This window comes from Chenopodium album, chromosome 4 (genome assembly GCF_948465745.1).
Source record: "Chenopodium album chromosome 4, dcCheAlbu1.1, whole genome shotgun sequence".
NCBI lineage: Eukaryota > Viridiplantae > Streptophyta > Magnoliopsida > Caryophyllales > Amaranthaceae > Chenopodium > Chenopodium album.
Genome location: NC_137837.1, coordinates 50,658,658 through 50,730,746, shown reverse-complemented (window position 1 = coordinate 50,730,746; position 72,089 = coordinate 50,658,658). Strand labels below are relative to the sequence as shown.

General features: G+C 37.8%; 1 protein-coding gene and 1 long non-coding RNA gene across 6 annotated transcripts; one reads left to right on the top strand and one right to left on the bottom strand.

Moving 5' to 3' along the window:
• Positions 1-17,061: 17,061 nt before the first annotated feature.
• LOC145629130 (uncharacterized) lies at positions 17,062-65,777 on the bottom strand. 5 transcript variants are annotated; one of them, XR_014111577.1, is made up of 13 exons: positions 65,269-65,776; positions 65,116-65,191; positions 59,561-59,766; positions 59,362-59,448; positions 49,846-49,938; positions 48,962-49,116; positions 42,327-42,411; positions 42,140-42,226; positions 40,678-40,797; positions 38,522-38,623; positions 38,275-38,445; positions 35,048-35,134; positions 17,062-17,500 (listed from the first exon to the last, which is right to left on the bottom strand). XR_014111577.1 is itself a non-coding variant. In XM_081681649.1 (12 exons), the coding sequence occupies exons 1-11, from the start codon at positions 65,638-65,640 to the stop codon at positions 38,278-38,280; spliced, it is 1,551 nt and encodes a 516-aa protein (XP_081537775.1). In that variant the 5' UTR covers positions 65,641-65,776; the 3' UTR covers positions 34,745-35,134; positions 38,275-38,277. The 5 variants fall into 5 exon arrangements, 2 of the variants coding, with proteins under 2 accessions (XP_081537775.1, XP_081537776.1); XR_014111578.1 differs by having other exon boundaries at positions 17,062-17,490; XR_014111576.1 differs by lacking the exon at positions 17,062-17,500 and adding an exon at positions 34,745-34,905.
• LOC145629131 (uncharacterized) lies at positions 19,036-28,404 on the top strand. The gene is made up of 6 exons (XR_014111579.1): positions 19,036-19,126; positions 25,192-25,869; positions 26,276-26,390; positions 26,739-26,813; positions 26,902-27,500; positions 28,023-28,404. It is a non-coding gene; the product is annotated as an uncharacterized LOC145629131 (long non-coding RNA).
• Positions 65,778-72,089: the final 6,312 nt, after the last annotated feature.

The window sequence follows — 72,089 nt, the reverse complement described above, 5'->3', positions numbered from 1 at the left end:
TCTCTTAGCCTCGTGCTTGAGTTTTCGACGTTGTTATGAAGTAAAATCCGGTGGTACGGCACTACAAGCCAAGTAATTCACAATATCCGCATACCATGGCTCCGATTTCACTTCAAGGACATATAGCACATCATCCCTTAGAGCGTCCTCTATTGGCAAGCCATCATCTTTAAACCTTGCACCGCCCGACCTTGAAAGGTGATCCGCCACCACATTCTCGGCTCCCTTCTTGTCTCTCATCTCATAATCGAAGTCTTGGAGGACTAAAACCCATCTCAACAACCTCGGTTTAGCTTCCTTCTTCTCTATCAAATATTTGAGAGCCGAGTGGTCGGTATACATAATTGTCCTAGAACCAATGAGGTAGGTTCTAAACTTCTCAAATGAATGGATAACCGCTAGGAACTCCTTCTCGGTAGTTGTGTAGTTTCGTTGGGCATCATTAAGAGTTTTAGACAAATAATGTATGACATGAAGTTTCCCATCCTTTCGTTGTCCAAGAACTGATCCAATGGCCTCGTCGCTTGCATTGCACATGAGGTCAAATGGAACAGACCAATCCGGAGCTTGGACAATAGGAGTGGTGCAAAGGGCTTCTTTCAACCTACAAAAGGACTTTTGACAAGCATCATCAAACACAAACTCCTTATCTTGTTGCAATAGGGATGTGAGAGACTTAGCAATCATTGAAAAATCTTTTATAAAGTGCTGATAGAACCCAGAATGGCCAAGAAAGGATCTCACTTCCCTCACGTTGGTGGGGGCGGAAGTTTTTCAATGACCTCAACCTTTGCTTTATCAACCTCAATGCCGGCATGGGAAATATTTTGCCCAAGAACAATCCCACTTTCAACCATAGAGTGGCACTTTTTCCAATTCAACACGAGGTTAGCCCTCTCACACCTTTCTAAGCAACGAGATAAATTAGATAGACAATCTTCATAGGTGGATCATCCAACAAAAAAGTCATCCATGAATACATCTATCTCATTCTCAATCATATCACTAAAAATGGACATCATGCAACGTTGGAATGTTGCGGGAGAATTACAAAGCCCGAAAGGCATCGTACGATACGCATAAGTACCGCAGGGGCATGTGAAAGTCGTCTTCTCTTGATCCTTGGGGTCAATGGGGATTTGGAAAAATTCCGAGTAACCATCAAGGAAACAATAGAAGGAATGCTTTGTAAGCCTTTCCAACATTTGATCAATGAACGGTAGTGGAAAATGATCTTTGTATGTACTTGTGTTAAGTTGGCGATAGTCTATACACATGCGCCAACCGGTAACAATTCTAGTGGGCACTAGTTGATCATGATCATTTTTCACTACCATCATGCCCCCTTTCTTAGGCACAACTTGCACTGGAGATACCCAATCACTATGAGCAATTGGGTAAATAATTCCCGCATCAAGAAGCTTAGCCACTTCCTTCCGCACAACCTCTTGCATGGAAGGGTTAAGCTTTCTTTGCCTTTTTCTAACGGGTTTAGCATCTCCCTCTAGATCAATTTTGTGCATACATAAAGATGGACTAATACCTTTGATATCATCAATGGTATAACCCAAAGCTTTCTTGTATTTTCTCAAAACATTGATAAAGAGGGAGGTTTGCTCCTCCGTTAGGTTATAATTTACAATCACGGGGAAAGACTCATCGGGACCAAAAAATGCATACCTCAAGCCCAAAGGTAAAGGTTTCAAGTCTACCTTTGGTGCTCCCTTACCATTGGGGCTCTCTTCTCTTTCTTTAACTTGAAAGAGGTCATGAATGTAAGGAGCCTCTTCTTCCATGCTCGCACCCTTGCACTCCTTCTTGCTTTCCTCAAGCAAATCCTCATAAATTGTATGTCTTCTTTGTGAGTACCTATCTTTGATTCATTCAACAATACATTTTCGAGAGGATAATTAGTAGCATGCCAGTGGGAGGGAGAAAATTCATTAAGAATGGTATTAAGAACATCTACCCTAAAGCATTCACCACTAAAGGTGGGTTGTTGCATGACATTATTCAAATCAAACTCAATGGAATTATTATCAATTTTCAAGGATATCTTACCCTCCTTCACATCGATGATAGCTCTAGAACTAGCTAGAAATGGTCTACCCAAAATTATAGGAATTCTCTCATCCTCATCCATCTCTAGCACATAGAATTCCACGGGGAATGTGAACTTTCCTACCCTAAGAGGAATGTCATCAACCTTGCCCATGTGAAACTTAACGAAACGGTCCGCTAGTTGGAGAGTAATTAATGTTACTGGGGGAGAGGGTTCCTACACTAAGCTTTTGGTAGACGGAATAGGGCATGAGACTCACACTTGCTCCTAAATCACACAAGGCTTTATCAAATTCAATGCCATTGATAGAACAAGGGATGGAAAAGTTACCCGGATCTTTCTATTTGGTAGGAAGTTTGTTGGAAAGAATTGCACTACAATTGGCGGTCAAGCTCACCGTCTCACACTCCCTTCTCCCACTCAAAAGATCTTTTAAAAATTTTGAATAGTGGGGCATTTTCTTCATAGCATCAACAAAAGGGACGGAAATATGCAAATTTTTAATGACTTCCAAAAACTGCCCAAATTGGGCATCAAGTTTAGCTCTTTCAAATCGTTGTGGAAAGGGTAGCCTCTCCACTCTAGGTTGTCGATTTAAGGGCAAGGGGGTGGCTTCTTTTTCCTTTGGGCACCACAACATTTTTTTCCTTTTCAACAAACAATGGCTCATTGGTTTTTTCACCCTCATTCTCTAACTCCACCTCTTCTTGGGGTTCTTCCTCAACTAAAGGGTCACTCCCTACTACCTTCCCACTCCTAGTTGTCACGGCATACAAAGGTTTTGGGTTGACTCCTTGACTTGGAAAGTGAGAAGAAGAAGAAGAAGAAGAAGAAGAAGAGGGGGATGAATTAGATGCGAGTTTAGCAATTTGGGTCTCAAGCATTTTCATGTGAGCATTGGTGCATTTTTGGACCTCTTCATGTTTCTTTTGATCCTCCTCACGCATTTTCAATAGAGCATCTAATTTAGCCATCACGGGATCAATTGGAGGGGCTTCTAGTTGAAGAGGTTGTTGAGGTGGAGGAAGTTGGGGTTGATGGAAACCCGGAGTTCTATTAGTTTGGGCATAGTTAGAAACATATTGACCTCTATTGCCTCCGGTGCCTTGGTTAGGAACATTAATTTGTTGATTATTTCCCATATTACCTTGATCACCAAAATTTTGATTTTGATGGTCATGGTATCGGGAATTAGGTTGTTGGTTTTGATTACCATACCCCCTTTGGTTAGAGTAGCCTCTTCCATTGAAATTGGAAGGGCCTCCCCAGCCATGGTATTGGTTATCATAACCACCACCACTTTGGTTCCGACCACATTTTCCACCTTAGTTCTAATTCCCCATTTGATTGGATTTTGGCCTCAAGTTCCCTACATTTCCCATTCTAGGAGCAAAATTCATAGCATTGACATTTTTCATATTATCATCATGTTCATGGGAAAGGGGTTAAACTTCACAAGCATATACACAATGAGATGTATCATGATCATAGGTTTCACAATTAGAAAAAAACATGTATCCTTGGGGAATTGTATTGTAAGAAGAGGAGGAGGAAGTATCCAAACCATTGCCTCTCTTGGTTGAAGGGGAGGTATTACCATGAGGATTGGACCTTTCTTTCATCAATCCATCCATTTGCTTGGTCATTTTGGAGATTTGGGTAGAGAGGTTGTTGATTGCGTTGGCTTGCTCCAATGCATAAACACCCTGACTAGAAGTAGCATCCCTTTCTCCTTCATACCAATCATCATAGTGCTTTGCGGCCTCCTCTATAATACACTCCACTTCGTGCTCTGCTTTGTTCATGATTAGACCGCCGGCCGCGGCGTCTAGGCTTGTTCTTCCTTGAGGTGTGAGACCTCCATAGAAAGTGTGAATGAGTTGATACTTGGGTATCCCATGGTGTAGGCATTGACGTTGAAGCTCTTTGTATCGTTCCCATACCGCACTTGGAGACTCACCACTCTTTTGGCGAAAACCTTGAATCAAAGACCGGCCTCGGCGGTCTTTCTATAGTTATAAAACTTCCTCAAGAAAGCCGTAGTCACTTGGTCCCATGTTGTGAGAGAATTAGGGGGCACCTCCTTCTCTATCCATTCTAGACCTCTCCCAATTAATGAAAATGGAAACATCTTGAGGCGAATATATTCTTAAGTCACTCCATTTCCCTTTATTGTGTCACAATATTTCTCAAACTCTTTTAAGTGCTCATGAGGACTCTCAAACATTCCACCCGAGAATTGTTTCCTCTCAATCAAAGCCATCAAATTAGACTTGATCTCGAAATTGTTGGCTTGAGTAGTAGGAGTTAGGATCCCACTTTGCGCTCTAAAAGCTTCGGGGGACCCAAGACGACTCAAAGGCGTATTCTCACTTCATGTTTTATCAAAACTACCTAGTATTTTGAATACATGATGTCCAACCATCCTTTCGGACTTTGTTATAAAAGTCATTTATGAGACTTGTATTTTAGAAATGCTTTACTTTTCTTTGAGAACCATTCTCAAAGATTTCCTTTACCAATCATGGAAAGCAATACAGTTTGATTTGGAATTCTACAAATTTAAGTGCAAAGTATAACAATTTATCAAATAAATAACATAATAAGTTTGAAAATTAAAAGGTATTCATGCAAATTTTCAATCTTATTTAACGTCTCCACGCATTAAAATTGTCCCCATTTTGTGAGAATAAGTCGATTCCAAGATCCAAAGAAACAAAGAGTGGTTAAGCATGCTTTGGCTTGTCTTAACACTCAATCTCCTAAGGTAAGCAACGCTTTGCTAATGGCTCCAAGCCACTCTTGGTTGAATAAATCGTCGCATCTAATTCTCTCTCAACAATTTATCCACTTTGCCACGACATGTTAGGACTCCATCACTCATATCATTGAGTACAACCAAAACCAACTTGCATACCTGGTATGCCTTACGTTCCTTGGAGAGGTAGTGATGCCTCGCTTTGCGTAGCCCACCACTACCCTCGTTCGGTTGGTAAGTGTTGTTTTGGAATGGCAAGTTTTACTCAATATTTAGGGACCTAGGGTTTCTATGTTGGTTGATTTAAGTGAACTTAATTAATCATCACAACATTCGAAATCCTAAACATGCATCTAACATATAATTCATATACATAAACATATATATATCAAAAAACATAAATAGAGATGCATTTGGCAACTAGCATAACCCCTTGATATCTTCAAATCTTCAAAAGGTCTTCATTTGCAACTTCATGGCTTCGTCTTCCAAGACTTGACCAAATAAATGCAACTATTAGTACCTACGATTAGGACTAATATAAATATTAAGGTACAAAAATACTCAACGGTTCGCAAACCGTATTTAGTTTACAAAAATACATCACGGATTACAGTCCGTATTTTCTATCCTAATCGGGCCCCACTAGTTTCCATTTCATAAATCCTGTGAGAGAATATACATTCCATTCATCTATTCACTATCTGTGAATGGCCCATGCATTTTACAACGATAAACAAGTAACAATGCATAAACATGCGAGAACTAGTAACTATTCTAGGTGGTTAATCCAATTAACATGCCTAATTAAAACTAGTCAAAGTTGTTTTAACCGATTATGTAAATAAGCGCAATTAATATTTGAAGCTCCCACTAAATTCCGCATCCAACTCAATTAATCCAATTAATTATGCCGGTAAAACCCAAAATTTGTCAAAATAAATTTTGCCAACGCCGCTCAAAACCGAGGCCTAGCCTCCAAAATTCTAATTATAATAAACAAAATTAATTAAAATAAACAAAACGGCCAAAAGGCAAAATTAAAACCGAGAGAAAAAAATGCATCGACTATCCAAGGCTAGCACCCTTGAGCACTCATAGGCACGCAAGTGCTGGGGTTTGCCTAGCAGCCTTGGCCTTGCGTGCCGAGATGCTGCTGGGCACTGCCTGGCAGCACGCACTCGATGCGCGTCTAGCTGCAGTTGCCTAGCACTACTGCTACGCCGAGCATCTTCTCGCACGCCCCTCACGCACCAAGTCATCACATAGCTCCTTGCACACACCTAGCATCACACGCACCAAGCGTAGCAGCCATCATTCCTCGGCAGCCATATGCGGGCTGTGCGAGCAGCCCAGCTGGCCGAGGGATGCTCATGGCTATTGTGCCTTGGTTTGCGTGCTTGTGCCTCAGGATTAATTCTCGATTTTGTGTGACATTTCTAATCAATTCTAAATTAATTTTGAATCAATATTTTGATTAAAATAAATGAAAATGAAACAAGTCCAACTTAATTAATTCATTCAAGTGCATTTAACCAAAATAATTTCCAAGAACCATTCTTTAATTAAATTGGTTTAACTTGGTGCAACAAAATGAAAAAGGGCAATTTCTCACTATTAATTTAATCAATTTAAATTAATCTTGAGATTTTTGACAAAGTAAAAGAGAGTTGGAAAAATATGAATTTTAATGTTCAAATGAAAAATCAAACTACTAACATTTGTGAATCCTTGAAAAATTATATCTTCCAATATGAAGATAAACAAATTTCTATCACAAAGTTTCAAACTTTATGATTCCAATCAACTAAAAAATGATTAAATCAACAAAGTTCAACAAAAAATTCATGGAATTTAGTAACGCAAAGTTTCAATCACTAAACATAATTAAAGATTAAATCTTTAGTACTTAGAAGCCTCAAAGAACAACAATTTCGCATTTAATGCAATTAGTTTGCAATTATGTGAAAAAAATAAAACCAAGCTTTCAAACACAAATTACCACCAAGTAATCATGCTTAAAGAGGTTTAAAATTGCATATAAAATATGTATGGAACCAATTACATAACCACCATAAATATGCAATTAATTTTCAAGGTTAGAAAGACTTAGAATTTTTCGTCAAAACGAAAAATCCCTCAAAAAGTGCATTTCTGGTCATTTTTTGGCTAAAAATCGAGTCCAAAAGGGTAAAACCATTTCCAGAACGCCTTTTCCACCCAAAATTCACTATTTTTGGGTCGAAATCTAGGTTTGGGAGCTGAAGACAGCTCTAATACGAGGTTAAAATAAATAAAACGAGCTACTAATTGTAGGGAATAATTTCAAGCGTTAATCCCCTAGCTTGAACCCCACTGTGATCATACACTAAAGTACGGTGGCGTCCAAAAGGGAAGAAGATAGAGCAAAAGAGTCGCCAACAAGTTTTTTAGGAACTTGTAAACCGTTCACGAGGTGAAGGTTACACCCCTTAACGATCCAAGAGATCGTCAACTCCATAAGGTCTTGAACCAAAATAGGGTTCGGGGATGAAGGTACAAATCCAAACTAAAAGAGATTGAACCTGCCCTAATAATAGGCCTCTACTTTATTCTGATCGTATTCATGTGCGCTTTCTGATTAACATGCAATCAATAGGTTTAACCCTAAACCTGTTTATCTATGTTGGTTGAATTTAATGCACAAACAAACTATTATTGGCGATCACTTGAATTATAATCACATTAAACCTAACAAGATTATTAATTATCTTATTAAGCGTGATTACAAGTACTAATTCCCTTTAAACATGCATAAAAGGTGTGATCAAGAAATAACAATAAATATATATCAAGCAACATAATAATAATTATCATAATAATAATAATCATGAATCATGTTGAAGCATAATAATAGCAAGATCCTAGGCATGATACTAACAAGATTAATAACAAACCCTAGCATGTCACTAAGTAATAAAAACCAAAGCTTTAACCCTAACATGATACTAACAATCATAAATATTAGGAAGAACATAAAAGGCATCATACTTTTAATCATACTTGATATTAAAATTACCCTAGACATGATACTAGGAATTTATTGTTGTCACCCTAAACATCAAATTAAGGAAAACATCCTAACATGATACTAGGAATAACAATTTAAGCATGATTTATATATCATAATGTCAATTAAACCATTAAAATACTTACTTGGATGCCTCGTACCTCTTTCTAACAACAAAATACACAAGTTAGTAACTTCAAGGAAAATAATAAACAAAAGAATTAAATTAAATAATTGAAATAGAGATTTGGGACCAAACCCTCATAAATTAAACCTTTCACGCCTAGGGCGAAGGCAACTTCGAATATGGTTAGGTGTATCTAAGTCTAATATATGAGGAATTTTGTTTGTAAAAAGGCTAGTTTAGAAAAGAGATAGAGAGAGAGAAATCAAGAGATTCTTGATGAGAATTGGTTAATGATTAAAGAATGACAGAAAATTGTTGATTGTGAATGAAAACTAGTTGTAGGTGAATATTGATGAAAACTGGTCATCAAAAACGGAGTTTTTAATACGTTATTTATAGAGAAAATCAGCCAAAATGATAAAAATATCAAAATAGAGTCTGGCGCACGAAAAAACGGATGCTAGCGCCAGGCGGTACAGCTGGCGTTTGGCGCTGATTTCAGAAATTCACGCGTTTTCTAAAATCAGATAAAAATTGTCGTACATGAGGATAAAATCGTATCTTTCCTCAAAAATGCTCTTTGATTTTAATTAAAACTCTGAAAAGTCAACAAAAGTCAATTTATCAATGCTAATTGAATTAGGAATGAAAAGAACCTTCTAGAAGAATCTAGAAGACTAAAACCATTCCTAATTGCATTAGGAATGATAAATCTATATTAGGCCCTCCCCTAGATCATTGGGCCGCATATTAGGCTCAAACCGGGCCCAGTTTAGTAAATTGGCCATAACTTCCTCAACATTCATCAGAATTGGGCTTATAATATATCGTTGGAAAGCTCTTGTCAAGCCTCATCCAACTACATTACTATTGGACCCATATCATGGACCAAACAAACTAGATTGGCTGTTTTCTTAAAATAAGTTTGCAAAAACAGAGAGAAGAGAAAAGAAATTAAAACTATCCGCAACACTAAACTTTCCACACTTTCACTTCATTCGATTATGATTCGACGTGAAAGGTACTCATCACTGGGTTTGGTTTTGGGGAGACACAAATGGGTGTCTACACTAATCTAATTAGCAACTTAAAACCAGAAAAATTAAGCCATAAAACACCTTGAAAAATATTATGATTTTAAAAATAAACGAGCGAGGCTCCGATACCGCTATTAGGGTTTGGTGAGTCCGACTCACCGCGGAAACAACCCCGATCCAAAGAACCACTCACAATTAATAAAATCATAAAGCATAACAACTAAACATAAAAATATAATATCGGAATTTACCTTTGAAGTGTGCTTCGCCCTCAAAGTCGGGGTCTTACTTGAAAGCTTAAGCTCCGAAAATACGCGAGCCTCTTACGGAAATCCACCCGCAAAAACTACTAGCGACTTTTAGGTCCGTTACCTCGAGGTTAGCGAGGTCCGAACAAAACCCTAGTATTATATGAGTTTAAGATTTTTTGCTAATGCAATGCTCTATTGAACTGCCACTTGGTGGCTGCCAACGTGGCTGCCACGTGTGCTGCCACATGGCGTTTTTCCATGTGTGCTGCCACGTTGCACGCTCCTATTGGGCGCGCTTTCCTAGCCTTTCTCGTGGCTAGGATTTTACTTGTTACTTGAAGCATTTTCCCGTCTCGCCAAATCCTAAATTTTGGCTCGACATTTGAGATTCTCCGACGCTCGATTTCGACGCTCGAAGCTCGAATTACCGACGTCTAAATATTTAATACTCGGGCGACGAATTAATTTCTTCCGAATTAATTCGTCGAGTCGGTTCGTTTACTGCTAAGGGTGTGACCCGAAGGGTTCAGTCAAGATTAAGCTATAATATTAATTATGCATTAATATTACTAATCGGAAGCGGCCTCAACCTAGACATTCCGATCACTTGACCTTACTGAATATATTAGCTTTCTAATAATTCTGAACCCACTAACGGAATAGTACACTTGTTCGAAGGACACCATTCCTTTCACGAAGTTGACTCGAAAATTAACCCGACCCGAACTGACCCGACCTAAACTTGACCCGACCCGAACTCCACCCAAAGTATTGACCCGATACCCGACCCGATTATTGGTTGACCCGAAATCAACCCGAAACCCGAAATAACCCGACCCGACCCGAACTTGACCCGATAACCTTTTGACCCGAGCTTGACCCGACTCGAAATGACCCTACCCTTACCCGACCAGAATGACCTATAATACGTCTCCCTTGCAAGTGTCGTTGTATCAGTTAACTTTTTTTTTCTACACGTAACTTGTGTTCTAAGTAATCTAAATTTTCATAACAAGACATACCATAAGCTTTAAAATTCCATAAAATAAGATAACAAACTGCAAGAAAGTTTAAAAAAAAAAGGAAGAGTATAGCATAAACCAAAAAGTGTTCATTGTCATTAAATATATGTATAATCCATTACAACCATTACATAACCAAAATCTTTACTTCGAACTCTTATCTATCTATTTACTTAAAAGAGTTCAATGCACAAGCATCACAAAAAACTATATTGTACAACATACAAAAGCAAAGCAACTTCAAATTCATGCTCCAACAAAAACCTAACCCAGTTGAAGCAATAAGCAACAAAAGACCACACAACAAGCAGTTAAAACTTCTTCAATTCCAACTTAAACTTAAGCAACAAGCAACAAAAGACCACACAACAAGCAGTTAAAACTTCTTCAATTCCAACTTAAACTTAAAACATTTAATCCTTTAAAAGCCTTACACGCTTAAAACGCCCATGTAAATGTTCTGAGTCTGCCCCCTTTGGGATTTCTTCAATGCTAGAATCAGAAATAGCAAATGATTATGAAACTTGAGACTTTAGTTCAATCTTACTGAAAGCTATAACAAGTGGATTAGACATTAGAACCTGAAAATCCTCTCAAACAGGAACTACACAATCCTGTTTTGCAAGACCTGTAGAAGGTTCCAGCCGTTCTTTAACTCCCAACACACGTTCCTTCACACTTAAATAACTTTCCCTCTCCAAAACACATAGAAAAGCATCAAACCTACATGTCATTGCCCTATAATTAGCATCCACTATTTCAAGATTACACACATCAATGAGATAATCAACAGGTTTCTTAGCTAGATCTTGCTTAGCTGCAGCTTGACTCAAACAATAATCACTGAACAAACACCTAAATCCTGAACAGTTCATATGGTGAATGATGGTAAACCAAGAAACATATCGATTTGGGAATTGTTTAATAATTTCAATTGAAGTGCACTTTATATCAACACAATTGAAAATAGACCTCAACACCTCAAGGAAATCTATAACAACTTTCCTCTGTTTGTGACCAATTTGAGTAGAAATATCTCCATGAAAATAAACCTTTGATTTTCCTTTCAGAATCGCCTCCAACTCCTCTTTCTTGTATCCATACAATCAACCATAACATTAATACATCTGCTTATGTAAAGCAATTACATCTTTAACAACTATGTCATATCTTTTTATAAGATCATACTCAGCCTTTTTAGCCGCAATTTCACAAGATTCATCTACATTGTTCGTATCTCCACCAAGATAAACATTAGGAACAGCACTACTATCGCTCCTAACAACCACACAAGCAATTTTTTTTGGATATTGAGATATTGGTATTCCGGATCAGGGAAATCCAAACATTTGGTAATTTGCTTCAACAAAGGACGAAATGATATCACTACTTGTGTGAGCAGAGCATCCATAACCTATAATTCACGTACAATCAACCTGTTTAGACTAAATTCTTCCCAAAACAAATACAACTACAGACACCAAAAATCAAACACTTGACACTCAAACCATATAAACCAACAACCAATAGACCAATAAGCAATGTTAACCTTAACTTTCTAATACACAATGTTAACCCTAATTCATCCCACGATCTTCACATAAACTGCATGCAACAATTATAGACATGTAAACCATTTCAAGCCCTTGTCAATAAACAAAAAAAAAAAAAAAAAAAAAAAAAAAAAAAAAAAAAAACTTGTGTCACTCTCACTAATACTTCTCTCAAAACATAGAACTTATACTCAAAACACTATCACACTAAAATCTCAAAAAGAAATTAAACTAAAACTTTCAACCACATACACGCATGCCAACTTTAAAACCTCAAAAATAATTTCCAAAACAAAGCTAGGCTCAAGTCATTCAAAAACAATAGCAACCTAAAATGCATGCAACAGTACTATACATTATTACAGATTTGGAGCATATTGTTCTTCTATTTCCTCCATCTTAATTATCAATCAATCTAAATGCATGCACAAATCGAGAATAAACTTAGTGTCACAAATAGATTTTAACCAAATCACACAAAATAAATGCAAACAAATAATAACATACACATATATGACATCAATCTAAAATGCATGCAATAAATCAGTAAAATATTTAGTATCTTAAATAAAATAAAACCATATTAAAACATCAAAATCAAATAGACAAACAATATATGCAAGTAAACTCACACATCAAAATCGAACAAATAACATAATTCTTAAAAATTAAACCCATAAAATTGCTTGCATGCAAAAAATCAATTAAACACTTAGGCCCCGTTCTTTATAGCTGCTTTGCTCTGCTCTGATTCAATCTGCTCTGCTCTGCTCTGCCCTGCTCTGCTGTGATTAAAAATAATACTACTACTAATAATAATAAAATCCGCTCGGCTCTGCTCTGCTTAGCTTCAATCTGCTCTGCTCTGCTTTGCTGAAATCTACTCAGCTCTGCCCAGAAGCTCAAAAGAACAGGGCCTTAGTATATCAAACGAAATGAAACCATATTAAAACATCAAAATAAAAATCAAAATCAAACAAGCAAATAATACGTGCAAGTGAACTCACACACTAAAATCAGAGATAAAACATAATTTGAAAAACTTTCACCCATTAATTACCTTACAAAATGCAATAATCATGCACTAATCAACTTTTAAATTAATGGATGCTTGCAAAATTACCTGATTTTGTCATAAAACAACCTTCTAATTGAAATTTTGCAATCGAAACAGTTTCAAAATTTGTGTTTAAGTTAGGAAATTTTGTCAAAAACTACCAATTAAAGTGCGTGTTTTGAAAACAACAACCTATTAAAAAAAATTAAAAGAACTACCACAAAGTTGTCAAAAGTTTAAGTAGCACTACCACTTTAATAATTCCAACTAGAATATTCAGCATGTAGGTTCTACATTTTACCTTTACCTCATAAAATCATCATCTAAATTAACTAAATTACCCTTCATAAAGGTAAAAAGTGATAAAAAGTGAGACCCAAATACCGGAGATTTTAGCCAAAATTGTTAAAGTGGTAGTGTAAGTTAAACTTTTTATATCTTTGTGGTAGTTCTTTTAAAAAAAAAATTAATAGGTAGTTGTTTTCAAAACACGTGCTTTAATTGGTAGTTATTGACAAAATTTCCTTTAAGTTATCTCACAATGAAGTTCTTATATATATATATATATATATATATATATATATATATATATATATATATATATATATATATATATATATATATATATATATATATATATATATATATATATATATAATAAAACAAACAAGCAAACAAATACCTAACCCCTAACCCACCCAAAAAACACATGCCTTAAAACAAGCTAAAAGCTGAATATTTCATGTTATTAAATTAAATTAAACAAAGAAAGCTACGTACACCTCATCACTTAATTTTAATTAAAACACATAAACCACAATTATCTACAACATGAAAGTCAAGAAAGTAAATAAAAGTCAAGAAAAATCAACAAATCTTGATGGTTTGCAATAACCAACATGAGTTAAATTTGGTCATTCCACAATTAATCTTGTCAAAAAAGTCAAGAAAGTCAACAAAAGTCAAGGAAAATCAACAAATCTTGATGGCAATTTTGCAATTACCAACAAAAAATTACTAAATTTTGGTCAATTCACTATTCCTTTCACTAATTTTTGCCAAAAGTCCTAATCTTTCTCAACTCCCCACTTTTAAAGGTTGTAGATACATAGTCGGATTATTTTGATGCATAATAGAGAAAATAAATTTTGTATGTTGATTTACTTAGTTGATCGATACCTGGAATTATCATTATGTAACGAACCTTTTTTTTTATACGGTCAAATTGAACATGGGATGTATATGTTGAAGTTGAACTTTTCTATCTTACCTGTTTTCCTGATAAATTTCAAATTTGAAAACTAACTTGAAATTATTTATTTTGTAAAGGAAAAAATAGAGAAAAAAAAAATCTATAATTTTGGGCGGGAAATTTGTTTATGTAGTGTTGAAATGTGTAATCTATGTTTTTTTTTTTTTTTAGATTACTTTAGTATTGTATATAGATGCTGAAAAGTGTGACATTTCACAAATTCCATCTTTACCAAGGTGACTAATCTCTACCATGTTTTCCTAAAGTTGGGCATAGCACAAATCTAATTCTTTTCCGTATATAGACCATAACCATTTATATTGTGTTTATGATGAATTTTTCAATAGAAAATAATTTATTTGAGACAGTGTTTGAGAGGATAATGTTTCCTTTTAAAAGAAATCTTTATTTAATTTAACTTGAAAAGATTACAACAATTTAATTGATAATCTAAACAGACATGACAATAGTTATGATTTTTCTCTACTTTAAGAGAGATGGAAAACCAATCTTTCTTTTAATGTGAGGTTTTTCTCTAAAAGATAATCTAAGATTTTCAAAGACTAGCAAACTCACTTTTAAGCCTGCCTTTGATTCTATGCCAGACTAAGCTAATTCATTTCATTCATTCCTTTTACAAAGTGAATAGTGAAATTATTTAAATGTGGATATAGTAAAAGGTTTGCGTATTGATTGCTGTTGTGGGTAGCGGTGTTAAAAAATATCCGGTCCGAAATATCCGATCCGAAAATCCGATGATCCGATCCGATCCGAAATTTCGGATATCCGATCCGGTTATTAAGGTTTCGGATATTTCGGATCGGATATCCGAAAAAAAAACCGAATTTTCGGATCGGATATGAATCGGATTTTGTCCGAAAATTTTAACTACCCGATCCGAAAACCCGACTATCCCGAAAATTTCAGATATCCGAATTTTTGGATCGGATCGAATATCCGAAATTGAACAGCCCTAGTTGTGGGGCTTAGTCTTCCATCATTTCATCCATCATCATTTCTTATAGAGCATTTTAACTATCTTTGTCGTCCAAAAAGCTATCATATATTGGGTCTTTGGTGATTCCTTCCTTTACACATAATTCTTGGACACATTTGTCTCCATACAACTCTTCCCATGTTACAAAGATTCAAACAAGTGCTCTTTTCATTCTAAGGATAAGAATTTTCCAAGCTTAACTTCTTCAATATAATCGACTGATTCACCTCCATCTAATTGAGCTTTTAATTATTTTGGAGAAACTATAATTGTATTTCCTGCATGGATCATGAGTGAGAGGCTCATCCTTATTGCTAAGAACTAATTGCATTATTGAACAATACAGAAGAATCAATATGCTCTTGCTTTAATAGGATCCCTTACTCTTTTCTACTAGACACAAATAGGATTTGAGAACTAACATTTTTCCTTTAGTTACTTTGATATTCGCACATTGCACTCAAACTTGATCACACTTCCTAAACATCTATTTAATTCATAAATTCTTTTTAAAGAATAACTTTGAAGCTTTATGAGTTTCCAAAAGAATGCAGCTATAAGACGAAAATGACATAATACTATGAACCCTTCCATAATCCCAGGCTCTATAATGTTGCTACCCATTCTAAAGAATGTGAATGAATTAACACAATTCCTATTTTCACATACAAGATCCCTATACATAATTTTCAGTGTGAACATATACTACTTGGACGAGGTTTGTACATTCGTTGATGAATCTCATATAAAAGATTTCTAAGCATTGATGCCTTTTCTAACCAAGCTAAGCTTGGTTTAGTGAGAAAAATTGCACCTTTCAACCTAAGGTTGGGGGTTCAATCTCCATTCCCCACTACAAACACTTTGAGGGTAGAGATCCTTTACCCTTACCTCACTTTCAAAGTGTCTGACCCGTACATACATACCATAAAACCACTTGGGTTAAGGTTCGATCAGGGTCCTTTTTTTATAAAAGGGTTTCTCCTTAGCCTATTTCTTCACTTGTGGTGATTGGTCAATAAAACTGAGTTCTTTTGACAAGGCATAATAAAAAGTTTAAATCACAAATATTGAAATTTATCAACATTACTGTAAAAAAATATATATCAAATGTCCTAAAATAACCTTTACCTGCATAATCAATTGTTACTAATGATTACTACAAGCTACTTAATTTTTTTTTTTTTTTTAAATGGAAAGGCCCTTTGAATACTATTCCTTATTTGTGCACCAAGGTGCACCATATACATGGTGCACCTAATTATAAGAAAAAGGTGGAAAGAACATATAAGTGTTTAAAAAAGAACATGTAAGTATTTGACAACGAACATGTAAGTATTTGACAATGAACATACATTACCAATGAACATAAAGACGTTACCAAAAGAACGTAATAAAAACTTTATTAAAATTTCATGAAAAATTACACATCAACAAAAATTTTTCTTTTACCAAAAATATCATTTTCCCAAAAATAGTTTATCTCTCTCTAAAAATTCAACTTTCTATATTAATTTTAGTTTTCACCCTCAAAAATTATTTTCAACTAAAAATATTTCAAGATTTCATTTTCAAATTAAATTTCAAATTTTAAAATTCAAAATCATATATGTTAAAAGAACATAAATTATAATGTAAAGAACATATAGTTCATATTTAAAGAACACACTAATCAAACTTAAAGAACATACGATAATAAAAATAATTTAAATATATATGATAATTAAAAATAAATAAATACAATGTGTGCGTCACTCATTATCTTACGGAACATATGGGCCAAATTCAAAGAACATATGAGCCAAATTCAAAGAACATAATTTATATTATTGAAACTCAAAAAACATGTTTAATCAATATATGTTAAAAAACATAAGTATAAAAGAACATATTATCAAACATATATAGGTATGTTCTTTGTCTAACATAAATATGTTCTTTATTCAACCAAATTATGTTATTTCCGCCTTTTTTTTTATTTATCGGGTGCACCATGCACATGGTTCACCCTGGTGTACTATCCTATTTTCATTTGAATACTCTACAACACAAGGATTCTACACACCCATCATATTATCCTTCTACATCAAATGTGGTAAACAAATCTTACATCATAGATTTGTTAAAAAATTACAGTGTACATAAAAGATAGTAGAGCTAGATTGGCGCAAGGGGTTCTAAAGTTAATCTATTTTGTATATGATGAGCGAGGAACAATAGAAACAGAAGAATTATAGCGACTTTACATCATAATTGCATATTTACTTATGCCATACCACCACCATATACACCAGAAATACATGGTGCACATTCTCTTCTGTACACCTGCAGCCACCTAAGACATTAACAGTTAGAAACCAAACATACAGATGCAACAAGGACATTTTAAATGAAACTCGTTATGCAAGGTCAACTATCACCCTTAAGAAGTCTCCCAACTAAGACAAGTAAAGTGAAAATAGATGTACACAAAGACTGATGATATTACTACTGAATGACCAAATAAGAAATTGTAGACCTTGTTAGACATCCATCCTCGTTAAACAAGACTTGATTATTCACCGCAATTTGAAATCAACATTAACATGATTCAAATAAACAAATATATAAAACATTTTTAAAAAATGATTCGTGTAAAAATCTCACACTCGGACATGAGAGCCTAAACCACATCCTAAAGGTGGTTGAGGTGTAGAAAAATATCAACAATAGCTCTTAGAACATTCTTCTAGTCATAGTTGCAAGTCAAGAAATGAAACCAGTGAACAATTAGGAGGGTGACTCTTAGTGCAAGGTGGCAGTCAAACCATCCACTCCACAGTGACACAATGTATGAGCTGCTGCTATGGTAATCGGTATCATCATTACGCTACATCACCAAATGAAACCTGAAATCACCAACTGCTCAACCTTTTTTTTCCAAACCCCCAGCCCCAACCCTTAATCCCTCGAAACTCTTTTTGTCCTCCCCCTTTCCAAGAGACACTAAATGCATGTCCAAACTTCTCCCACCCACCAATTTCAATCACAAATCTACCCTGTAGCCCTAACAATAACCCCACTTCCCCCACCCGCCCCCTCCCCTTTCTCTTCTCCCTTACCCCACACCAATGAAGAGTGAGAAAGAGATACATGGTTCACTCTAGATTTTAATGAAACTATCATATGATGTTAGACATGTTGGGGAATTTGGTTTACCGGGTCACAAAAATGACACTTCGAGACCTAAACAAAAACAATTTCCCAAAGTAATATTTTGACCCTAAATTTTTACTCACCGGATATCACGAAATTAATAGGAGTTACAACAAAGACAATCACAACAGTGTGTAGTATGTTGGTAATCTAATGTAATCAAACTTATGATTATTTATGATGATGATAAATAAAAGTTGCAAAAAGAATTCAAAGAAAATAATCTGATTTATTTACTTCCCATGTCCCCTTCATCATATGTGTGAACACATATACAAAGAAGCAATAAAACTAAGCCAAACAACACAAAGAAGATTGTGATCTAATGTAACCAAACTTATGATTATTTATGATGATGATAAATAAAAGTTGCAAAAAGAATTCAAAGAAAATAATCTGATTTATTTTCTTCCCGTCCCCTTCATCATATGTGTGAACACATATACATAGAAGCAATAAAACCAAGCCAAACAACACAAAGAAGAAACCGACATAAACCGCCACAAACTATCACAAACCATCAGCCAAGCTCGCACCCGACCGGATTCTGATTGGCCAGACCGCGCGAATTAACGTCCTGAAGTCTAGGTGGATGCACGCCCGACCAGGTGGTGGTTGCCCTACCGGGCGAACACACCAATCCAAGAAAATCGTTCTCGCGCCCAATAGGGTGGAGATTACACGATCTGTGCAGCAGTCCTTTGGTTTCCTTCTTCGTTCTTGAGCCTTAAAGGGCGGCGGCGGCAGCCTGAATGGCAGAAGACAGGTAGCTATGCTTCCCCTGCTTCTCCTTGTTTATCCCTCTAAACTTAGGTTCTTCACTCTAAACCAAGTATACCCCTCTAAACTGAGGTTATTAGCTTCTAATTACTTTGTTATACTTAATTAAACACCTTCACCTTTATTAATTAAGCAAAGCAAACATGAAAATTGTCTCATACTCTAAATTACTCAACAATCCTCCCCCAATTAGAATATAATTAGACTCATTCCAAAAACATTAGGAAAAATTGCCCTAAATAATCCGACCTTTGCCTCATTTGCTAAAAATAATCCCACCTATTGATTATTTTTTAATAATTCGACCTTTATACCTCTTCCGCTTTAAATGGACCCAACCGGTCACCTAACTTGTCATTACAAGTTACTAGACACGTGTCAGTATAGGATTGGTCAAAAAAATTAAAAAAATTATAAAAAAAATTATAAAAAAATTATAAAAAAAAATAGAAAAAAAAAGCCCCAACCACCGGCTTTTCTGCCACCAAATCCCTCCCCTTCCCGATTCCGGCCAATCCCTCCAAGTTTTCGGCCGGCCTGACTCCAGCAGCAGCCCGCAAACCACCAAGTAGCAGCGCTACTGCTACTCCTTCGTAAACCGCCAGCGAACATCATTAGAAGAGCCGCTTTGACGCCCACAAATTAGCCCCAAATTCGGTCACGCCGAACGCCTTGACTCACAAATTCGGCCTCAGCTCGCCGAACTCCTTGACCCACGAATCTGGTCTCAGCTCATTGACCTCCCCCACCCCGATTCCGGCGTCACTAACCTCCCTCATCCCCCGTCCCCTAATTTCGGCTTCGCCGACCTCCCCCATCCCCTGAATCTGCCAGCCAACCTCCCCCGTCCCTTGATTCTCGATTTAGTTTGGTGGGTTTTCAAATGGTTAAGTTTATTGGTTAATGGGGTTGGGTTGGCTGGGAGGGTGGGTGGGTGGGATCCGGTCAGTGCGATCTCCGTGGCGGTGGTTTCAGGTCTAGGGGGATGGAGGTTGTAAGGTTTGGGTTTGGGTGGTGGTGCGGATGGTGGTGGCTTAGGTGGTGGTGTTTTTTTTGTTTAAATTTTTTTTACTACTTTTTTTTTTTTTTTTTTTACCAATCAGGTAGCTACACGTGTCAATTAAACATAAAAAAAATAAAAATTACCTACTCAACCGGTTCTTGGTAAAATGGAACCATTAAAAAAGATAAAGGGGTAACGGTGGGATTATTTAAAAATAATCCAAAGGTGGGATTATTTTTAGCGGATTGGCTAAAGGTGGGATTATTCTGGGCAATTTTTCCAAAACATTATCATCATAAAGGCCAATCTTATGCATAAATGAAAGTGTACAAAGACTTAAACTTCCACTTAATGTAATACACATTCCAAGAACCCGCATCCATTTGGTGTCGTAAAACGATTGAACCAAAAGCAATATATATTGGATTCATGAAGATATTACATACACAAGATAAATTACATTAATACTTGACACGTAAAGCTATGCGTCCCTACCTTTTCATAAGTACTTCAAAGCTATGCCCCAATAGTTCCTTGAAGCGGCTAAACTTCGTACTTATATAGGTAGACTTCCAAACATGCTCCTGTGACCGAGTAGTATATCGGGAATTCTATTAAGTTAAAACAACCTGTTTTCATCACAAACAAATGGAACTTAACCTTAGATGATTAAACAAGTTCCCAATCATCAACTAAGATAATTAATCTCATTGAACTTAAGGCCCAACGTCTTATTGGGCATTAAGTTGAGATTCCCTTATTTGTGAAAACCATAGGGCTCCAATCTAAAATGATTGCGATCCTTTTTTAACATCTCTTACCTATGCTTTTGAAGCAATCGGTGACATTAAACTTCGTACGAATATAAACAATAGTGGCTACACTATCCTTGTTAAGTGCTTGGATGTAATAATACCTTACACCAATATTTCTTAACTCACTTTTTTACAATTTTACACTTGGCTCTTAGTCAAAATTACATTGTTATCCCATTTCATCACTGTTAGTGATATTGTCTTTTGCAACAAAGGAATTTCATCATGCATTAAAACCCTTAACCATTCTGTTTCTTTACCGGCGGAATGCAATGCACATAATTCCAATGTCTTATAGAATCCGCAATGCAAGTTAATTTGCTTCTTAGATGCTTATGAAATGGCACCTCCGCCATATGGGTATACCCATCAACTTGTGGATGAATAATCTCTATTTGAGATCCAACTTGCATCCAAATGTCCTTCAAACGAAGGATACCCATTAAATCATAAACCATAATTTAATTCAAGTACTTTAACAAACTATGAACAATTTGCGAATGTAGCATTCTAGGATTACTAGTGTACCTAATCATTTGACCAATATCCAGTCTAGTACTTGTCATGGCATACAACTACTAGGTAATAACTTTATGCTAGGATCTAAAGGTGTTGAATAAAGGAAAGTCGAAATTTTATAAGCATTAAACTTCATGAGCACTTTCTCAATATAATGAGATTGTGACGAGATCAAATTCCCTTTTTCTTTCTTTATTATTATGCCCAAGATGACATCCGCTTCTCCCATGTCTTTCATGGAAAACTGTGAACTAAGAAAGGATTTTGTCATTTCAACTTGTGACAAATCCATTCCATCCAAAAATCTACATGTCATCTACATATAAACAAATTATGACACCTTAACCGTTGTCATAAAATTTGCTATACACACATGTCTAAATTGTTTACCTTAAAACCATTAGACAACACAACCCATCAAACTTTTGATGTCATTGCTTAGGTGCCTATACAATGATTTAATAACTTGCAAACTTTTGCCTATTGACCTTCCACAACAAACTCTATCGGTTATTGCACACAAACCTTTTCTTCTAGATCTCCATTCAAGAGCACTGTCTTTACATCCATTTGATGGATCATTAGATTTTTAATTGCCGCAAGTGCTATTAACAACCTAATAGTTGAGAATCTAGCTACCGGTGCAAATGTATCAAAAAAACCGATACCAGTCTTTTGTATAAAACCATGAGGCACTAACCAGGCGTCGAACTTTTCAACAGTTTCATCAATCCTCAATTTCTTTTGAAGATCCATTTGCACCCTATTGGTTTAAAATTAGGCGGTAAATTAGCTAATACCCAAGTGTCGTTTCCCATGATGAAATCATCTCATCATTAATTGCTACCTTCAAAATTGGAGCATCCCAAGACTTCATAGCCTCGTCATAAGTTAAAGGATCATGTTCCACATTAACAATGTTTGGATGTTGTGTTGAAACTTCATCCCTTGATCTTTCAACCAAGTACACATGATAAAACCGGGCCAAAAGATTTTTCTTTCCTTGGCCTCTTACTTCTCCTTAGTTGTGATTATGATGTAGATACCTCCTTTAAATGTGTTTTGTCATCTACCTCTTGACAAATTAAAGCATAATAAAAACTTTCAGCATTGGTATTCGAAGTTATATCCTTTGATCTAGGAATTGAAGAAAATCTAATTTCATCAAACCATGCATCCCTTGACTCAATGGTGGTGTAAACCAACCAAAAGTCATTTTGCTCTATTACATAGAACCTATATGATATGCTATGTCCCGCATATCCTATAAAATGCATTCAACTTCTCTTTCATCTAACTTTTACGTTTAGGTTCCGGCAATTTTACAATTGCCCTAAGACCCCAAACTTTGAGATGACTCAAGTTTGGTTTCCTTTTGTACCATAGCTCATATGGGGTATCATCCTTCCCTTTCATGAGAACACGATTTTACACGTAACATGCCGTTAAAACGACTTTACCCCCAAAATCCATCACTTAAAATTGAATATGACAACATAGAATTAATCATTTCTTCTAGTGTCTTATTCTTCCTTTCCGCTACACCATTTTGTTGTGGTGTAAATTCCGCGATAGTTTCATGTACTAAACCTCTAGATTGGAAATAACTTGGCTTATAGAATTCACCTCCTATATATCGTTTCTTAAACTTTTAAACTTTCTGTTAGTTTGCAACTCTACTATTCACTTAGTAGATTTTAAATATGTTTAGGCTTCATCCATAGAATACACTAAAATAAACATAGAAACATCTTGAAAAAACATCAATGACAGTTGCTAAACACTCTATATTTCCCAATGAAAGTGTGCTATAAAAAACACATATCAAGCAATAAATTATTCTTCTCACATTGAATTTAAATGAGAGAATTAAAACATAAATAAACATCAATTATATGACAACACCAATGAAATGAAATAAATAAACAAAAAAAAACATAACTATGTTACCTTAACCGCAACATACATCAATTAATAACATATTCAAACCAACAAAATAAATAAATATTTTGTCAAAACATCTATCCTTTCATCGTGATATTTTAAGAATTATATTCTCCTCCAAATCATAGACATCACGAAAGATAAATTCATTTAATTCATTCATCATAAACCAAATCAGTTTCATGTATAAGAATTTATACAACATAGTCAACATATACACAAATTTGACAAACTCCTCATTGCCATCAAATTTGTTTCATATACATACTTAAACAACTGACTTTACAAAGAAATTATTACACAAGACAATACCAGAAAAACACAAAATAAATCATAATCTTGTAAAATAAAAAAATTTCAAAATGAATAAATTAAATAAACAACAATATATACCATACTATCCACATTAATCTTTCATGACATATTGAAAAAAGCATCACTTGAATTGAATCAAGACATTCGAAATACCTCAAATTTATTCTAATTACCATGGCAATTAGTCATTACTGCATGACCCGTTGAAAACTACAACGGATCTTTAATTTTACCATGTATAGACCAATAAATACTTTATTAAAGCATAATTCTTGCCACATTAATTACCATCGATAATAATCCCATTAAACTACAATTAACATATATATATATATATAATTGATAATAAATCATCCATGCTAAATAATCATAAAATAAATAATCAAACAATGAAACATCACATTCATCATTTCAAGCATGGCATAAAATAAAACGATATAGAAAATTAGATATACTAACCAATTTGCCATGGATAAACACAATAATAAATTACCGCGAATTGTATCGTTTTGATAGTGTAGGACAAACCGTCCTCCCACTCATTCCTCTTCCCTCGAACGTCTCACTCTCTTCCTCCTCCTCCTCCATTAACTTCGGGGATGTGAGCAAACACCACACCAAGAGATGTCACCAAATTGCAATTACAAACTTTTACCATCTTCGTAAAACCACTCCTCTTAATCTATAACCCTTATAAACATGCAAAAGAATTTACTGTAGCCGGTGAATAGTACTTTGTGGTGCAATTACAGTCTTGCCCCTACAATTAATGAATTGCCAATTTTGCCCCTTATTCCTTTTTGTTGATGTTTGCTGCTCTCCCACCGACTTTACTTTCCCCTTACTCTCTCACCGACTTCCTCACCTTCTTCCTCTGTCTTTTCATCTTTTAGGGGAACTAGGAGAGAGAAACCTAGAGGGAGAAACTTCCCATGAAGACCAACGATCATCCCTTTTGACGATGGTGCTTTAATTCTTCTCTGCGTTTCAATTTTTCGAGTCTGAGGTTGTAGAAGACGATTTTCCGATCGTCACATTCATCCGGTTCGGTCTCGTTTCTCTTTCTCGATTTAGTTTCAAATTTTTGGGCTTTACTTTCGATTGTCGTAGATTTTTTGCATGTATGTTCCTGTTGTTTTCGAATTTTTTGGGTTGAATCTTTGTGGGTGTATTTGTGCGAAATCGTTTCGTTTTTAATGGGGTTTATTTGATCGATTTGTTTTCGATTTTCTGGGTTTATTTGTTCGATTATTTTTTCAAATTTTTAAGGGTTTATTTGTTCTATTTATTTTCGTTTATTGGGTTGAATTTTAGTGTCTTCTTTGATTGTGTGGTGGCTTTATTTGGGTTGAATTTTATTGATTTATGATTGACAGTATTCCTCCAACTCAGCAATTTGCAAATTTTCCAAAATAAAAATACAAAAAAAAAATCTTGACTGTTGACAATTGACAGTATTCCTCCAATTGAAGCGGTTTCTCAGTTCTCCATTGAAGCGGCTTCTAAGCTTTTTCTCGAAGCGGCTTTGAGGTAATATATCTTTATTTTTTGTTAATCATCGAATATCATTTTCACAATTTAGGGTTTATAGTTAATTTAATTGTAAGTATAATCAATCTAGGATTCTTCTAAGGTGGATTATTTAACTATTGGTTATAGTTACTCAATTTATGAAAGAATGTATATAACGAGTGATTTTGTTGATTGAACTTTTATATAGAGTGAAATTTGGGCAGATGAATAAATAGAGAGACTATCAAATAGAGTGAAATTTGATTGAATGATTGTTCATTATTCAATAATTTGATTAACCTACATCAGGTATATTTTGTCTTAGTTTAGAAAGGTAAAGGAAGTGGCTTACAGCCATATGTCTTATCTATCGAGAAGGTTTGATCTATGTGGTCTTTTTTTTTCTTCGTGTTTAATGCCTTGGGTATGTGATTAGGTTTTTGGTGTGTAAATCTTTTGCTACTTGTTTCCTTAGAAAAAGAAAGGATTTGAATCGGTGGTCATGGAGCACTTTAGGATGAATGGTGCTTACTGGGACAACATTGGATCTTTTGGGAAAGCTTCAAGTCGTGGATCAAGAAGAAGTTATTTCATGGGGGATGCAATATCAACATGAGTCTGGTTTTTGTTTATTATTGATAGTAATTCAAATTTCCATTAAATCTTGATTTTTTATTTGGGGGGGGGGGGGGGAAATTCTTGATTCTTCTTGTTATATGAAATACATTCTTCTGTTAGAGTCTTATCTATGGAAAAATGTTGGTTGAAATTCTCCAATACATTCTTAGTTTCTTACTCTTGTCTAAGGAAAATTGTTGGTTGAAATTCTTCAATTAAACTGTCTAATTTAGAACTGATTTGGAAAGATTGTGGAATGCCAGCCTCTTAGCAAGAAACACAAGGCTTCCTACATCTATTAAAACCAACATCTTCACTGTATGTAGCTATCATGTTCCTAGATTTTTGTCCTGTTCCTATAAATACTTTGAGTAATATGTCAAATGCTTACAATGACTGGCCTATGTAGGTGGATTCGGTGGTAATATCGGACATGATCCACATATTCTTTATACTCTCAGTTGTTCAAGTTCTAGCTCTGTTTGATAAGATACATATTCTTGACGTTGCTAAGGTGACAAATTGTATCCTTTATGACGTGGTAAAGTTTCATGTTATTCTAAAACTATTTTCGATTTTGTGTTTTTCTGTTAATTTATATTATGTATGGTTAAGATATCATACTATATATAAAAGATATTTTACTGAAATTTATTGTTTGAATCTTGAGGAGACAAGAAATTGCCCACTGTAAGTTGTGACCTTTACCCAGATCTGTAGTTAAATACTGTGTGCACTCATCGAGTGTTGCTAATTTACCATGATCTTGATAATATTATTGGGATAAACAACTTCTTTTCTTTTGTCAAGTAACTCAGTCACACAGCAAGGGCACTCTGGTTTGCCCATGAGACCTTAACCTTGCAACTCAGATATTGTGCAGTTGCAGAATGAGGATGGATCGTTTTCAGGAGACATCTGGGGAGAAGTGGATAACAGGATACTAGGTATGTTTGCAATTCTCTGACTTATCCTTTTACATGCCTTTTTTCTTCAAACACAGAGAAGCTTACTCAGGTTTATCCATATTTCTAGATTTTCATATATTGCAATCTGTTGTCTTTCATTGCTACATCAATTGGACAAAATTGATGTGGAGAAGTCTGTGAACTACATTGTAAGGTGCAAAAACCTAGATGGCGGATTTGGATGCACGCCTGGTGGGGAATCACATGCAGGACAAAGTATGTTGGTGCACTTTAATAGTGATTTATAGGTTATATCACACTCTTGATGTTTCTTGTATAAATAAATTGGTGAGAGTTTGGAGTGGTAATATTACACATTCATGAAGTGTTTTGTTGTTCAAGAATCAATAATAATCAATTTGTGGAATTTGTTTTTGTATTGTTCAATTTCAGATTTCTACTATTTGGTTGCTCTTGTAAGTTTTGGCTTGGTTCATCCTTTGTGATGGGAGGCTATTTGTTTAAATCAATTGCTGAAGAATAATATCGGCTTATTTGACTTATTTTTTTGTTTGTTTTCCTGAATAATCTTGCCTGGTTTGTTGTTTCGGGGCTGCTGTAGCAAATGCGGAGGTTTGTTTATGTGGATTATACATGACAAAAAATATCTTTAAAAGAATTCTAAATGGTTAAGGCCTCAGCGAACTAGTAGTTAAGAATAGGGTGGTAAGTGATCCCATCCATCTCTAATTTTGATCTAATATTCAACTACTTGATGTAATTATTTGGTGTAGTAGCTTATTTTGTCAAATCATGGCTAATCTCGAAATAACGAGCTATATTGCTAGTTATTTTCTTTTCTAAATATCTCGAAATAATCTCTTCCCTCTCTCTCACAAAGTTAGTACTGTATTTTTGGGTTAATGTGTCGTCCCCTATATTAAATTTGATTCATTCTTTGCTATATAAGATTGCTCAAGTATCACTATTTACTAGGCTATTCAGCTGACATGCTTACTTATATTATTTAATGCTTTGGTTTTTTGCTAGAGTTGACAATAGTAACCAAGCATAATTAATTCATATTTTTTGGATTGTTCCGATTCAATTCCATTAGTTCATAATAGAAAATTCTTTTTTATCCAATTTGTTCACTTTTTTGTTGTTCACTGGAGTTTTATCATTATATGCATGTTTGTTGACCTTGTTTGTTATAATATGATTTTGCTTCACTTGATTTTTTTGCAGAAATCTTTTGCTTTTGCAATTAGGGATTCATTGATAATATATTGGTCCCCTGAAGCCTTTCTCATATGGTATAAGGATCAATGCAAACCCGGAATGGCTAAGCAGAGTAACTATGAAATGGTCAATTATGGTGCCCTTGGCTGATTTGAAATAAGGGCTCTAGGATAAACGTCACTGTTTTGGGGAGGGGTGGAGGTAATAAGATCAAAAACTCTCATGAATAGACCTTCCAGTTATGGAAAAGTTGGATTTATGTCTAATGTTACTCTTTGAGCATATTTCCCTTGCCAATTTTTATTTGCTACTTATTATAGTAATGCTTTTCCAAATTTCCGTGCAAGTTTGTTGTTCTGGATATGGAAAGAATGGTGCACTTTGTGTTATTTAAAAGAATGGTGTACTTTTATTCAAGGTGGGATGGGATGTTTCTAGATGTTTGTGCTTGATTTCTGAAACTTTGTATTGCAATCTCACTTAATATGGTAATTAAGTCACTTGATATCATGTTAAAATGATTTTGATCATTGTGGTAATTAATTGAATTAATTGTCACATGATATAACTCTTAAATTGGGGTCGTTGGATTTATTGAATCCCATGCAACACTAAGACTTTTAAGCCTTATATCGTCCGACAACTGTGGTATCCTCTCCCTTTAATTTTCCTTGTTGTCCACTAATCATTTAGTTCTTGAGGTTTCAAAGTGATCATTTCTTAAAAATGTGTAGGACAGTCTCTCATGTGGGAACATAGCTGCGGCTGTTAAGATTTTGCAACAAGAATTTCCTGATTCATGAAGACTTTGGTATATGCTGACTAGATAAACGGTGTTGTCATCAAACTACTTTGACTGAAATAGAGCATGTTGCTTTTTGACAAATTCACATGTATGATTAGGAAGTGTGGTTCTTTGGGCTTGAATTTTTATTAATTTGTGCATTTTAGTTTATTGATAATTTTTCTGATCTTTTATTTGTAGTTGATCTGAATTCATTTTGGTGCTTAAATTGAGTGCATTTGTTTGTGATTTCAAATATCAAATCGCTTTTAAAAGTGCATTTCGGTGATTTTTGAGTCAGATTGGGTATGGTAAATACTTCAGTATAATTTAGATTTTTTTACTAACATATTTGTTTTCCACTTAACGTATACAAGCATAGCCTGATTTGAGGTAGAGAGTGGTGTGTAATGCTATTAAATTTCGAACTTCCAGAAATTTTACATTTTTGTCTTCCAGCCCCAGAAATGGAGGAATTACTGTATGTTCTTATGTATCTTTGTATCTTTTTTTGCTAAAGTTAATACAGAGTATACTCTATAGAAATTATAATCGCATTTACTCTCCTTGTTGTTTGACTAATTATGCTAATATTATGAAAGATTTTGACTATTCGACCTTTTCAAGTAATACTACTATTTATGAACATTGAATCTTTGATTGCCAAACTAAATTATTAAAGATCATGTTTGCAAAGTACTTTTATGATTTAGCTAATACTGCTTATGTGATATTTTGTTGCTGAAGTTTGGCCAATGATTGATTTCTTGCCACATTAAGGAGTGAGGCAAGTACTTTAACAATTTAGCTAATACTTTTAGGATTTAGTTGTTTGTACAACAACATAATCCCATAGCTGAGGTGAGAGGCAAGTATTAATTGAAATTTTAAATAAAAAATATTTGATTCGAAATTCTTTGCTCGTAAGTATTAATTGAAATTTTAAATATAAAATATTTGATTCAAAATTCTTTGCTCGTATCATGTTGCTATTTTAATTTCTTGGTATCATGTGCAATTTTATTTCTTTGCGTTTATTGGCAGTTTGTTGGGAGCCATTAGGCAAAGAAGAGTGCAAGAGGCAATGGCACTGCGCGGCGGAGATGGTTCGACATAAATACTTGATTGTGTCGGTTTATCAGATCTTTCAAGGCTTAAAGTAATATTTGTTTTATTAATGTAGTATATTATATAGGCTTATGTTAAATGACTCATTGTTTTACAACTTTGTTTGTTAGCCTATATTTTTCATATTCTGGCTTAATGTTAGAGATAGTGACGTTCGTTTATTCGCCATTAGTAGTATTCCAAGTTTGTTTATGCACTTTTGGCTTATATAAACATTCAATGCAAATAAAATCTTATGATAGTCTAGGAAATGAGTAAATTTGTTAAAGGCTCATTCTACTGTGAATTACTTGCTACAAAATACATTAGAGAGAGAGAGAGATGAATGACCAAAGAAAGAAGGGGTTGAGTGGGTAAATATTTAATTTATCATATTTAATTTGTTTTTAGAAAGTAGAATTTAAAAAAGAGATTTAGGAAAGGACATAGTGGTGCAAACCAAAGCACAAAATTAATGAAATTATAGCTTTATAAGAGAGAGAGAGAGAGAGAGAGAGAGAGATCGAGAAAGAGATAGAAAGAGTTTAAGAAAAATAAATAAATTAGAGTGTAATCAAGGAGATGAAAATACTTTATAGAAAATTTCTAAAATGCTCAAAATTATAAAACATAAATGAAAGTTAAAGGAATAGAGAATCAGATTGACGAATAAAGAGGGAATAGAAATCGATAATAAGATTTGGACAAACTTTAATTCTTGCAGTAAATATTATTCGTTAACAAATGTGGTTTTGTGACAATTATGGAAATGTTAACTAATTTGTAGAACTTTTAGAATAAAATGTTCAACCTTATAGTATAATCGTGCTAGATTCACAAGTAAATGTTTTGTTACTACATAAATGTTAATATAACCATAATAATAGATAGCTTTTAAAAGAGAGTATGAAAGAAGGATGGAGGGTGGAGAAGAGAGGAAGAGAAAGAGGCAATGGGAGGAGGAGGAGAGGGAGGAAAAAGGGAAGGAGTGGGAATAGGAGAGAAAGAGAGAGGAAAAGAGGGAAGGAGCAAGGAGTGGGAGGAGAGCAAGAGGACAGAGAGAGAGAAAAAGAGGGAGGGAGTGGGACAAGAGATACATAGATGGACATAAAGAGAGGGGTGAGAAAGGGAGAAAGAAGGGTCGGGATACAAAAAGAGAAAGAGATAGAGATAAACCAAGAGGAGAGGGAGAAATTGGGAGGCTGGGAGTAAAACATATAAATAAGGATCGAAAGAGAAAGAAATAGAGCATTTAAGAGAAGAGAGGCAGGGAGGGAGAGAGAGAGAGAGTGATAAAGAGAGAGATGGGTCGAGAAAGAGAGATGGGTCGGGAGACATAGAAAGAGAGAGGGAGGCTTACTAAACCGCTCAAACTATACAAGAAGAGTGGATAAGGAGGAAAAAGGAACTAGAAGGTGAAAGAAAGCAAGGATGAATAGAAAAGTGAAATGCGATAAGACAAGGAAGAAATATAACGAGAGTGGGTATATTATGAAGGAAGAAGAGATATGAAAAACTTAAAAAACAAGTTAGTGTTTACCACACAAATAAGATCTCCTAATCATAATGTTAATAACATCCCAAACTACGAAACACGATAACAACCAGGAATCTTACATATTTTACTGGGAGGGGGGTACTCAATAAGAAACCATATTACGTTCTAAAATACGACGTAAAACAATTGTATAATTTTTATAAAAAAATCTTTAAATTATAACAAATTCTAAATAAGTTCACTTATAACCATTGTTTTTCCATAGATATGTCCCTATAGAAACTTTATCCCTACTCCTTGTTAGTACTTACAAATTCATATATCCTTGTTATTATAAAACCCAAACACAACCACGAGTATCTCAACGACCAAACACAACCACGAATTTTACTTATCTTACCGTTGGGGGGCACGCGCCACGAGTATCTCAACGACCAAACACAACCACGAATTTTACTTATCTTATCGTTGGGGGGCGTGCTCCAACGACTATGTAACAAAAGATAGATAGAGAGAAGAGAATGAGTGAGAAATGGGGGATACAAATAAAGATTAACTTTATAAATTTTGAAATTATAAGATTGGAAAGGAGAAGAGAGGGGGAGGGGGAGGAAGAGATGGTCAATTAATTGCCAATTTCATATGATAAAAATCCAATACTAATTTGTACAGCGAGTCAATCTGATTGATAATATTTAGAAAATGAATTCAACTTTAAGGTAGAACGTATTGGATTCATACGTAAAATTTCCTTTAGTTTGCATATACCATGTTGTTTCTTTGCAAAGACATTGAATCCCATTATTTTGTTTATTTTTTACCTTCCAAAATGACCTCAATCATGTATAAAAAACACACAAAGGACAAATAAGCCATAAAATATATTTTTTTGACAAAAAATATCAAAAACATAAATAAAGACACTAAATTTTAAAGGAACTAACCTACAATCTGGGAACATGACTAGAAAATAAGTGTCAAAATGACACTCATCACATATGAGAGAGAGAGAGAGAGAGAGAGAGAGAAGGGCAAGGAGACAGAATGGGACATTGGGACCGAGAGAGAGGGGGCTGGAAAAAGAGAGAGAACAAGCTAAAAGAGGAAAGGGCATGTGAAGATAGGAGAAGGGAAGAGAAAGTGAGGGGGAAGCAAAAGGGGCAGGGAGGGATAGGACTAGGACGACAGAGGGAAGGAGGGAAAGAGAGGGGGAAGGATTTAGGAAATAGAAGGGTCGAGAGAGAACGGAAAAAGAGACAGAGGGGGCCGAGGAGATAACGAAAGGGAGGACGAGAGAGAGGAGGTCTAGGAGAAAGTGAAAGAAATAAAGACCATGAGAGAGGAGTTAGGAGAAAAGAGAAAGAGAAATAAAGAGGGCCTAAGAGGAAGAAAGTAAGAGAAAGAGGCCTAGAAGAGGGAGAGAAGGGTCAAAAGAAGAAGCCATAGAGCGATACGATATAAAGGGGACTAGAGATAGAGAGAAAGGCGAAGGAGGCCAAAAGAAAAAAAGAAATATACAGAAAAGCTGGGAAAGATAAAGAAGCGGGAGGATTTGGATTGGGAGAACAAGTGCAGCATATACTTTTCAATGCCTTTTTAAAGATGGAATAGGGACAAGAGGGATTTGGACAGAAAAAAATGAGAGTGGGAGAAAGAGTTTCGACCAACAAAAAAGAAGGAATGATTGAGAGAGGAGCAACTGCGGCCTATAACTTTCAAAGCCATTAAAAAAAAGAACAAGGAGACAAGGCCAAGGGAAGAGAGAGAAAGAGAGAAGGCAGGCTGAAAAGAGATCAAAGGGGAGGAGAGAGAGGAGGTCAGGGAGAAAACGAAAGAAAATTCATTTTACAACTCATTACTGAGAAACATTACGGTTTTTGCCAAGACAGTTACTTTTGCCCAAATTAGATTGTATATTTGAGAATAAAACTAGCACTAAAATTCATTATGCAACTCAAAGAAAAAATATACAAATACAAAAACAAGCTTTGAAGAAGTGTAGATCACACCAATTATGTAGACTAATAACAAAGAAATAAACAATTCTTTCATATGTTTTGCACTTAATCCATTTTGAATAACTTTAACCTTTAAAATTGCATTTCCTTATCATTGTTCCTTATTATCATGCACAATCATTTTAAGATATAGCGGTTTGAAAATTATTAAGTTACTTAATAAGAAACCAAATTGCGTTCTATAATAATATCTAAATTAATCGATTTTTTTAAAAATCTTTAAATTCTAACAAATTCTAGATAAGTTTACTTATTAAAATTGTTTTTCCACAAATATTTCACCGTAGAAACTTTATCACTACTCCTTGTAAATTCTTGTATCCTTGCTACTATCTCTCTTAACTTTTAATTGCAATTTTGTGAGATATAAAATATTCCAAAGTTGCAGCTAAAAGTTAACAGAGGTAGTATTACAAAACCCGAACACAACCACGAATATCACAAAAACCGAACACAACAACGAAATTTACTTATCTTGCCGTCGGGGGACACTCGCAACACGCGTGCTCCAACGACTAGTTTGTCCAAATTATGGAAATTGCAAGACAATTCTTACACCATGTCAACTTTGTAGGAAATTATTACTTTGGATTGTTGGGGAAATTAGTTTACCGGGTCACAAAAATGACAAGAAAATGGACAAATTAACACTTCGAGACCCGAACAAAATCAATTTCCAAAAGTAATATTTCGACCCTGAATTGGACAAATTTACACACCGGGTATACGAAATTACTAGGAGATACAACGAAGACAGTCACAACAGTGTGTAGTATATTTGTGATCTAATGTAACCAAACTTATGATAATTTATGACGATGATAAATGAAAGTTGCAAAAAGAATTCAAAGAAAATAATCTGATTTATTTTCTTCCCCTGTCCCTTTCATCATGTGTAACACATATATATAGAAGCAATAAAACCAAGCCAAACAACATAAAGAAGAAACTGAACTGTCACAAACCATCGGCCACGCTCGCGCCCGGCTGGATTCCGATTCGCCCGACAAACACCCTGAAGTCTGGGTTGATGCATGGGGCGAACACACCAATCCCAGAAAATCGTTCTCGCACCCGATAGGGTGGAGATTACACGATCTGGGCAGCAATACTTTGGTTTCCTTCTTCATTCTTGAGCCTTGCAAGGCAAGGGCAGCGGCAGCCTGGATGGGCGGCAGCCTACAGGCAGAAGACAAGGCAGCTATGCTTCTCCTTGTTTATCCCTCTACACTGAGGTTCTTCACTCTAAACCGAGTATACCCCTCTAAACCGAGGTTATTAGCTTCTAATTACTTGCTATACTTAATTAAACACCTTCACCTATTAACACCTTCACCTTTATTAATTAAGCAAAGCAAACATGAAAATTGTCTCTTACTCTAAATTACTCAACAAGACGGAGTATAAGTTCCCATTTAATATTACACACGCACGCACGCGCGCCAACCAAGATAAAATTCAATCAATAATATAGCCTAAATTCTGCAAAGAATATCCACGGAAAAAGCTTGGTAAGATGGAGTTTCGTACCCCCCGAAACTTCTTAAATTTTTTTTTAAAAAAAAAAAGATAAAAAGGATAAAAAATACCAATCTTCAAATCATTCGAAAGTGCTTATACTGACCTCACATTTGATATCACCATGTACAAGAAAAGATTCCAACGCATCATCTTCAAGGAAATCTTATGGTAGTGCATGTAACGTGACACCCTTTGAGAAGAAAAAAATTACAAGACAAATATTAAACTAACACTATTTTTTATATCCTAAATCCAATTAGTAGACTATGGAAAAGAGTGAACATTGGGCACTAAAAAAACACAAGTGCATTTGTAATACTTCTTTTATTTCTTAATATTTGCATCAATTGAATATACACGTTTGTCGATGCACAACTTTAATCATTAATATCTTTAATTATGCTTTTTTAAAAATTTTATTTATTTATATAATATATATATATATATATATATATATATATATATATATATATATATATATATATATATATATATATATATATATATATATATAGGGGAGGGATCCGGTGAGAATAGGCCCATATGTGAGAATTCATACTTATATGAGAGCTTATTTTAAATTTAGAACATGTGAGTAAAAATTTTGAGCATACGAGTAAAAATTTAGAACAAATGAGTAATAATTTATAACATATATGTGAGTAATTAGAACATCTGATTTAAGAATTAAAACATGTGAGTAAAAATTTAGAACATCATACTTTACTTTCTGTAGCATAGCATTTAGAACAAAATGCGTAGAAATGTAGAACCTAGACTCAATTATTCTTAACATATGTAATAGTTCTTGGAAGAATAAACTTAGCTTTTCAAAATATAGTTTTAATTGGAACATTATACTCAAATTTTAAGACCTTGAACTCAAAAACAAATCTAAACATATATGCAATATTTTTAAAGCATATGCAACATATTTTAGAACATATGTAACAGTTTTTAGAACATACTTAAATTTTTTAGAACATAGTTCGTTAATATAGAACACGAATTGAAATTCGATTTTTACAACGATTGATTCGAAATCAGTTTATTCTTGATTTCCAAGGTAACAAAAACATATGAATTGTTGTTTAGTTTCTTATATTCAATTAAAATTCCTTGCAATTTCAAACTCTATAATTTGCCTAATTTGATTGATTTGGATGAAAAATTTTGATTTCACATATTAAATTGTCAATTAAGCTTGGTTTACCTTTAATTAAGCTTCACAACTTGAATTCTTGACTACAATTGTTCAAAAGTTGATACAAAACACATGAAATTCTTGAGCATGTGGTGATGGTGGTCGTCGTGGAGAGGAGAGAGAGTGTTGGCCATGACGTCGGAGAGAAGAGAAAGAGTGATGGTGGTGGAGGTGACGGCATAAAGGCTATAGACAGGCAGTGGTGGTGATAGAAGAACTAGAGATTGGATAGTGTTGGTGAGGAGAGGAGAGAGAATGTTAAGGTTGAAGATGATGAGTTTAATTTATTTTCAAAACATCTACCTTAACATATTAGAACATAGATGTGTTCTCACCTATAAAGTTTTCTCACATAAAAGAGGTGTTCTCACATGAGCCTCTCCCTATATATATATATATATATTGAGATCCACTTAACAACAACTAAAAGGAAAAATTAGAAAAAATGATCCCAACTTTCATCAATTTTTATAGAATAATCCCAACTTTGAATAATTCTGGAATAATCCGAACTTTGAGGGGTCTTTTTATCTTCAATCCCAAATGCCAGTTACCGATTGAATGGGTTAAAATTATTTTTTTCGGTTAAAGTGACACATATCGCAAATTAATTAGTTAAAAAAAAAAAACCAAAATTAAAAATTAAAAAAAAAAACCCACCCGACCAAAGCCACCACCACCTAGCCAAACCATCGTCGTCCCTCCCCCACCACTAGACTCGCCGCTCCAGCACTTCCCCTAAGCCACAATCCCCCTCCCAGAAACCCCCCACGCAACCACCTATAAAACCCCTTCATCCCCCATTTCGAAAACCTCCAACCACCACTCCGCTTACCCCTACCCTAAACCCTGGTAGCTAGGGATTTCGACGGTGAGGAAGTGGCCATTGGGGGTTTTTGGAGTGGGGATGGGGTTTCGAGGGTGTTTCAAATAGTTTAGGGAGTGGAGAAGGTGGTTTTGAGGGATTTATATTGACCGGTGGTTTTTGGGGATTTTCCAGTAGGGCTGGTGGTTTTTGGGGATTTTCGAGTGGAGCTAGTGGTTTTGAGGGATTTTTGTGAGTGGGGCTGGTGGTTTTTGGGGTTTTGGAAAGTGGGGCCAGTGGCGTGGGAGTTTCGGGGAGGGGATGGTGGTTTGGCGGAAAATCGAATCGGAAAAGGGGCGGATAGGGGGTGGAGGTGGGTCGGTTGGGGGGAAGCGGTGCACTGTTAAGGTAGGGTTAGGGAGGGGTGGCGCAGCGGACGGTGGCAGCCCTTCGCAGGTGGTGGGGTTATGGTGGTCAGGTAGGGGATAGATTAAGGGTTTTTTGTTTTTTTTCTTTTTATTTTTTGGACTAAGGCCCCGTTCACTTCACCTTAAAAAAATTAATATTACGTAAAAATAATTTCCGTTCAATAAAAATAAGTTCAGTCAGTAAAATCATTTCAGTTCAGTAAAAATAAGTTCGGTTTAGTAAAATTCAATTATCTTAAAGAAGAATTATGATAGAAAATCAGTAAAAATAATTTCAGTTCAACAAAAATAGTTTCAGTTCAGTAAAATTAATTTAAGTAAAAATAATTTAAGTTAAGCTAATATAATTTTGTTTCATCAGTTCAGCAAAAATAAGGTGAATTCAACAAGACCTAATTGTAGCTTAACGCGTGGCACATAACCTAATATAACGAGTCATTGACTTTTGTTGACCGGTTTGGGATTGAAGAAAAAGAAAACACCCCAAAGTTCGGAAAGTTCAGATTATTCCAGAATAATCCAAATTTGGGACTATTCTACCGAAATTGATTAAAGTTGGGATTTTTTTTCTATTTTTTCCCATATAAAATTGAAAAAAAAAATTTATATACATTAGTGGTAAAATATGGTCAAAGTTAATTTAAGAATAGTTTAAAAAGTCAATTGATGCAGATATTGAGAAGTGGAGGAACCGAGGAAGTATAACATGTCATTTTCATAAAAGAACATAATATATATTCTGCTTTTTTTAAACAATATTATTATACCTTCAAATTAAAATTGATTCATGTTCTTTTATCATAATGTGATGTACTCATGCTCTTCAACAAAACTACACACAATAAAGTTCTTTCTAAACTGCGCCTAAACACTAAATAAAAAGACCACAATACCTTTCACTTCAATGAAGGGGCATATGGAGCAGGACAAGGAGAGACACTATGATCAGGCAACAGGTTTATCAAATCCACAGTTGCCTGCAAGCATGCTTGCAGTATTTTCTTTTCCAACCTAACAAGCTGGGTAGCAACTCGTTTTTTGGGATTTAGATTTTGATCTGCCAACTAAATTATTAAACCTTGTCATATAAAGCTTCATAGTGAATCATTTCATATTAAAATAGAGAGAACAGGAGAGTACCAAGGCATCATCCTCCATTAAAGTGGTAGAGTAGCCAGAAAGTCTTTCCTTGAAATAATCCAAAAGCTGGTCCAGAACTGCTCTTTCAACACAAGGACTCACCTGCAATTATTTTTTTATTTTATGTTTTATTAGATAACAGTGCAGTGTCATATCAAATTATCAATTCAAATATTCTATATACTAACTGCAATAATAATACTTTTACACAATACTGGAATATTTTATGAGCTTTGAACTACTTCAACCCACACCTCCTAATGAAGTATCCCAATGATGCAAGCCCGACAATTCATTTGGGGAAAAAAGTATAAATTGCCTTGATCATTTTTTTTTTTTGAAGAAATACTAGGCCGCAAGGAAGCCCCATATAGAGCATTGAGCGACTAAAGTTGTGGTCTTCATCCCACAATGAGGTGTATTTGGAATGTCCTAATCTCTTCAAAACAAATAGGGGGGGCGGGGGAAATTCAAAAAAAAAACCTCTTTCCAAACAATGCTCATTCAATCAAGCATCATTCTTCATAACATAATCTCCTTAGAGTGTATAAAAAGGGAAGAAATCTAAAAAAACAACTCTTTCCCAACAATGCTTATTTTTAACTTTTTTAGGAGGGGGCGAAATCTTTCCAAAAAGAGCATGGGTTCTATGAATGGAGGAACATAACAAAGAGAAGTGCATTTGTGGAATTAAAAGAGTTTGTTTCTCTGGAAAACCCTCTTTCACATTCAGCTCATTCAAAAATAGTGGAAGTTGATTCAATCCAATCCATTCACATTGTCAAATAAAGGCAAAGGGGGTGTAACACTAGCCTGTTTTTGTTCAGAGATGAGGATGTAATAAGTTAGCTTTAAAAGGCAAAAGAAATGGCTTTGCAACGTGAATCAGACTTGGTTTTATTATACTAAGAGCTTAGGAGTTATTACTTAAGGATGTTCAGTCCTACAAGAGAGGCACACTTTCTTTTCTTTTTTTTTTTAAAAAAAAAACAGCTTTTCTAGCTCAACCAATGAAGAATCACCATAGATGAAGCCCAGCTTGAGACTTTCAAGATGAATCATACATATAATTTCAGATAATGCATAAACAAATGTCTATTTGAAAATAGAAAACTTATCACTTCAGTGCCAAATTTCTAGTAAAATTGCACAATTGCACTAAGGTGAGTTGGGTTACATTTTAGTCACCTGACATAAAAAATTCTTGTTAATTTTTTACAATTACTAACTCCTCTTAAATAATTAGAGAAATGTTTTGAACTAGTAATTGAGAGACATGTGTCTTGGAAGAAAAAGTTTTAGGGACTTAGGCTAGGTGAGGTTCGTCCGGGATGAATGTCATCCATCTAATAAGTAATATATGATACATGTCAATTTATTTAAGCATTGGGGTAACAATAGGACGCCAAAGTGAACAAAAACTCTAAAACTATCCCTTAGAATGAATACATTGAAAGCATAGGTCACCAAAGTGCAATTTCTCTTATACCTGCGGCAACAAAGCTGAAACTATTCAAGTAAGGAAAATAGAGTAAAAGATACAAGATCAAACAATAAAGCCTTCAAAATTTGGCAATTAATAACTCATTTCCGTTACACAGCAGTACAAGTAAAACAAAGAGAACAGCAAAGGAATAAGCATAGACTCATTCTATTTCACAATCAAAATCCTTGTTGACCCTATAATAATTTGCAAGACTAGGACATGATATCAAGCTTTAGAATTTATACACTGAGAGCTACATAAACTCTCATAGTAATAAATGCAATTTTATAGAGAATTACAGATTAAGCCACAAACTTGGGCAGTTCAAAAATCAGAAACAGAAAGAAACTATCATAAAGAAGCTATCTAGATTGGGCTAATTCACAAGGACAACCATACAGGAGATGTAAGTATTAAAGGTATCCATAATTCTTGGACCTATACACACTAACTCAAGAATGTATCAAGACACATAAATCATGACTCCTCCAAAATCTGACCAGAACTATGGGGTAGCATACCAACAAACAGAAATATGGTGTATCTACGGACAAAAAGAAATAACCTACAAAGCATGTATATGACTAAAAAAAATTGAAGAAACTTAAACCAAAGTATCAACATAGTAAAGTTTAGTTACCAAGACATAACAATAAGATAGTCAACTTACAGGACATACTGGCCCTTGAGAAGTGATAACAGATTGCATCTCGGCAGGATCTGAAAGATAACCAAGTCTCAAATATGGAAGCATGTCAGCAACTGCTTCTTTTTCCTTCCCAACATGCACCTGCAACACAAATTGAGAAAATGACAACCCTATTTTCAGTAAAGGTGGCAATAAGGCAGATCAGATTGAAAACAGGTCAGGTTACTACAGTAATATGTTGTTGTGGGTTCAGGTGATTTCAGGTCATGCAAGTACCTGGCTCAAGTTAGATCAAGTTAAAATGAAGCAGATGTGCTGCTTTATTGGATTTGAACTAAATTGGTTTCAAGTCTTATCCAGTTAATTCTAATGCCATAATATCAAACCTTAAAAATATAAGGGAGACATAATCAAACCTTAAACATATATAGTATTTGTATTTGAACAAGTACATATGACAAAAGTAGAAAGTTTTGAATATGAAGAGGAGACAAAATTGAATAAAATTCGTATAAAAGACTTTAAATGTAGTATGAGATTATAAAGAGGGGTAAATTTTGTAAACTTGAACTTTAGTCATATCCGATCAAATTTAACCAGGTTTGGATAACATTAGTTAAGAAATTATCAGCTTCAATAGCATTCGATTTTTGGGAATAGCAGAATTTAGAATTCGATAGGATTGGTGTCAGATTTTTGGTGGATTTGAATAAATAATCTTGCTAGGTTTTTATAATTTCAAAAAAAAAAAACGCTCATGGTGAGATCCGAAAGAAGATTTATGAAACATCAATTGGGTCATTAAGTTTCAAGATACTGGAATTTCAATAACTGAAATGTAAATAGATACCAGATTTCTGAAAATTTTAACCAACACAACAACTGCAGTGTTTCTGGAATTAATCAGGATTCAGGAGGAAAAAAAATTAACACTTCATTTCAAATGCAAAATCAAGTCAATTCCGGAACGAAAGACTTCAGAAGAACCAAGAAATTTTTCAGCTTTCCACCACTGCTACCCCTCTCATATTTAAAAATCTTACCTGCCCATACAATTCTATAAAAAAAATCCTTATTAGAAAAACTACTTTCACCATCTTCTTCTCCCACCTTGAAATTCAACTGAAGCATTTTCAACTTTAAAAGAGTTTTAATTAGGTCCAAGTGTGCAACAAAACAGAGACATGGTTTCTATAGTGCAAATGTAAAATTTATGTTCCTTGAATAAAGATTTAAGTTTTTGTTTATTATCTGTCATTTGGCTTCTAACTAAGGCTGCTATTTATAACTGAACGAACAGATTAAGATTTTCAGAAGCCGCTAAAAAAAAGTTTAACAGCAAATATCCAGCGATTTAATATTACATAGCTGAATATTTAAAGGATACTAGGTATCACAAATTTTGGGTTTTCATATAGTATATTTCAGACAAGAAAATTCTATCTGAAAAGGTTCATCCCTACAAAAAAGAATAAGTCCGTACATGAAAACTTTGCTGAGATAGTTTTCCATTACGTTGGGCAACCATCCTCTTTTCCTGATATTGTGGATCCTCTGTGCTTAGAGCAGCCTAAAGAATACGTGATTAATTAGCAACTTACAGAATATTATGTAAAGAATTGTTCCTGAAGAGGATAATGTACCGTAAGAAAGTTACTAGCTAGTTTTACCTCAACCACAATACGGTCATAGGGATTATCTTCGTCAACAAAACCATAATTAATTAGCAACTTGGAATTGGGCTGCGGTCCACACCTGGTATATGTCAACATATCACAATAATAAGATAAAAAATGTAGTTGCATGAATTAGGAGAGAAACAGGGAGACAGAAAAGAAAAAAAGAAAGGCGTGTGTGTGTGTGTGTGTGTTGGGGGGGGGGGGGGGGGGGAGAACTGGTTGAATCTTGGTATTTTATAAAATAAGTTTTTATTACTTGCTCCAGCAAAGGATAAGAAAATAATCACCTCAGACAATCAGCAAAGAACTACAGTGTATAAGAAGACTGAATGAAGAGATAAAAATTATGGTAAAAAAAGCTGTTTGCCTCGCCTAAAAAAACGGGCATGGATTATGTCGTCTTGCACCTCAGTGATGTGCATTTTTTACACACTGGATGGCTGTCTGAAAAAAAAAACAAAAAAAAAAAACGTACAGTGGGAAATTATTACTGAACAAGCTGTTGATCACTACTTTCTCCATGCCAACAAATTTTTTAACTTATCCAACCTTGATAAGTTTTCTAGTATACCAAAAAAAAAATAAGAACACAAGGTTATGCTATGACTCAAGGGAGGTCCCCTAAGCAAATCAAAGTTTATGAGAGAAGGCGCAAATCAGGAAGAGGGCAGGTAATGCATGAGCTGGCACAAGAAGACAATCAGGAAGCTTTTACACGGAATGTTGAGGCAACAGGGCAGAAATTACCTGGAGCAGAAGAAGACAAAACTTGTAATGATTAGGTCACTGAATGATGAGGAAATGTGAGTATATAAGCAGAGGAATGTAAGAGAGTAGGGAGGTTGAATGAAGTAATATTGTAGCCGTTATTTAATAGTAGAGTAGCCTCCAAGGTAGAATCTTTCACCATTGTAGTCCACCTTCAATCAATCAAAGACTCCAGCTTTACTCTCTTATTTCCCTTATTTTATTTGTCAGACTAGTGTAGAATCAGTAGTCCATAGCAAATTGGTATCAGAGCAGTCGACATGGTGACACCCACGCTCTCGCAACGGGCTGATGCAGCCGATGAGAAGATCGGAGAAGTAGAGTCGAGGTTGCACAACATAGAGCAGAAGTTTGATCTTCAGGAAGCTCATCTCAAAACTCTGGTGGAGAAGATGGGAACACAAGAGTCGACCATCGAACGTGCAGTACAGGCAGCAGTGGCCGGAGATTTGGAATCGGAGAGAAAAAGAGCCGAGGATGTGCTGACCAGAACCACCACCAGGCTGGAAGAAAGGCTGGATCGATTCCGTATCGACCAAGAGCGGTTGGCGGCGATCGAAAGGGAGAACAATCTAAAATTCCGGGAGGAATTGAAGAGGACCGCAGCCGGAGGAGGGCACAGGCCACCACCCGGGTTCCAAGAGGGTGAGGGAAGTCAGAACAGAGGAATGGGGGAGAATGAACCCCGGGGCAACCATCGAAGAGGATGGAGAGGAGAAGGGCATGGCGAAGAGGAGTTTGAGTTGAGAAACTGGCCGGGAGGAGGCGGTGCTCACAGTGGCGGTGGTGGTGGTGGAAGCCATTGGAAACACAGGAAGCTAGAGATGCCAATATTTGAGGGAAAGGACCCCGATAACTGGATCGTGAGAGCGGAGATGTTCTTTGAGTTTTATCAATTGACTGAGAGAGAGAAGCTAGAAGCGTCGGTGGTGGCCATGGACGGCGACGCACTGAAGTGGATGCAGTGGGAGAAGAAGAGGCGGCCGCTGGTAGGGTGGGCCGATATGAAACAACGGATCCTCTATGAGTTTCGGCCGTCGCACTCGGGGTCGCTTTACGAGCAGTGGCTGGCTGTTAGTCAAGAAGGGACGGTGGAGGAGTACAGGAGGAAATATATAGAGATGGCTGCACCCTTAAATGGTATACCCGAGTCATTGATGATGGGTCAATTTATTAACGGGTTGAGAGGGGATATCAAGTCGGAGGTCTGACTCCTTAACCCGTTTAATCTGGAGGGAGCTATGGAGTTAGCGGGTCGGGTCGAAGAAAAGAATCGGGTCTGTCAACCCAAAAGAGCCAGCCAGAGCTGGGCGAGAAGTGGGCCGGCCCAAACTTTCAGCGCACCCTTGCAGCCCAACAGATCTAGTGGACTAGGGTTGGTCCATACGTATAGGGTACCCAACCACTCTATACCCAACAAGATGTGGGGTAACACACCCAACACAGAGTCTCAAGCTTCCACTTCAGTCAACATCAACAAGGACACCGGAGGCTCACAAAGCCGAACCATCTTCACACGGCGGTTGACGGAGGTAGAGTTGCAAGAGCGGCGGGCGAAAAATCTCTGTTTTCGGTGCGATGAAAAGTGGAGTGCCGGGCATCGGTGCAAAAGGAAGGAAATGAGTGTATTGTTAGTAGCCGGAGAAGAGGAGGTGCGCGAAGAAGAAGGTGAGATGGAGAATGAGGAGGACATAGAGGTGTCTTTGTGTTCCGTGGTCGGACTTTCAAACCCCAAGACCATGAAATTGAGGGGATCTGTAGGAGGAAAAGCCGCGGTAGTGATGGTGGACCCCGGGGCCACCCACAATTTCATAGCGCTGCAGCCGGTGGCCGACGCGGCGGTGCCGGTAACTCGGGGTGGGGAATTTTCCGTGGCCCTGGGCAACGGCGAGACCATTAAAGGGAGGGGGATCTGTCGGCAAGTAGAGGTGGTGCTGGACGGAGGAGTGTCAATCCGGGATGATTTCCTCCCTCTGGAATTACGGAGCGCCGATGTGATTCTCGGCATTCAGTGGTTGGAAAAACTAGGGGTCGTCACCACCAACTAGAAAACGCAGGTGATGAAGTCCGATTGGGAGGGTTGCCTGTGACTTTGACCGGAGATCCGTCACTCGAGAAGGCTCGCATTTCTCTCAAAGCAATGATTAGAAATGTGAGCAAGGAAGGGGGTGGTTTACTGATAGAGTTATGCAATTTGGGAGGGGAGGTGAGAAGTGAAGGCAGTGAGTCCTCTCCACCCGAGTTCCTGGCTGAAATACTCCAGCAATTCCAGGACGTATTCCATATGCCAGGTGGACTGCCACCGCACCGAGGGCACGAACACTCGATTGTTCTAAAAGGAGGTAGCGACCCAATCAGTGTTAGGCCGTATCGTTACCCTCAAATACAGAAGGACGAGATTGAGAAGTTGATTCAAGAGATGTTACAAGCCGGCATAATTCAACCCTCCACGAGCCCGTTCTCGAGCCCGGTAATTCTTGTCAAGAAGAAGGATGGCTCGTGGCGTTTTTGTGTCGATTACCGTGCCTTGAATAGGGAAACGGTGCCCGATAAATTTCCTATTCCGGTAATCGACGAATTACTAGATGAATTGAATGGCGCGAGGTGGTTTTCGAAATTAGACTTGAAATCGGGATACCATCAAATTAGAATGAAGGCCGAAGACATCCATAAAACCGCGTTCCGAACTCACGAGGGTCACTATGAGTTCTTGGTGATGCCGTTTGGGCTAACCAACGCTCCCGCCACATTTCAATCCTTGATGAACGAGGTGTTTAAACCATTCTTGAGGAAATTCGTGTTGGTGTTCTTTGATGACATATTGGTGTATAGTAGAGGGGAGGAAGAACACAAGAAACATGTTCGGTTGGTTCTAGAAAAGTTGGCAGCAAATGAGTTATACGCCAACTGGAAAAAGTGCGAGTTTGGGAAGCGGGAAGTGGCCTATTTGGGCCATGTGATATCGGAAGGTGGAGTGGCAATGGATATGGATAAGGTAAAGGCTATTGTAGAGTGGGAAGAACCGCGAAATTTGAGGGAATTGAGAGGATTTCTCGGCCTCACAGGGTACTACCGGAAGTTCGTGGCTCGTTACGCTCAAATTGCAGCCCCTCTGACCAGTCAGTTGAAGAAGGATAGTTTCTGTTGGGGAGAGGAAGCAACTCAGGCTTTTAAAACTCTTAAGGAGGCTATGATCACAGCCCCTGTTCTAGCCATGCCGAATTTTCAAGAAGACTTTGTCATCGAGTCTGACGCACCGGGTTCGGGTTAGGGGCTGTCATGATGCAACTTGGCAGACCTATAGCTTATTTCAGCAAGTTGCTTGGGGTTCGGAACCAGGCTAAGTCCATCTATGAAAAGGAGCTGATGGCCATTAGCCTATCAGTCATGAAATGGAGGCATTACCTCCTTGGAAGGCATTTCATTATTCGCACTGATCAACAAAGTTTGCGATTTTTGACTCAACAAAGGGAGGTGGGGAGTGAATACCAGAAATGGATGCGGAAATTGATGGGAATGGACTTTGAAATGCAATACAAACCGGGGCCTTCTAATCGGGTGGCTGATGCTCTTACGAGAAAAGGGGAAGCAACTGTCCAGCTCGGGTCTTTGATTTCAACTCAAAAGGTGGACTGGGCTGACTTGGACGCAGAGGCGGCCCAAGACCCATGGTTGACAGAACTGAAACAGAAGTTATCAATGAACCCAGTAGCTTGCAAGGGTTTTTCAGTAGTGGATGGCAGGGTACGATATAAAGGAAGGTTGGTGGTGCCCAAGAAATCAAGGCTCATTCCAGTATTACTCAAAGAATATCACAATGCACCGGTAAGCGGCCATGAAGGGGAAGTCAAGACGTACTTGCGCTTGGCAGCCGACTGGTTCTGGCCTGGCATGCGCAAGAAGGTGGGAGAGTATGTGGGCTGTTGTGATGTGTGCCAGAGAAGTAAGGTGTCTCAACAACTAGCAGTCGGGTTGCTACAACCGCTTCCCGTGCCTGAGGTGATTTGGGACGAAATCTCAATGGATTTCATCGAAGGGCTTCCTCTTTCGAAAGGAGTGAATGTTATCATGGTGGTTGTGGATAGGTTGTCGAAGTATAGTCACTTTGTGGGACTGAAGCACCCTTTTACGGCTCTGAAGGTGGCAGAAATCTTCATCAGGGAGATAGTTCGCCTACATGGTTTTCCATCTTCCATTGTGTCGGATCGGGATAAGGTGTTCTTAAGTATCTTTTGGAAGGAGATGTTCAGACTGCAGGGGACCCATCTTAAACGTAGCACATCATACCATCCCCAAACGGACGGCCAAACGGAGGTGGTGAATAAATGCCTCGAAACCTATCTTCGTTGCTTTGTGGCCAGTCAACCCAGGAGTTGGGCACAGTGGCTTCCGTGGGCTGAATATGCCTATAATACATCCCCTCATACCACCACCAAGATGACTCCTTTGAAGGTAGTCTATGGGAGGGATCCTCCAAAAATCTGGAAACCAAGGGCGGGATCAACAGTTGTGAAGAGTTTGGAAGAGGGACTGCTGGAAAGGGAACTGATTTTAGATGAGCTTCGCATGAATATAAATCGTGCCCAACAGTTGATGAAAGATGCTGAGGACAGCAAGAGGAGAGAGCTAGAATTCGAGGTAGGGGACTGGGTGTTTTTGAAGCTCCAACCGTATAGGCAGCATACAATTGCCAAGAGGCCTTATGAGAAGTTGGCTGCTCGCTTCTATGGCCCCTTTGAAGTGGAGCAGCGGGTGGGGAAGGTGGCATATCGTCTTAAACTGCCAGACCTGAAGAGGGCAGCAGGGGACGCTCCGGTGCACTCTACTATTCCATCCAACCTATCAGCAGACCTGGAGTTGATAGTGGAACCTGAAGAGGTGCTGGAGGTCAGGCAGAAGTCTGGAGGGAGTAGCAAGGACTTGGAGGTGTTGCTCAAGTGGCAGGGACTGCCTGCCTTTGAGGCTACTTGGGAAGACTTTGGGTTGATCAACCTCAGATTTCCCTCCTTCCACCTTGAGGACAAGGTGAAGGTTTTGGGGGGGAGTATTGCTATGACTCAAGGGAGGTCCCCTAAGCAAATCAAAGGTTATGAGAGAAGGCGCAAATCAGGAAGAGGGCAGGTAATGCATGAGCTGGCACAAGAAGACAATCAGGAAGCTTTTACACGGAATGTTGAGGCAACAGGGCAGAAATTACCTGGAGCAGAAGAAGACAAAACTTGTAATGATTAGGTCACTGAATGATGAGGGAACGTGAGTATATAAGCAGAGGAATGTAAGAGAGTAGGGAGGTTGAATGAAGTAATATTGTAGCCGTTATTTAATAGTAGAGTAGCCTCCAAGGTAGAATCTTTCACCATTGTAGTCCACCTTCAATCAATCAAAGACTCCAGCTTTACTCTCTTATTTCCCTTATTTTATTTGTCAGACTAGTGTAGAATCAGTAGTCCATAGCAGGTTACTTATGTATAGCAACTTCAACAAATTTTCACAAGAAATTTCAGGGAAGAATAGAAGCTAAAATATGTACATACGAAACAGAGAGATATGCAAGAGATTTCTAAGCAAACGATGGGTAATATGACTATAGGAGATAGAGCTGCCATTAATGTTCTGCTTCACAAAGTAAGAAGAAGGTGACATGATGGGTTAAAATCTCCAGGCAACTATGTTATCAAAATTCATGCCTCCTGATTCAGTGATTTCTTGTGCAACAGAAACAAAAAGCTAAACATATGTTTCCAAATAACCAAATCCATGAGCCTTAATTTTAAACACTTTCACGAAACAGCATAAAGAATGTAATTACATAAAGGAAAATCCTTGTTTCAAGAAATCATAAGAGTACATATATATACCAGACAACAATAGGTTCTCCATCCTTGTAAGGTCGGTCAACCACCAAATGCACAGCATCATCTACAGCAGTTAACATTGCCCTGCAGGTACTCTTATAAGCTAACAGTGGGGGGCCCAAGGGCACCAAAGCAAACCTGCGAGCCAAGCTCACTCCCTGATCACAGATTTTAAATATATATATATATTAAAAAAAAAAAAAAAAAAGAGAGAGAGAGAGAGAGAGAGAATATCAGGTATATTATCAACTTAAGCATTTTAATACAAAACATAGATTCCTATCAACTTGTCATAAGTATAGAAAACACTCCTCAACAATCTCAGTTCTCATCATACGATCCTCTTCCCAACAAACCTGACATCTTAAAAGACATAAAATCTACACCAGGAGCTTATCCCCCTTCAATTTCATCGTACGAGCAAGACTTCACCCAGACTACACTAGGTATCATGGGGCTACAAACTATCCCTTCACCATAGAACTCCAAGCAACCGAAGAGAAGAAACAGTCTTTCCCAAAAAAAAAAATGATTTGCAATACTCTGGTAATATACATTTGAAAGACTAGACAAGCAGTTTGAGAACACAGAAAACGTGATAATAATGAACACTAAAAAGAAGAATAACTTGTGTAGCCCCTAAGAGGATCCAGTACCGACAGAACTTACGTTAGAATACTGAAAATAAACTAGTTATGTGACAAGTGAACATTTACAGCAATTTCCAATGTAAAGACTCTCAAAGATAGCACATGACAGAGCAACCACAACCACAAACTGAAATGCCCTTGATTAACAAAATGGTCTACTTAAGTAATAAAGGAAGAGACATTCAAAATGATTTATACATGATAGGAAATGTCAATATGTCCTTGTACTAAACTTACCTGTAAATGCACCACACAAGACTGAACAGCAACAAACGCTTGCTTAAAGATCTCAAAAGGAAAAGCCTCGGTGGGAATGTCGTAAGGATATTGCTGTAAAACGGCAACAACAAAAAATTAATAATTTAATAAAGAAAAATAAAAAGAATAAAGACATAGAAGGAAAGGATCATGGTTCAATAAAAAAATAAAAAATAAAAAAAATAAAAAAAAAAAAGGAAAGGATCATAAATCATGACTCCTAACAATTCACAATGGGACGAGGGTTGAGAGAAAGGTAGGCTTTAAGGTAAATTGGACTTTTGTTGTCAAAAACATTGCTAACATTGATGATCATCACCTATAGGCTATGAGTAAATCTATCTAGAACCATAACCCTTCATATTTCTTTTCTATTGTTTCCCTTCCAGATGAGTATTTAGGTTGTTTTTACCTTCTTTTCATAGCTTTTTTTCTTAATAAATGCTTAGTTTTATGCATTTTCTCTTTATTTCCCCTTTCTTTTTTGTTATGTGTATTTATGGTTTTTCTTGTGTTTTCTCCTTTATTTCTCCTCTTTTCGTGGTTGTAGGTATTGTACGAGATTCTCCCTGCGCGGGCGCTCCTCCCTTGGGCTTCGGTTTCTCTCGTCTTCTAATTACGGCAACCGATTTTTGTAAGATGTTTTAAACATAATTTTGATCATAATTTTAGCTTAGTTGAGAGTTTCTCTCTCTAGTTTTAGGTTTAGTTTAGGAGTAGATTTAGAGAGAAAGTGAGAGATTTCAATGGCGATTTGAGAGATTGATGATACAAGGGTGACAATTGTGTTGAAGATCTTCATAATCAATCAATAAGCATTTCTAACTCTATCTCATCTTATTGCTTTGTTCAATATCATGTTTGTTTAATTTGATTTTGATGTTTGATTCTTGATTAGTGTAATTGTTCTACTTATCTCGTTGATTCTTGGTTTCTTTAGTTGCTTGTTGATTAGATAATGATTTCTGAGTAGTTGTTTGGCTAGGGATTGGGTGAAACTTGTATGATTGATTGATTGTGATTAATTTGGGAATTGTGTTGATTGATTATTGAGATTAAAGTGATTAATGTAAATTTGCATGTGTGTAATTTGATTATGCCTTAAGAATTCTGCTAGATTGCATTGTGATTTCTAATGATACGACCCATTGATTTAGAAATTGCAATTATCGATTGGTTTGGATGTGATTCTCCTAGTTTGTTATTCATAGAGACCACTAGCTTAATGATTAGGAGATAGCTATTTGATTCCAATTGACAGCTCTTATCATTAGTCTTCTTGATTGGCATGTTTTTCCTAAGTTGTTGCAATTGTCATGATTACTTGTTGATCTCCATTCCCTAGTGCTTTATTTGTTTGATTATTTGTTTTGGTAGTTGTTAATGTTCCCTCTTTACCCTTCGACTTCGACCTAGCTTAGGCGGCCAATTGAAAGCGCTTGAACATAACCGTTCCTTTGGGTTCGACCCTTGACTTACCTCTATACTTGTATTTAGGTTTGTTACGTGTTTATAAATTTTGTTTGGCTTAGGGAGGATTAATCAACGACCTAGTTTTCCCCTTGTCACTTCCTCGACAGTTGCGAACCAAACAACCCTTAGTCAAATTGCAATTTATTGATGAGCGCCATGTATGGCACTCAAAAGAATAGTTTAGGTCCTTTTTTGTATATCTTCTCAATTATTCTTCACTTTTTCATTGATTTCTTTAATTTTCGTCTTTAATAACTTTTTTTTTTACATCTTTAATAACTTGTTAAGGACTTGTTTTTCGTGTTATTAGTTCATAATTTTGTATTTTAGTAGTTACTCTTTTATTTTTTATTTTTGGAATTAGTTTTGATTTTATTTTAGTGACCTTTATTTTCATTTTCTTTACTTTGTTCTCTTTTATTTTGACTTCTTTTTATTCTTCTTTTTTAATAATTCTTTTACTTTTATTTTATTTCCCATTCCTTTCCTCGGTTTTCTTTGCGTGTATACCATACATTCAGATCAAAGTTCGAGTTTCAAGGCCGAAAGTTTGTGTTCAAAGTGTTGGTGTTTGATTTGAGGAATTGCAATCAACAACACAGCCAACATTCATATTTGTCCCTTGCTGCTAGCCACTTAACCTACACATCATTTTTTATCCTACACCATACCCGAACACCCATTTCCCTGCTATCCTCTACCTATCCACATCCCAGCAGTCACGCATCTGCAACAGCCACATCAACACTCCACGTCTCCACCTGCTTCCTTCTCCTACAAACACAGCCACCTCACACCTCCCTCTGTACCCACGCAAACAACAGCAATAGTCCACCAACCTTGCAACACAGCAGCCCCTCGCTGCACCTTTACCGCAACAATAACAACTAACAACAGCAACCAACACCACACACACCAGTCACGGAAGCCCCTGCACTTTGCAAAACAAAGCAACAGCAGCCCAGCAGCAATTGCAATGCCTATCAGCAGCCCCTGCTCCTCGCATCACGACCAAACAGGCCCCGCAACAATTGACGCCAAGTTTGCCGCCAACTTCGACCTAGCTTTGGCTTTACTTCAAGAATGCTCTAGGCCTCTAGCATTACCAATCCTAGTGGTTCGCCCTATGACTACTTGCCCCTATACTTGTACTAGGGTAGTTAAGAGATTATAAATTTTGTTTGACTTTAGAAGGTTAGTCTTCAACCTACTTTTCCTACGTCAGTTTGTATTTTGCTTGTAAGATTGGTTCATTTGATATCTTGAATAGAAAATTACTCTCTAATACGCTAACTTTTGTCTTTTGCATTAGAGTAAATGAACTTAACTTATTTTTGCCTAAACTACACTTATTTTTATCGATGCTAACTTATTTTTGGTAACCTTATTCTTAGTTTAGCTTGTATTTACTTAACTTATGTTTACTAAAACTTTTAAAACAATAGAGCCTAAATTTGTTTTATATTCAACATCTACAGAAGAGATATAAAAAATAACAAATACATAACAATACGAATCGAATAAAGATTTCCTACTTCAAGACTACAATCGTTGAATATATCTTGTAACGCGGTACATCTCCTCATACTCATATACTCATTACTCATACTCATACTCATACTCTCATACTCATACTCATACTCATATACTCATACTCATACTCATACTCATATACTATGTTACTTAGACTCATTTCATTTCACGTGAAGTACCCGTGTCGGACCCTTGACACTTGGACATAGAATTTATTCACAAAATACCCGAGTCGGACACTTGGACACGCACCCGTGTCGGACATGGGTATTCGAGTCCGAGTAACATAGGTCATATACTCATACTCATACTCAACAAATCCCACCATAAGAGGAACCCACTGTAGTAAAAAAATGTAGTTTAATTGAAATTAAAAACATCAACATGCAAAGTTTATAGAGAAGTCAGAAATAGCCAAGTTTCAAAATTCCAACGGGGCCTAGAAAAGTTCAACTTTTTGAAAAACCAAGAGAAAAGGAGTGGGCTAGCGGCTATGGTTTTTCCTTTGGGATTTTATCAATGGTACCCTCAAATATTTGACTTTTATCAATGGTACACCTCATTAAATTTTCATTATCAGTGCACCTAATATTTTCACCTAATTGCTACAGTGATCATTAGCTGATTATAACGTTAAGTAAACATTAAATTAGGGCATTTTATGAGGATTAAGGTCAGCCAGTGAGTTTACAAAAATGCGCCCCCCCCCCCCCCCCCCGTCTTAATTATCCCTCCAAGCCCAACTAACATCATTTATCACAAGTTAAAGGCAAAAATTTTGATCGTTCAACTTCCAAACTCTCTCCTCTGTTCTGAAGCTCGCAACAAAGCCCTAATTGAAGCAAAATTTGAGGAGAATTGGTTTGACAAATTGCTTTTTAAGGTTAGTAATCATCTTCGTTCATGATTTTGTGAATTATTTTGTATACATTCTTATGTTTTAGGTAATTGAATGCTATTTTGTTTGGGTGTTAAATTACGAGTTCGAATATGTAATTATGATGTAATGTTGTATGATTTTTGTTGAATTCATGCTAGAGTTGCACTTTAGGTGCTATTGATGCTAAAAGTTGGTTTTTCTTTTCATATGTAATTCGATTTTGTGGTGTTAGTGTGATGCATGCTATAGTATTGTCAATTTTATAACCTAGGTTTATTATAATGTTGTTCTTTAGTGTGTGATCAATAATTGTGTTGTGTAGTGTTTAAATGGTAGTGTACTGTAATTTGTGCAGAATGGATGACACGGTTTTGTTCAGATTTAAGTATAAAGTGCATAAAGTTGATATTGAAGTGGATGTTGATCGTTGTAATTTCATGGATTTGATTAGACTTTGAGGATGGGTTATAGAAAAAAGGGGTAGTTATAGTGAATCCTATATTTGCTTATGCATATAGGGGTAAACATTGGCCTATTGATGATGATGGTGGTGTACAGAGGATGTTTAGGACATTCCCTGGGGGCAAAAATGTATGAGATACTAGTTGGTACTAACCCTTTGAGATCTAGTTACATGAATGTCCTTGTTTATGAGTTTAGAAGAAACAAAATAGTTGCTGAAGGAGTGAACTTTCCACCACCTCCAACAAATGAACCAGACTCACCCCCCCCCCCCCTCTTTTAAATGAATCAAGCAATGTACCTAAATCTGCTGTTTATGAAATTAATGGTGAGTAAAGCACAGTTTTTTTGCTGAATTTGGTGATGTACCACCACCTCCCACACCACAAATGAATCACACCCACAATTTTGCCATTCAACATGCAAATCAGAGTGAGACCACCAAGCTTAAGCCCAGAAGGAAGTTAGTGAAGAAATACCAGGATGAGGCTAGTAAGTCAGTGGCTACTAGTAATGATGCTGATGCTCCTACCAGCCCCCCACTAGTGAATATGCTAGGTGCTGAGTTCAATTATGATCCTGATATGACTTGGGCTGATATGTTGAAAGACAATGAAGAGGGCAATTTGAAGCAAACTGAAAAGGCTAGGAGGGAATACACTAAGGGTAAGAAAGAGTTTGAGAAGGTTTGTGAGAAGGCTAAGGCTAAGGGGAAAGAGAAGGGTACTGGTTCTAGTACAAATGGGAAGGGGAAAGGGAAAGTGGGTGGGAAAGGAAAAGGAAAAGGGAAAGGGAAAGCTGGTGTTGTCTGACATGGAGACTGGTGGTGAGAAGTATCCCCCATCTCCCATATCCCCACACACTGTGTTTAAAACTTTACCATTGAGAAGCAGCCCTAGGTTTTCACCAATCCAAAACACAATTCAACCCAATGTGCTTCCTTCCACTAGTATTCACCCTAGATAGTCTGTCTGCACCTCACACAGACCCTAGTTTATTTGGTAGGAAAGTTGCAAAGAGTACTGCTAAAAGGAAAGGGATTTGGACTAGTTCTAAGCGTAAGGGGATACTTGAGCAAAAAACACTTGTTGTATCTAGTGAACCTAAGGCTAGGAGTAAAATTAGCTATGAAACTACTGATGGTAGGGGTGGGGGTGAGCCTACTGAATCTAGCAGCTCATGAGGATAAGGACTTTGAGGGTGATTATTTTTATTAAGAGGTACCTGAAGATGAAAGGGGTGAAGTGAACTATGTACCTCACATAGATGACAACTAAGAAGCTGGGTTTTGGGCTGGGTTTGTGGACTCAGATGATGATGAAGACTACTTTAAGAAGCTGTATGGCCATGGGGAAATGTATGAGGAGGTCAAGTTGGGGAAAATTACTCTTAGACCATGGATGATTTTCATTGATAAGGCTCATTTGAGAGAAACACTAAAAGATTATGCAGTTCAAGAGGGGTTTGCTTTTAATGTCATTGCTACAGACAACAAGAGATACACTGTCACATGTTATGCAGAGTGTTGTGAATGGAGACTTCATGCTAGTAGGTTGTCTAATGGAAAGACATGAGCAATAAAGAAATAACTGTAGAGGTTTGGAGAACTACAACCCTATATGCACTGTGAAGTGGGCTGCTTTAAAGGTGATGAAAGATATCAGGGCAAATATTCCAGGGAAGGCTCTCAATGAGCTTCTATTTCAGAGGTATGGCATCTACATGAAACAAGCATAACTATACATGCTGAAGAAGTATGTGATTGAAGAGCTGTTTGGTGGGCATGATGAGTCTTACTCTCATTTGCCTAGGTATGCTAACATGATATGTGCCACTAACCAAGATTCTAAGGCATTTGTGGGTTGGACATTAAGTGAGAGTATACCAAGGGTAAACTTGTTCACTACCATGTTCATTAGCTTTGCTGGACAGCGGAAAGGGTTCCTTGTAGGGTGCAAGACCCTTGATTGGGGTTGATGGGGCACATTTGAAAGGGAATTATGGGGGTGTCCTTTTGTGAGCAGTTACAGTTGATGGCAAAAATGAAATCTTCCCATTAGCTTATGCAATAGTTAGTGGAGAAGACAAAGACACCTAGTCATACTTTCTTTGGCAATTGTACAACATTGTGATGGAATCAAACAGGAAAGACTGGACCATAATTTCTGAGAGATAAAAGGTATACATTTAACCTCACATATTTGTTAATGTATTACTCTCCCAACCTATTCTTGCTTATAATTGCTGATGACAGGGAGTAGACGTTGCTCTTACAAATGTGTGGCTAGAAGCAAAAAGAAGGTATTGGTGTAGGCACTTGAGTAGGAATTACAAGAAAGCATTCCCAGGGCCCGCCTCATTCTGTTCTGGAGGGCATGCAATGCCACTAAAGGCTATGGAGAGGCTACAAAAGGAAGGGGGGCAGATGTAATGAAGTGGTTTGCTGACTTAGGTGATTAGGCAAAATGGAGCAAACATAAGTTTGATCCAAATGTGTGCAATGACTCAAACACTCAACAATAGGAGTAGACAAATGTAGACGTGTTTCAGCATTGCTTGAAGGTAAATGTCTGTTCCTTGTGTGTTATCATTGAATTGATAGCTAATAGTATTCCTTTGTATTCATACAGGCATTAGAAGAGTGTGCATGGTCAGAATTGCATCAGGACTAGAATGATGATGAGTTGTGCCCTAAAATTGCTAAGCTTGTTAGAGATATTAGCAAAGCTACAAGCACATGTAGGGCTTTTCAGTCAAGTCCAAGAGAGTATGAGATTCATGAGGGGAAGTCTCAATTTCCTCTAAGTTTGAACAACAAAATATGTTCATGTGGGGCTTAGCAGGTATCCCCTGCAGACATGCAATAAGAGCTATGCTACATGCTAAAGTGGATCCTCACTTCTGCAAGAACATACAAACAAGTGTACTGCCATGCAATACACCCAATTCCTGATTTCTCTCAATGGCTACCTGCTAATCCTAACCATCCTAACCAGATTGTCCCACCAAAGATGAAAAGAGGTGTTAGAAGGCCTAGCAAAAACAGAAGAAGGGAAGAGGGTGAAGAGCAACCAGGCAAGAGGGCAAGTGTGAGATGCAGTAGTTGTGGAAATTTTGGCCACAACAAAAAGAATTGCAAAAGGGGATTAACTGGGAAGGAACTGAAAGCAAGTGAGGCATTGGTTGTTAAAAATCCAAGGGTAAGGGATCAATCAAAGGCTGCCAAGGAAGCTGCTGCTCGGTCCAAAGAAGTTGTTGGAGCTGCAATAGAGATCTCATCATCTCAAATGTCCAGCCAACCTCAAGACTTGTCTTAATCACAGCCATGATGCATGCAAGCCTCAACTATCTTGTTCAGCCAGATTTAGGCATAGTGACAATCCTAGACAACTAATTACTTTTTGGATGGGAACTGTTAAAGCTATGACTAAGTTATTTTTGGATGTGAAAAAATTCTATTGATCTTACTTATTAGCCATCAACTTAAAACTATGATTAAGTTGTTTTTTGGAACAAGTTATGTGCAAATGTTTAACCTTTCTAATTTGACATCAATTACTTATGATTGATTCTTTTTTTTTTTTTTTTTTTTTTTTGCAAACTTAGCATCTGACATGTACTTGTTTCATTCACCAATTTGCTACTGTTAACTATGCAAATAATTTGATGTAATATACACAAATAAACAAAAAAATAAACAAAGCCATGTCTTTATTTCAAAATAAAACAATATCTTACACATTACAGTTGGACTGCTTCAATACTACAACTAAGTTCATCTATTTCAAAGTGACTAAAAGCAACACCAAATACATCACCACTGCCAATTTCACCACCATGTACATAAAATCAGCAAAAACATCAAATTCAACCCTTAATGCATGTAAAGTTGTTGCATCTCCCTGCGTCCCTCCAATGTCTCTCACAATTTGGTCTTCCCTAACCTACATAAAGAACTCATAGAGCCTACACTTATAATAGGACCTTCTAGGATTCGATATTGAGTTCGAAACCTAATGTCTACACATCTTGGTGGTTGGCAACTGCAATTGTAGTTCATGCCTCTGAACAAAGTACCTTCACAATTGATGCTCCTTGAAAATGCATCCCCGCCACAAGAAGCCATTGCAGTGTACGACTTTAAAAGAGGAATGAAGAGAAGAGAAGAGGGGAAATCTGAAGAAGCCAAGAGTATAAATAGGAGACAGAGGGGATAGAGGGAAAAATCGAAAAAAAGAGAGGGAAAAAAAACAGAAAATTTTAGAGGGAGTTTTTGGGGTAGGGGCATTTCAGTATTTTCATCTGCCAAACCCAGCCAAATGCCCTAATTTAACGTTTACTTAACGTTATAATCAGCTAATGATCACTGTAGCAATTAGGTGAAAATATTAGGTGCACCGCTGATAATGAAAATTTAATGAGGTGTACCATTGATAAAAGTCAAATTTTTGAGGGTACCATTGATAAAATCCCTTTTTCTTTTTTTTATTATGGATACAAATAGAACCTAACTTACTATCATAATTGAAAGATAATAACAGAGAAAGTCTAGCTATTAGTCCAGCTTAAGCCAAACATGGGAGTAAAAGGTCAGGATTAAGCAATGGTCTCCATCCCATAATAGCCCAAAGGACTCAAAATAGACCCGGCCTAAAACTGCTAACAATATTACTGAAGGAAACTGACTAAAAGTTTACGATGAAAATGTCTATCATTATGAATCACTAAAGCTTATGTGTTGTAACTTATTTGAGAAGTTAATTGTCAAAGGTAACTTACCTAGTTACCTTTGACATCAAAAACTGAAAGTAGCTTATACTTTTGAAATGGAAATACACACATAATACTGTAGAAGAAAAAATGCACTGATTGAGGAAATGTCATACTACTGCTTCATTCAAGAGTCACTTAACAGTATATAACACAAACTAATTTGTCAATTATGGAGAATCGCTGTCAATAAAATCTCAGAATACACACTAGCTGCTTGAGTACAAAAGGAAGTAATAATAATTAATAATAGCTGAACTATACCATATCGATATGTAAAATCAACATAAATGTTAAATTAGAAGAAAATTTTCCACATTACTAAGATGTCTTATATAATGATAATGTCAATTTCTAAGAAAGACAAAGAAAGTCACCTGAAAAAGTGATCCTGCCATAAACCAAACTGTGTCGAGCTCATCATATTCCTTTTTTATTCCCTCGTCCCTTACCATGATTTCAGCCTGCAAACCATCAAAACAAACTTTTATAGTCAACAATATATCAACCTAAATACAATATCACAAAACAAACAAATCTCAGTTTCTTTTTGCATAAGAAAATGAAATAGAATACCAGGACAGGACTTCCAGAAAGATAAGAGAGTTCACTCTTTGACCAAAGAAGAGGAGACTCCACGGCAAGTTGTCCCCTACCTCTCTGCCGATCAAGCTCTCTGATATATGGATACCAAAAGGACTTTTTACCCTGTTTCTTTTCATACATCAAATATAATGCCAAGCAAGCTAACTCTGACAATTTGTTTGAAGCCAAAAGTTCCGCTGCACACAAGTTGAAGAAACTGAAGCAAGTTAGACTCAGTTTGATTTGTTTCAATATCATGAAAGGCACATGTCTGTAAGCAAATAGCATGGCCAATAGTACAGTAAGCCTTAAATATTAGCTTGGACATATTTCTGTAGCATCTGATTGAAATAATAAATAAAAAAAAACCCTATCTAGTTAGCATCATCACATGATCCTCCTAGTGGTACAACGGTCTTAAAAATGAGAAAGATCAGGTTTTGATGCAACTGCCAAAAAGACCCAGCTTCACACAAAGCCAGGTTCAAATTTTACATCTTGAAGAAAATTTCATAGTTATATTAAAAAATGTAAGTCTGGAACAATTCAGACCATGGAGAGTAGATGTACTAAGCCTTATTTGTTTTTCATTCTATACCAAATTACATGAGTTGGTCAACAACAACAATGACAACAAGTCATCATCATCAACAACAACAAAGCCAGAAACAACATAGTGGGCAAAAAACAGCAACGTTATAAAGTGAAATCTCAAAAAAGTGACAAAAACAAAAATGTCAATTTTATGGTGAAACTTCAAAAACCCCAATCTTGCTCCCTTATGCACTCCCACCTAAAATCTAAGTTTTTTTTCAAACTGCTTCATTCAAAACCATGGTGTAAAAATGCAGTTTCGATCTCGTGGGAACGGTCGCAGTAATGCGGTAACAGAGATGATGCGTTGATCACGGACCAGGTATCGGTCATCGCGGTAGAATTTTTGTTTTAGAGTTTTTTTTAATTTATTTTTTTAAAAAAAAAAGTTTAAATTGAAAATTGAATGTCATTTATCCAATTATTATTTATATTCGTATAATAATGTAACAATTTAAATGGAAAACTAAAAGTAAGTAAAGCAGTGGAATTTTGAAAAATTATAAAGAATATTGAAATCCCCTAGATCATCACGTGACTTCTTCTTTAGTGCTTAGTTTTAAAAGGCGTGAGGCGCACCGAGGCGCAAAAGGTCCCTGGAGCCTAGGCGCAAAGCGCAGGCGAGCGCCTTTCGTATATGAGGCGCATAATTTTTAATATTTAATTTATATATATTTTACTGCTTTCTTAGTACGAAGTATTATGTATGTTTAAAGAAAAAAAAATTAAAACTGGTTAAATAAAAAGCTCAATAGACTTAAAAAAGTAAATAAATAAATAAAAACAGAAATGAGGTTAGTATAAAGTCTTAAAAGGAAAACAAAAAAACACAAAAATAGGTAAAAGATGGTTTGCGTCGGAAAGGGGTGTGAGGAGAGAGAAAGATAGAAAGAAGATCGAAGGAGGAGGAAAAAAAAACAGATCAAAAAAGAGAAAAAAGGAAGACTGACGTGGGAGAGCTTGCCGGCGACAATGTGATTATTCCGGTGCTGGAATCCACTGGAATCACAGTTAATTTCCCCAATTATTTCAAAATGTACAAATTAAGGTTTCTGATATTTGGGGCTTTTGATTTAGGGGTAAAATTAAAGCTAATTCATAAAACTAACCCCCATGGTTTTTGTTCGAAACTGTAAAATGAAGACTGGGTAAGTTTTAATTTGCAAAATCTTTGGTCTGTGTCTGCTCAAATCTTCATTCTCTCTCGCGTTTGACTATTAAGCGACCTAGGCGCAGCGCCTTACGCCTTGGCAAAGGCAGTCTGAGGCGCACCAAGGCGCGCACTTTTGGTAGGAGCTTGCGCCTGAAATAGTTAAAGCGCACTAACCTGTGCCTTTGTGAGCCTTGCGCCTAGGCGCGCCTAAGGGGAACATTTTAAAACTAAGCTTTAGTGGGGTTTAAAAGTCAAGAAATAAAAAAAAGACGTAAATAAAAAAAACCACAAAATGTGGACAACTGTCCACCTAACTCCCGCTCCACCTACCCCAGTATTTTAGTCTTTAATTTTGTGCCTTTTTCTCTCTTTAGAGAGAGCAACAAGCTAACAATGGAGTCTTTGCAAACTCGCAACCTTGGAAGCTGCAATGCATGTTCAATTAAATGATTAAACTTGCAAAGTTAAGCTATATGCCTATATCTCGCGCGATTCGGAAGTGTATCGACCGTATCAGTCAAAAAATGCGGTGTTTTTAAATACCCCGTTACAAAACGCTAAATCTCGGTTCAGTAACTTCAAATTTCATTACAGGCTAAACGTGACATCACGGCCGAGTTTCTATACCATTTAAAACCATTATCCAAAACCGACACATGCCTCTTCTCCAAAGTTGCAGCATTTCTATCCTTCTTTCCCTATATCCTTCCCCTTTTCACATCTCAATTTCACAAATTTAACCACAAGAGTTAGGAGCAGAGGCATTTGTTCAACGTCAATTTCATTTGATCCCCAATTAAATTTACCTTTTGTCATATACTTAGTTTCATCGTCAAACCAATTTATTTCGATGATGATGTAAGTGTATATTTAAATATTTTTGAGCATGTTATTGTGTAGTTCTTGTAGCTAATTTTCTTAAACATATCATTTTTTTCAGCTGGTATAATATTATTTAATTTTATTTTAAGGTTTTCTTTGATAATTTCTATGTTGTATTACTTCCATATCTACAGATCTTGGTCTTTGGATGTTGCTTTCTGGATTTGCTTTCTAAGGTCCACTATAATCATGGTTAATGACACAAATAAGTTTGGTAAATTTTATAATTTTCTCAACTAATTTCAAGTTCACAATTACACTTTAAATTGATTCATCATACAAGTACTTTGTTTTCTTTATCTGCATGTTAAAAATAATTTCATACTTGTACCTAATAGAAAAAAATTTAAGAAAAAATTGTCATCATTAATCCCAACTTTGCCTCGTCCGCCAATATTCATCCCAACTTTCGTTTATTCACTATCACTCCCAACTTTGTACCCCATTAATTTCTATCACACCCAACCGGTAATCTAACCTAATATCAACACGTGATAGGTCCCAAAAAAATTCTAAAAAATAAAAAGAACCTAACCCTTACGCAAGGTGGCAGCCCTGCCAGGCAGCAGCCCCTGCCGTTTCCGGCACGAGGCAGGCCCTCCAATTTCCGGCAGAGAGGAAGCCGCAGCCAGACCGGACAGCCGCTGCCAGAACTGACAGGGGGTGGCCGCTGCCAAAACCGACAGGGGGCGGCCGTTGCCAGAACCGACAGGGTGCAACCACTGTCAGAACCGACAAATGCAGCCCCTGCTGTTTCAGGCACGAGGCAGCCCCTGTCATTCGGGCAGCAGGGCGGCCCATGCGTGCTGATTCTGGCCTGCCGGAGCCCCTGCCGTTTTCGGCACGGGGCAGGCCCTCCAATTTCCGGTGAAGAGGCAACCGCTGCCACAACCTGGCCTGCTGGAGCCCCTGCTGTTTCCGGCACGGGCAGGCCCTCCAATTTCCGGTAAAGAGGCAACCGCTGCCAGAACCAACAGGAGGCAGTCGCTGCCAGAACCAACAGGTGCAGCCCCTGCTGTTTCAGGCAGGAGGCAGCCTCTGTCGTTCGGGCAGCAGGGCGGCCCCTGCGTGCCGTTTCCGGCGCGAGCAAGCCCTCCAATTTCCGACAGAGAGGCAGCCGCTGCCAGAACCGATAGGAGGCAGCCGCTGCCAGAACCGACAGGGGCAGCCGCTGCTGTTTCAGGCAGGAGGCAGCCGCTGCTGTTTCAGGCAGGAGGCAGCCGCTGCTGTTTCAGGCAGGAGGCAGCCCCTGTCGTTCGGGCAGCAAGGCGACCCCTGCGTGCTGTTTCCGGCAGGGGGTGGTCGTTTCCGCCCCCTTCCCCCTCCGATTCACCCCCTTCCTCCCTCCAATTCGCCCTCTTTCCCCTCCAATTCGCCCCCTTCCTCCCTTCGTTTTCACCCCCTTCCTCCACCGTTTCAACCCTCTGATCCCTTCCCCATCGAATCCGTACACCTCGCTGCCTTCTCCGGCGAATTTCGACCACCCCCTTGGTGATTTTGCGAGTAACACTAAAGGAGGAGGTGCTGGGGCCGAGGGAAGGGGAGGTGGTGGTGGAAGTGGCTGTGGTTTTTTTTTTTTTTTTTTTTTTAAAAAAAATTTAACCTATCATGATGTAACACGTGTGCAACAAATCACAAGTCAACAAAATTTACCTCTCCAACCAGTTCTAAGTCATTTGGGTGTGATAGAAATTAATGGGGTACAAAGTTAGGAGTGATAGTGAATAAACGAAAGTTGGGATAAATATTGGCAGACGAGACAAAATTGGGATTAATGGTGGCCATTTTTCCAAAATTTAAATTGCTAACTAGACTTGAATGCATTTGATTTATCTAAGGAAATATATACAAAGGATATAAAAAAAATAATAATAATAATACATTATATAAAAGTAAATTTGATACATTATACAATTTCATTAAGCAAGAATCACTAAAGATTGTGCAAAAAAATTACGTGAATTGTGTAAAATTTCAAAGTTAGCAATCAAAATGGAACGGAGGATGTACAAATTCTAGCACGATAAGTTTCCATGAAAAAGGAGTTTCCTAACATTGTTTTTAATTTAATGAAAACTGGAATGTATTTATGCTAATGCACTACCCTATGCCAGAAAAAGAAAAAGAAAAAAAATATTTATATCTTTTATATCTTACTTTTTAGATTAAAGTTAAAGTGCGTAGAATTTAAGTATTGAAGTTTTACAGAAATATGGTTAGAAGTTACTCCGTATAATATTGACTCCTCTATTTATTTATAGTATAGGTTACTTTTTTTAACCATGATCTAGGGATTACTCTACACTTCAGTGAAGTTATCTTGAGTATATTTCAATCTTATATACCTGTTAACATATTTGTTTAATTGAAAGTTAGAGATATAGATTTGAAAACTTATGGTCCTTGTAAAACAGAGTATACATTTTAACTTGAGTATGGAATTGAAAATTTTAACAATTAAACATTCACACAGCCACTAAGGTATGAAGTCAATTATGAGACTTAAGTCGTCTGGCTAAGAAATCAGTAAAGTAACAATTTCGTTTTCAATGTAATTATTATTACAATATTTTATCAATATTGTTAACACATCATACTCAATCCCTATATAACAACAACTGTAAAAATAAATTGAAATTCTGATTTCCAATCTTAGCTGCTAAAAAAAATTAAAACAATTGTACACATAGTACTAAGAATACAGTTTTTTACATGTATACTACCTTCATTTCAAATTATTTGCAAGGATTTGACATAAAGTGTAGTAAAAAAATGTCTAATCCTTGCAATTGATCAGAAACGATTTGACATAAAGTGTCGTAGAAAATGTCTAATCGTTGCCATAAATTTAAAAAGAGGTAGTAATTCCCTTGACGAATGCAATAGCAATGAATTCAGAACTGAAAATGCAGCCTACCAACAGTTTCGTTACCCAAGACCTTCTCGAGTGTAACAACCAACGAATTCGGAACCGAAAATGCAGTATCACCAGCCTAACAAAGAGGGTTGAATTTTAATCATTCATCAAAAGCAAGTAAGCAACTACAAATTATCACAAAAAAATACAAACCTGAAGCTCCTCACTAGCAGCAACATAATGAATTGGCCTGTGATTAGAATTATGTGAGGGTTTTTCCTTAAGAACAACTTTACAAGGAGGTAAACCATTAGAATGCATCCAAGATTTCAAGTCAAATTCTCTCTCCTCCGCATCTTCCTCTTCAATACGCTTCCCATTTTCTTTCGACGCGACGAAAATGTCAGCGCTACTTGATATTGAGCAGCGATTCTTGAGCCGAATGACGCGAAATGAGGAGTTGAGATTGAATTTGTAACTAGAAGAGAAAGAAATTCGAGAGAAGGAAGTGAGAAAGCGAGGTGAAGAGCGAATTGGAGAGAGTGAGACTTGGTACACTTGTAAAGAGCAAGAAGCTGCTTCCATGGAGGATTTTAGGGTTTTGGAGTATGATCAGAGATTGAAGGAAGCGAAGATGATAGAATGAATATGAGGGATTTTGAAGGAGACCTTTGATTGGCTTTTTTTTTTTATTTTTTTGGTCTATGGAGGTTCACAATTCGTCGCTTTATTTAACGAGATAAATAAGATAAGGAAGGAGGAGCGATGTGGAGTACTCCGAGAGCCAAAGCCAATTGACCATATTGGCCTATTCGGGTAAAAGTTATTCATCAATAATCATCATAATCATAACAATATTGATCAATGATGATGTCATCTTTTTTCTTTTTTATCTTTTTTTTTTTTAAAGCTATTGTTTAGGGTAATTTTACCCCGCCATGTGGTCCAATCAGAGGATGACACGTGTCAGCCCCAGGATGGCCCAAAGTGGACCTATTCTTGCTTGACACGTGTCACTCAAGAAACTTGGGGGAAATGGCGGCCTTCAGGCCCAAATCCCAAGAAAGCTGCAATGCGGCGCAGCCCACCAATGATTAGGGTTTAGTGACCTAATCAGGGGCACAAATCCCGAGGACCCTATAAATAGGGAGATTCCCCTCTTTTGGAGGACATGTTTTACCATTTATTACAAATTGTCCCTGTGATAGAGACATCTGAGCTTGGAATCCGAGCAGATACCCACCTAAATTTCCGCACCTTTTTCTCTCCCTTCAAGTTACTAACTTGTTCGTCGGAGGCGGAGCACCACCCAACCGGTGTCTCTGTTTGTTTTGAAGGTACAGGCCGCACTGGACCAGTCTTTGTGTTGTAACTCTCCCGAGGGACAAAAATACCCAAAACATTTGGCGCCGTCTGTGGGGAGAGTACCTCGAAGATGGTTCAAGAGTCTGTACCACCTCCTAACCGTCTAGGCGATGACCTAGAAGTCTTTACAGACCAAGAGGATGAAGATCCTCAGGTCGAAACCTATACAGCCGATGATGGCTCTCTAATAACCAAGCGCATCCGGCCCAGAGACACTCTGGAGCAGGGTGCCTCCCAGGCGGGTACAAATCGACCCCCTAGGCAGCCGGAAGGGGAAACCCATACGGCAGCTAGATCAACACCTGTCACCCGAGACGAACTCATGAGATTCATGACAAGTTTCAAGGGTGAAATTAAAGAACTGATCACTAAGAGCCAGGCTAGCCCAAGTAGTGGTCAGACGGTCAAGAAGACTCCTCTGGAAAAGGGGAAGTCAGTCAGTGATCGGCAGCCCACTCCTCATCCAAAGGAGAAGGCAGCCGGGACCATTGATTGGTCCAAAATTCTTCTTCTTAGAGGAACACCAACAATACCCGCCGGACCCAGCAGTCGGTGGAAAGTAAAAAATCAACTCTTGATGCCCGGGAGATCATCAACCGGAAGAGAAATCAACAGTTGTCTGAGTCGGCTTCTACGTCGAATTTCTCAGACAGTTTCAACAATACTTCTGCAGGGAATGCCCTTTCCTTGCATGAGAGTCAGACAGGCGGTAATATCGTCCACTCTGGCCCTCAAATGATCGGGACTGCACCATATGTACCTTCTCAGGTCTACGGTCAGTACCCACCTTACTATATGCAGCTGGCCCTCTTCGGAGGTCAGGCGGCATATCACCATGTCCAGCCACTGGACTGGCAGCTCTGTCTGCTTCGCCTGGGTGAACAACCTTCTGCGTTCACCCGGGAGATAACCGAGGCGGCACAGCCGGCCAAGGTTAAAAATGTATTGGTAGGTACCTATTATGGTACCACCAACCCGGAAGATCACCTTATGGCTTACACCAACCTCATGTACTTACAGGGGTTTAGATGATGCCACCTGGTGTCGATGCTTCCCGGCTACGTTGAAGGGCATTGCCCAACAATGGTTTGGCAATTTGCCAGCCGGGTCCATTGATAGTTTCAGGAAGCTTGCCTTCCTGTTTGCTTCCAACTTCTCAATGAACATCCCTGCTAAGAAAACAAGCTTGGACTTGAGCACCATTAAGCAGGGGGAGAGAGAAGGGTTGCGCTCCTATGTCAGGCGGTTCAATCTGATTAGAATTCAGATTCAAGGACTGTCTGATGAGGTAGGTTTTACAGACTTTTTCAAGGGTCTGAGAGATGGGTCGACATTTAAGTTCGACCTAGTCAGAAAAGGGGCTTTCACTTTACTGGCGGCCCTGAGGGAGGCGGAAAGCTATATTCAAGCAACCGACCTCTGCAAGCCTGGTAATCAGTCGGACTCCAAGAAGTCTGACAAACAGAAAGACAGCCGGCCTGCTCAGCCGACCAAAAATAAAGAAGAGAGCAAGAAAAGAAAAGAAGTTTGGGCGGTTAGTGACTCTGATTAGCCGACCCATAAGAAGAAGAAAGAATTTAAACCGTACGTCCCTAAGTACGAGTTTAACAAGGACTGCAACTCCATCCTCATGAAAATTAAGGACCGGCTGTCCCTAGAGAAGCCGAATCCAATGAAAAGTTCCATTCAATCAAGGAACAAAAACAAATTCTGCCAATATCATGAGGAAGTTGGCCATGACACCAACGACTGCTTCAGCCTTCAACGGGCGTTGGACCGTCTAGCTGACAAGGGGATGTTAAAGTCCTACATTTCTAAGTCCAAAGGGATTAATAAGAAGAATCCGGGGCAATCTTCTAAGACCCCCCAGCCTGCTAGTAGTTCGGACACTGACAAGGAGCCTATCTACACAATAGCAGGCGGGTTCTCATGCGGTGGCCCTACCATCCGGGGCACCAAGAGCCATCTTCGAAAGATGGACAAAGATGATGATGATCAGGCGTCTGCAAGCTCCTCCTTTCCAGACGTCCTGATCACTAAGAAGGACAGGGGCAGCGTCCGTCGTCCGCATGATGACCCGGTCGTCATTGAATGTAAGGTTGCCAACCAGCTGGTTGGACGGATCCTTATTGACACCGGCAGCTCATCAGACATCATCAGCCTCCGGTGCCTGTAAAAGCTGAAATACAATGACAGCAGCATGCATCCGGTCACCCACCCCTTAGTTGGTTTTGGGGGAGGAATGGTTTACCTAGTCGGAAGGGTTGATTTACCAATCCGGCTGGGTGAGAAAGGAAAAGGGCGACACCTGGTCGTCAAGTTCTTGGTCATTGAGGAGCTGACCGCCTACAACATTATTTTGGGTCGGCCAACCCTCAACGAAGCCAAGGCTGTAATCATCCCTTCCCTTATGCTCATCAAGTATGAGAGGGATGACGGCTCTGTTGGTTCTCTTAATGGGGATCAGAAGACGGCCCGGGAGTGCTATCTCTCAGCCGTCAAAGATAATGTGGCCTCAGACGGCAAGGAACCAATAGACCTTGACAATGTCAAGAATGCCGACCCAGTATCCGTCCCACCAGCAGTCGGGAAGAAAAGAAAGGCACCTCTGCTGGTGGAGGTGAAAAAAGAGAAAAAATAGCAATCACTGACCGGGGAACGGTCAGACGAGCTCTGTCCCCAACCGGCTGGTGAAAATATTGATCTCGCTCTGGATGACAGCCGTCCAAAGCAACTGTAAAGGTTGGGACGGTTGCTTATGCTACTCTGGGTGCAAGCTTGCACCTTCTGCTGAAAGAGTTCAAAGACATTTTTGCCTTTGAAGTGGAAGAGATGTCGGGCGTCAGCCCGGATCTCGCTGTCCACAAACTCGCCGTGGATCCCAAAAAGAAGCCCATCCGGAAAAAGAAAAGAAACCACGGCGAGGAAAGAAGTCAGGCGGCAGCTGCCGAAGTCAAAAAGCTGCTAGATGCCAGGTTCATTCGGCCTTGTAATTTCCCCGACTGGGTGGCCAATGTGGTCCTTGTTAAGAAACCGAATGGGACCTGGCGCATGTGTGTTGATTACACAGACCTCAACAAGGCGTGTCCAAAGGACAGTTACCCGCTTCCAAAGATTGACAGTCTGGTCGACTCTACAGCCGGTCACGCCTTGATGAGCTTTATAAATGCCTATTCTGGCTTCCATCAGATACCCCTCTGGAAGAAAGATCAAGAGAAGACGGCCTTCGTCACTGATTTGGGGTTATTCTGTTATACTGTGATGCCGTTTGGCTTGCAAATTGGGAGGAATGTGGAGGCGTACATTGATGACATGATAGTTAAATCCAAGCAACAGGCGGATCACCTTGCTGATTTCTGAGAAATGTTCACCACCCTCAGGCGGCATAAGTTCATGTTAAACCCCAAGAAATGCGTCTTTGGTGTTGAGTCTGGGAAGTTTCTCGGATTCCTGATTGATCAAAGGGGGATAGAGGCTAACCCCAAAAAGATACAGGCGATGATTGACATGAAGTCACCCCGTTCTGTCAAGGAAGTTCAGAGACTCACTGGTTGCCTGGCCGCCTTGGGGAGGTTCCTCAGCCGGTCAGGCGACAAATGCCTTTACTTCTTCCAAGCAATCAGGAAGAAGACCAGGTTTGAATGGGGAGACGATGCTGAGACGGCGTTCCAGAAGTTAAAAGAGCACTTGCATTCTCTACTTAGGCTGGTCAGTCCTTTGCCTAGGGAGACGTTGTACATGTATTTAGCCGTCTCAGATCATGCTCTCAGTGCCGTTCTCCTTGCTGAGCGAGACGGCGTTCAGCTCCCAGTTTACTTCATTAGCCATGTTCTCAAAATTGCTGAACTCCGGTACCCCATGGTTGAAAATTTTGGCCTTGCTTTGTATATGGCATTCAAAAAGCTGAAGCCTTACTTTCTGGCACATCCGGTGGTGATTTACACCGACCAGCCATTCAAGCGGCCAATGTCCACCTTGGAGTCATCCGGGAGAATGTTTAAATGGGCTATTGAAATGCAAAGTCTTGAAATCACTTACGAACCAAGAAAGGCAGTGAAAGGTCAGGTGTTTTCAGACTTCATTGTTGAAATGACCCATCCGGTGGCTCCGGATAATCTTGATCAGGTTTGGAAAGTGTATGTAGACGGGAGCTCTACAAAGAACGGCTGTGGTGCAGGTGTAATCTACGAGTCTCCTGAAGGGGACAGATATGAGTATGCACTACGGTTCAAGTTTCAGGTCTCTAATAATGAGGTGGAATATGAAGCCCTGCTAGCCGGTATCCGTATGTGTAAGGCGGTAGGGGCAATGAAAATTGACGCCTACTCTGATTCACAGTTGGTTGTTAGCCAGTATGAGGGAAAATATGAGGCAACTCATCCGGCTATGATCAAATACCTTCAGGCAGTCAAAGAAGAGGCTGGGGCACTTGAGGAATTCCGTCTGAATCAAGTGCCTAGGTCGAACAACAACCAGGCGGATGCATTGTCAAAGCTAGCATCTTCCGCCTGCCATGATACGCCTCGGTCAGTCTTCTGGGAAGTACTTGAAAAAAGAAGCATCTATGAAGATCCCATTGGAATTCTTGACCGAAGCTCTACCTAGATGGATGGCATCCGGGCCTACCTTTCAGACGGTACACTTCCTGATTCGCCATAGGAGGCAGCCGTCCTGAAGAAGCGAGCTGTAAGCTTCGAGTTGAGAAACGGAGAACTCTTCAAACGGAGAACTCTTCAAGGCGGGGTTTCTGAAGCCTCTATTGAAGTGTGTCACCCCAGAAAAGGGGAAGGAAGTTCTCGAAGACTTGCACTCGGGATTCTGCGCCTCCCACATAGGCGGCAGGTCCCTAGCCGTTAGAGTCAGACGACATTATTTTTGGCCCACTCTTGAGGTAGACGCCAAGGAGTTGGTGAAGAAATGTGACAAGTGCCAAAAATTTGGCAAACTTATTCATCGTCCGGCTACTGATCTGACGGCCATCCACAACCCAATCCCGTTTGCAAAATGGGGCATGGACATTTTAGGTCCTTACACGCCTGCGCCAGGCGGAAAACGCTACATCTTGGTGGCTGTGGATTATTTCACCAAGTGGTTGGAGGCTAAGGCAGTTAAGAACATCAAGACCTCAGACGTAATTTCCTTCATCTGGAAGAACATTATCACCCGGTATGGGGTACCTATGTCTATGGTGTTTGATAATGGTCCTCAGTTTGAGACGCCTCAGCTCAAAACTTGGTTGGGAGATCAAGGGATCTCAAGCTGTTTTGCATCAGTCGGCCGACCCCAAGCAAACGGCCAAGTTGAAGCCTTCAACAAACTGATCTCAGATGGCATAAGAAGAAAATTGAAAGAGCCGGTGGCTTGTGGGCAGAAGAGTTAATCCATGTCCTATGGGCCATCCGGACAACAGCAAAGGGGGAAACCGGTGAAACCCCATTTCTCATGGTTTATGGTGCTGAAGCCGTCTTGCCCATTGAACATTACGAGCCGACTCTCAGAGTCATGCTATATGATGAAGAGGAAAACTGGGAAGCAATGCGCCTGGCATTGGATTCACTCCCAGAACGCAGGGGCAATGTCGCCTTGCGTCATGAGATTTACCGGACCAGAGCTTATAACAAGAAAGTACACAAGCATCCCTTGAAAGTTGACGACTTAGTGTTACGGAA

Bases quoted from the DNA above. Each gene is read 5' to 3' on its own strand.
- LOC145629130 (XM_081681649.1), bottom strand. From the start codon at position 65,640: ATGGAAGCAGCTTCTTGCTCTTTACAAGTGTACCAAGTCTCACTCTCT. The intron at 40,798-42,139 runs GTACGGACTTAT...TTTGTGTTGCAG, and splicing joins TATCTCAGCAAAGTTTTCAT to GTGCATGTTGGGAAGGAAAA. The intron at 38,446-38,521 runs GTACTCTCCTGT...TTAATAATTTAG, and splicing joins TAATGGAGGATGATGCCTTG to TTGGCAGATCAAAATCTAAA.